This window comes from Tasmannia lanceolata, unplaced genomic scaffold, assembly GCF_043159265.1.
Source record: "Tasmannia lanceolata isolate RefF3 unplaced genomic scaffold, GAP_Taslan_0.1 ptg000007l, whole genome shotgun sequence".
In the NCBI taxonomy this organism is placed as follows: domain Eukaryota; kingdom Viridiplantae; phylum Streptophyta; class Magnoliopsida; order Canellales; family Winteraceae; genus Tasmannia; species Tasmannia lanceolata.
Genome location: NW_027518684.1, coordinates 29,394,014 through 29,466,102, shown reverse-complemented (window position 1 = coordinate 29,466,102; position 72,089 = coordinate 29,394,014). Strand labels below are relative to the sequence as shown.

At 37.9% G+C, this 72,089-nt stretch overlaps 1 protein-coding gene and 2 long non-coding RNA genes across 23 annotated transcripts in view; 1 reads left to right on the top strand and 2 right to left on the bottom strand.

Annotated features, from left to right (window-relative positions):
* Positions 1–12,380, bottom strand: part of LOC143882355 (uncharacterized) — a 25,705-nt gene extending 13,325 nt beyond the window's left edge. For 6 of the 17 annotated variants that reach the window (XR_013252186.1, XR_013252195.1, XR_013252189.1 and 3 more), the window contains exons 1-5: positions 11,742–12,380; positions 2,193–2,401; positions 1,944–2,074; positions 1,142–1,264; positions 1–1,023 (exon numbers count right to left, since the gene is read on the bottom strand). The exon at positions 1–1,023 is cut by the window's left edge. This is a non-coding gene — a long non-coding RNA (uncharacterized LOC143882355). The remainder of the gene's footprint in view (positions 1,024–1,141; positions 1,265–1,943; positions 2,075–2,192; positions 2,402–11,741) is intronic. The other 11 variants (XR_013252194.1, XR_013252187.1, XR_013252188.1 and 8 more) reach the window with 11 other exon arrangements.
* A 1,249-nt stretch (positions 12,381–13,629) lies between these two features.
* Positions 13,630–35,458, top strand: LOC143881209 (uncharacterized). 4 transcript variants are annotated; one of them, XM_077384203.1, is made up of 7 exons: positions 13,632–13,936; positions 28,260–28,403; positions 32,453–32,520; positions 32,618–32,668; positions 33,644–33,703; positions 33,843–34,265; positions 35,166–35,458. In XM_077384203.1, exons 1-7 carry the CDS (start codon positions 13,813–13,815, stop codon positions 35,187–35,189), a joined length of 894 nt encoding a protein of 297 aa, XP_077240318.1. In that variant the 5' UTR covers positions 13,632–13,812; the 3' UTR covers positions 35,190–35,458. The 4 variants fall into 4 exon arrangements, with proteins under 4 accessions (XP_077240320.1, XP_077240318.1, XP_077240319.1 ...); XM_077384204.1 differs by having other exon boundaries at positions 13,633–13,936; positions 35,063–35,458; XM_077384202.1 differs by having other exon boundaries at positions 13,636–13,936; positions 35,053–35,458.
* A 4,598-nt stretch (positions 35,459–40,056) lies between these two features.
* On the bottom strand, positions 40,057–44,131 carry LOC143882354 (uncharacterized). Of its 2 annotated transcripts, none has more exons than XR_013252184.1 (4): positions 43,409–44,128; positions 42,308–42,472; positions 41,839–41,912; positions 40,057–40,425 (listed from the first exon to the last, which is right to left on the bottom strand). It is a non-coding gene; the product is annotated as an uncharacterized LOC143882354 (long non-coding RNA). The 2 variants fall into 2 exon arrangements; XR_013252185.1 differs by lacking the exon at positions 40,057–40,425 and adding an exon at positions 41,415–41,754 and having other exon boundaries at positions 43,409–44,131.
* Positions 44,132–72,089: the final 27,958 nt, after the last annotated feature.

Genomic DNA, 72,089 nt, shown 5'->3' with positions numbered 1-72,089 from the left:
AGGATTGTTAAACCAATGGGCAAATAGTCAAAATACTTCCCTACGTGATATGGCATTGAAGATGAAGGAAAAATACGACAAATATTTTCTTTACGGGTCGAAGAGGAGACCCTCACATGAAGAACAAATAAAATGTAAAACTCTCAATGCCTCTTAATAGGCGGATTACAACTTTGAAAGCTCACATTCACTCCAAGAAATAAACAAATAAAAGCTCTATGGAGTGCCTTTTGATAACATGTAGAAATGGAAGATCAAAGAGGTTTTTTAGCTTTTGAAATAAAATGTTAAAGCTCAAAGAGAAATGGGATTTGATCTTTCTCAAATGTGCAAAAGCTTGTAGAGATAGGTTTTAATCATGTATATATAGAGTATTTGAAAATATGACCGTTTGGGGTAAAACTGTAAATATTTGGCTTGAAAAAGTCAAGCAGAAAATGCCCCAACTGCTAGTTTGCTCGACTGCGGCGGTCGACCAGGCTACAGCGATCGTCCACCCCTATCGGGCGACCTATTCTATTTTCAAATTTCTTACCGTCGCATATGATGTGTGGCCGTATAAACCTGTATTTTTCGGACCCAAACCGTCAATTCGTTGGTCCACAATGTACATAGGTTATGCCCCAAAATTCATATCCATAGGATGATCCCAACACTCCGTTCAATGAAACTTTCCATAATGTGCTGTCCCTCTATAGATCGGAGGGTTAGGATCATAATATGGAAATGACACAACCTATTTACACTTTGCTCCAACAAATGGACGGATTGGATCATCTTACTGAGCGGGTCTTATTGTACTTGTTGATTCCTCGACACTTATTATCTCTATGAAGCACCCTTGAATTGTCAAATTTCTTGTAAAAGGTTTCACCTTGTATGAAGTCTTTAACTATTCTGATGACTATTTTTTGGACAATAACAACAAACCATCCTTCCAAGTTGAGTTTGACTTTGATACCCTTCTTTGTTGGTAACCATGATACCCATGTTTGATGGTTGCTTAACAATGGACAACTATAGCTGCAAGAGAAAAAAATAAACTAAATCAATGTCGAAATATAATAGCTCACACTAATGTGGTGTTCTTCTTTTTTTCCTTGGAACTACAAATTTATTAGTGAAAGCCAAGAAAACATACTGACTCGTTGCCGATATTCTACTGGAGCATAAATCCTCAACAACCGATCACGAACCTGCTCCTATCGGCGGAATGGAGGATCAAGATGAATGCCAAGTAATCACTTTTCTTCTAGATTTGATACTAGATTGATGTAGGATGGAAATCAACACAATAAACCATATTTGTGATAAAGATCAGTCGGTACTAAATAAACAGTTGCACAGAAAAAGTAATGGAATCAGGACAAACAAAGGATTGTAATGCCTTATAAAGTTAAGTTTCAGAAGGACATTTCCAAAGTGTAAGGGTAACAGGAGTATTATCATGTAAAGGATATAGGTTTCATGAAATTTTCTGGGTTGATGAAGTGGACTAATTGTTATATGCTTTAAATATGCATTTAGAAAATTATGTGAGAAACTTTCTTCGACAGAAAAAGCAGGCTGACAGGGTTTTGGACATATCAATAATAATAGTGAATTTGGGTTTATTTACACAGGGAAAAATCGGGTGTGGTATTTCATTAGTCATTACTATTACAATATCTCTTCAATAATCCTACTACCACTCATGTAATAACTTGTCCTACAATTGAAACACTTATGGAAGCATGGATATTTCTTGTGGGCCGTCCCTCACTTAAGTGACGTCGCCTTATGTCATAAATACTTGATGAGACATGGCTACTATTGATAATGACCCCTAAAAAATAAGTTTCAATGGAGATATTGGCACCTAGGTTTAACAATGACACTCTTATGAAAATATGAACCAAAATTGATATCGACATCCGAAAAATTGAAGTGGTTAGGGATATTACCTCATTATACTCTCCCTCTTGAAAAGGCTCGATTAACCAAAATTGATATTGATCCTCTTTAGGATTTCTATCGGGTCACCTTAAAGGTTTCACCCATCAATGCATCGCCAACCTACTATTGATAATGACCCCTAAAAAATGAGTTTCAATGGAGATATTGGCACTTAGGTTTAACAATGACACTCTTATGAAAATATGAACCAAAATTGATATTGACATTCGAAAAATTGAAGTGGTTAGGGATATTACCTCATTATACTCTCCCTCTTGAAAAGGGCTCGATTAACCAAAATTGATATTGATCCTCTTTAGGATTTCTGTCGGGTCACCTTAAAGGTTTCACCCATCAATGCATCGCCAACCAGATGTTCTATGCCCTCAGTTTGGTTAGCTTTTGGCGTTTCGCCCAAGGTTGGATCCAAGGGTGCTCCTTAATCCTCCCTCCATCTTTTCTAATCCTAAGGTATGGCACACAATCATACAATAACATAAATTTTCCCTTTTCTTACAGATCCTAATAAATACAGAATTACAATTATCTATGTTTGATTCCTTCCTCATTAAATTGAAATTTATATAAAGACAGATAACCAAAAACAATTCTCTAATTAACAATGCAACAATTCATAAGTAAAAGCATCACTGTAGTAAATGGAGTAATAAAATCAAGTGATCTAAGTCAATCTTACTAAACAAGTCTAACCAGTACTTGCTTTGACGTTCCGAGTTCGAGGAGAGCTGAAATCTCTAGTGAAGAAGCAAAAGAGTTCAACCTGACAATAACATACACATAGAGTCGTATAGGTTTCCAAAATTTCAGTGCTCACCCTGATGTAGGATTGGGAAGGGAAATATAAGAGAGAGGAGAAAGAAAAAGAAGAAGGGAGGATTAGAAGAGAAGAATTCAGGGAGAAGTAGAAGAAGAATAGGAGACAAGGAGAAGACAGGGAAGAATAGAAGAAGAGCAGTAGAAGAAGAGAGGGAAGAATAGAAGAAGAAAAGTAGAAGAATAGAGGAAGAAAGAAATTTGGGGGAGAAGCTCTCAATTAATCATTATTCATCAAAAGTTAAAATTCCTAATATAATGAGGCCTATATATAGGCAATGGGATGGAAATAAAATTCCATGGAAAATAAAAGTCCTAACAACTAAAAACATGGAAATAAATATCCTAGAATCTAAATAACATGAAAATAAATTCCTAAACTACATAACATGGAAATATAAATCCTAATGGGCAAAGATGCCACTTATTAGCCTATTATCTGCATCACAGCCTTACTTGGTACTTCTGTTCTTTTTGGGTCCTACTATTTATTGTTTTAGAAGTTTCTCTTGAAGAGTCCTTTGACTTCCTATCTATAAAAACATATTCGCTCTTTAGGATTAAAGGACAGTTTTGCAATGAAACTAATCACACAAGGACATATATAAGCATATAGACATATAGTTATATGCGAAAGGTGTATCTATGAAAATTGCAGGTTAGTACATATAAGTATCTGTGCATAGGCACGTAGATAAAATCCCAAATTTGGACCCATATAAATATACGAAAATCATTGGTTTACCTAGGTGTATCTAACAGATAAAATAATGAAATATATAAAAATGTATACATATATATATATATATATATATATATATAGATATATATAAGTGAAAATCATTTAATTTATATAAGCCCTTGCAACTGACGAAATCATATGATTTTATTTCCGTAAGTATCTGAGACTGATGGAATAAGACGTATACATGCGAAAAATTATCTAATTCCTTTGATAATATAGAACTGACATCATTTGTGGAAAGATATAAGCAAATCACTTTATTCTTCTATTAGTAAAGAACGGTGCATTAATTGAACTCATACAAACCATATAATATATACAATTATGTAGGGTATTAACGAAGCGGAAGCATACAAAATCATTTGATACTTGTATATATGATACTGACGAGGCAGATGAAATAATACAATATCATAAAATATACGGGTATATATATATATATATATATATATATATATATATATATATTGCTGACGAGTTGAATAAATACCAAAAATCATTTATTAGATAGGGTTCTGACGAAATAAATGAATACAATTTATTTGATATATATAGTGTATCAAATAATTACCAAAAAATCATTTGATATATGCATAAATAAAGTATTGACGACTTAATATATGTAAAGTATGGTTCAGATGAAGAATAATAAAAAAATCATTTGGATACAATTTCATTTGACATATATAAAGAAGGTACTGACTTAATAAATAATTACGAAATCATTTACTATTGGTAGAGCACCGACTTGATAAATAAGTTCAAAAATCATTTGAATATATATATGAGGATAGAGTTGCTTAGCTGCGCTCGAGCACAGAAACAGGGTGGGGCCACATTTTGGGTGGGATCCAAAGCATTCATTTGATGGGCCTTTTCATGGGTAGGGTGTCCACAAAAAATCAGCTCCATTGGATCACCTTAGGGTGTCCATTTGTGGGGCCAAAAATGGACAGATTTGTGGACAAACAGTATCTGTCCATTTTTGGCCCTACAAATGGACACCCATTGGTGATCCAATGGAGCTGATTTTTGGTAGGCCACCCATCCATGATGGGGCCTTCCAAATGAATGGTTAGGATCACCCCTCCAATGGCCCCACCCCACTGTTTTTGTGCTCGAGCGCAGCAACCACCCTTCTCTCTCTCTCTCTCTCTCTCTCTCTCTCTCTCTCTCTCTCTCTATATATATATATATATATATATATATATATATATATATATATGAGGAAACTGTTGGTGAGCTTAAGCTCACCAAACTTATGATGAGCTAGCTTGCCCAATCACATGTGTCCCACATTTTGGGGAGTGATCCAAACCATTCATTTGCAAGGCCTTATCATAGATAGGGTGTCTGTCCATTTTTGTCCTCCACAAATGGAGGGGTTAGGATGATCCTATGGAGCTGATTTTTGGTACACCCCCCATCTATGTAAGGGACTTTCAAATGAATGCTTTGGATCATCCTAACAAAGTGGGCCCCCATGTGATTGGGCAAGCTAGCTCACCATAAGTTTGGTGAGCTTAAGCTCACCAACAGTTTCCTCTATATATATATATATATATATATATATATAGTGTACTGATTTGATGAATAATTATAAATCCATGTGAATACCATTTTTTTTTTTTTTTGTATATATAGTATTGACTTAATGAATAACTATAATTTTCATTTGAATGCCAATGTACTTATTATACATAGGATATTGACTTGATGAGTAAATTATAGAAATTCATTCCTTTTGCTTATATATGCAATACATTGATGAGATAGGCAAACAAATTCATTCGTTTAAGCTATCCCATAAAATTTTGTAAACAAAAAGAAACAAACAAAAATATAGAAAGTGATCTAGGGTACTTATGTGTTTGAGTTGGGAAGTAGAAGGAGATAAAGAAATTCAACCGCTTTCTCCCTCCTTGGATCCCCCTCTCACACTCGATCTCCCTCTCTTTCTCTCTCTGTCTCTCTTATATCTCTCTGTCTCTCTTATCTCCCCCCCCCCCCCCCCCCACTCTCTTATCTCTCCCTCTTCTCTCTCTGTCTCTCGCTCTCTCCTTCTTATCCCACTTTTCTCCCTCGGTTTACCTCTCTCTCAATCGCATAGGGAGTTGCGAGTGAGAGAGGTACGCCTCTCCCCAATAATAATTATATATATATATATATATATATATATATATATATATATATATATAGAGAGAGAGAGAGAGAGAGAGAACATTTCCTACACACTTGTGTAGGTAAGTTACCTACACACTAGCTTAAAATACATAGGGGGCCCACATTGTTTGGGTGGTCCAAACCATTCATTTGAATGGTCCTCACATAGATAGGGTGTCCACAAAAAATCAGATCCATAGGATCATCCCAACCATTCAAACTATGGAGGCAAAAAATGGACTAATTTGTGAAGGTTTATACACGTCCATTTTACCTCCACAAATCGTAGGGTTGGGATGATCCTATGGATCTGATTTTTTGTGGACACCCTATCTTTGTGAGGACTATTCAAATGAATTGTTTGGATCACCCAAACAATGTGGGCCCCCTATGTATTTTAAGCTAGTGTGTAGGTAACTTACCTACACAAGTGTGTAGGAAATGTTTCCTCATATATATATATATATATATATATATATATATATATATATATATATATATATATAGAGAGAGAGAGAGAGAGAGAGAGAGAGAGAGGAAACTGTTGGTGAGCTTAAGCTCACCAAACTTATGGTGAGCTAGCTTGCCCAATCACATGGGGGCCCACTTTGTTAGGATGATCCAAACCATTCATTTGAAAGTCCCTTACATAGATGGGGGGTGTACCAAAAATCAGCTCCATAGGATCATCCTAACCCCTCCATTTGTGGAGGACAAAAATGGACAGACACAAATCTGCCCCATTTTTGTCCTCCACAAATGGAGGGGTTAGGATGATCCTATGGAGCTGATTTTTGGTACACCCCCTATCTATGATAAGGCCTTGCAAATGAATGGTTTGGATCACTCCCCAAAATGTGGGACCCATGTGATTGGGCAAGCTAGCTCACCATAAGTTTGGTGAGCTTAAGCTCACCAACAGTTTCCTCATATATATATATATATATATATATATATATTACATATACTAAAAATAAAAATTTAGTATGGAGGAAAGAATCCTCCAAGATGGGGATTCTTTCCCAAAAATCTAGTGTATAATATCTAGGTTACTTATAATATTAGTTAATTTCTTTATTTCCTTGGGATCTTGAGTTTTAAAACTGGTTATAAAGATTTAGGGAAATAATATATTCCCATATTTATAATTGCCCTAAAGTTTAAGAAAGAAAAGATACTATACAAATCCTTTGAAATTTGCTAACAATATACAATTATCTAATTATTTAGGAAAGAATATTGATTGACATCACAAATGGGTCCCACCAAATGCCATGAGCACACTCCCAATTTGGGAGTGTGCGTGCGGCAAAACAATAGTGGGGGTGGGTGGGTAGGTATGAGTATCGAAAATCCCAAATGTTATCCCTTCAACCTGAAATGTTGAAGTACCAAAAATACCCTTATGTTCCCCCTCCAAAATATCAAATTAATTAGGGTTAATATACTCTTACCACTTCTCTTTAAATTACGGGTGTCATTAACAATTACCAAAAGAATAAGAAAAAAAGAACCCAAAAATTTTATGGTCGTTACATAAAAGGAAACCCATCCCAAAAGTGATAAACTACATGCTACACAGCCACGGTTTCTTTCACGATAGAAACAAAATCAGCATCTTCGTCATGGGTTTAAATTTTTGCCAAAATTGACATGACTGAATTTTTTCCCATTCGATCATCACTGAAACACTTACCCTAATTGACACACTTACAGAAACAAAAGCTGTTAGTGTCTATAATATGATGTTAAATGATATAGTTAATGGCCAAAGAGGCCTTAATGTCCCATTGGCAACTCAACTCAACCCAACTCGACAAAGCCTTTGTCCCAAACTAGTTGGGGTCGGCAAATAAAATTAAATAAGATAGGTCCTCTTAGTCTCCTAATGTAAATGTGATTGTAATCCTGGAATATAAGTTGTGTTATCCCTTTATTAGTGCTAATCGCTCATTTTTATTGTACGGTTAACAATTACAATTACATTATGAGACTAAGAGCCTTTTTTGGATATCATCAATACTAAATTTATTTGAAAGTGAGATTATTTTTCAATTGCATATTAAGGCCTATTTGGAAGTGATTAAACATAATTTAGGGACATAGCGACAACTATTATATCTCTTATTTGAATAATATGATTATATGCAAATAATTTTTAGGGACTTTTCATTGAAGCTTTAAATCTCCATTATGTATTTACATTTGTTTTTTTATATGCTCAACTTGTTTATCATTATGTTGTTTCTCTTTTCTCAGCTTCCGATGCAATCAAAACCAAGAAGATATATATTAACAGTGACTTGGGTGAGCAATCCGAACTTCCCCACTGGTCGGTCTCTCAACGTAGACTTCCATTGTTGATGCTCCCTAATAAAGAGCGTAGTGAATCTCGTAAGTTCTTTAGTTTTTCTGAAAACAAGCTTTATGATATTCAAATGCCAGAATTTCATGAGAAATGGTTTTGTGGATCTTCCAAGGGATGGGTGGTCACAGTGGATGACAATTCCAATGTTCATCTTTTAAATCCCTTATCAAAAACCCAAATCCAGCTTCCCTCACTTGATAAAAGTACCCCCAAAAATTTGATGAGCCTGAAAAACCAAGGGACTACAGGTATATGCACAACACTGTTTTATCGGCAGATCCTATTTCAACAGCATACTTCATTGTTGCCTCCATCGTCACTAATTCTCGGTGATTTTCCTTCTATAAACCGGGGGATGAGAGATGGACTACATTATTGAGTCGATTGGCTCCATATCAAGATGTCATATATCATAAGGGTCAATTTTGTTGCATCACTAATTTGGGTTATTTTGTAGCTTATGACTTTTCTTCCAATGGTTTACCCAAGTCTACAGAAATTACAGACATAGATCACACATTTTGTAGGCGGCATCTAGTGGAATCATCTGGGGAGTTGTTGAAGGTTTGCAGACACTATGAGCAGCATCCCAGGTATTGTAGATACCTTCGTATGGGGCCTTCTAAATGGTCGGATGATGATTGCGATCCAAAAAATTGAAATGGACTATGAGGACATGTTTTTTCGGAGTTTTTAAATTGGACCAGAACACAAGAAAGTGTATCGAGCTTGAAAGCTTAGGTGACAAGGTGTTGTTCTTGGGCTTGAATTCATCCTTCTCTCTGTCAGCTCTTGATTTTCCCCAGTTGAAGAGAAACTGCATCTACTTTACCGACGACAATGATGAGGGCAAGCATGGCATTGATAATGGTATATACAACTTGGAGGATGGGAGTATAAAACCATGTTATCCCAACTCTCCATCTTGGATTACGAAGCCCATCTGGCTCCATCCAAATTTGTGGTAGGTAGTTATCATTTTTATTTTCACTGGTTTCCTTTTTATTGTTCCTAATGATTCTTTCCCAAGTCTTAATGTGTTGAGAAATGCTGCCACGTTGCTTGTTTGAGATTGTAGACAAGTTTTGGTTACTTTTACCAGATGTAGCCATAATTACAAATTTGAATTTTGTGCTAATCTGGTTATGCAAATTTAAGTTTACTTGCCTACCAAAAATTTTAGGGTATTCATTTTGTTTTTTCTAAATATGATAGAAGCAAACCCACAATGGATTTGGTCATACAATTTTTACTACTATTGAAATACTTCTTACATTTCTTATCGGCTTTATGAATATACATCGGAATTTGATGAATTATATGCAAATATATAAGAAATGTACATTTATTTTTAAAAATTGAGTTTTTAATTTATTCCAGACTATAGAGTTTAAAATGGGTCATAAATTTCACCGTTCTTTGGATAAATTTGCAATTATTCGATGAATTTAGTAAATATAAATGCAATAAGAGGTTCCAAGGGTTCTAATTTGAGTTAACCTTGGCATGTATTATTTGTAGGGATGTACCACATTGCTAAGGACCAATTGAATTGTTGACGTTGAATTAGTTATTATTTTGCACCGCCCACACATTTTTGAAGTTGAAGACAAGGTTCTTGGAAACTACCCTAGATGGTAGGATTCACGCTTCAGAAGCAGGAAATGCGACTCCCAAAAACTGGGGAAGTGTGTTTTTGATTCGTGGGCAGCATGTTTCCCAATTTTTCTTATTTTCTATTTTTTTTAGAAATTTTTCTTTCATATTTCATTTCGTTTTATTCATCTTGACCTACCATTTTTGTAATTTTGATTTTTTATTAAATTATAGATATTTATTTGTTGCGGTTGTTAATTTCTTAATGGAAATGTGAAATACAGTTGTGACAACCCAAGAAGGGGGGGGGGGTGAATTGGCTAATTAAAAATTCTTGGCTTAATTAGGTGGATTAATAAAATTAATTTACTAATTAAGCAAATATGGTGTAACCCTTGTTCAAATAATCAGGATGATGAAAGCTAGGGTTTAGATCTTACTTTAGCATACATTTACTAATCCTTGTTAAGTTAAAACATAAACACAAATAGGGTTAGAGATTACCAATCACCAAGCGCAAAGAGAAGAAGAAAGCAATCACAAGGAATAAACGATTTTTATAGTGGTTCGGTCTATCACAAGATCTACTCCACTCTTCTGAGTATTCCTCCTTGGATGCTCCACTAAGATTGGGATTCTTCAATGGCGAATCACCAAGCCGTACATACAACTTCTACTTCAAACTCCAAAGAGCACCAACCCTTTCTGCACGAAGCCTTGCGAGGAACACTTCCTCTTACAAATGATTTACCTTTGTTATTGAATCAGATTTGAGCATGAGCAGCTAGCCAAGCCAAGAAATTATGCCAAGTGGATGCCATCACAATATGTAGCAATATGAACACCATTTCACAAAGGAAAAGAGGGCGAATAGAACGACACAGGACAGAGAACAAAGAAGAACATTGACAACCCCCCCCCCCTTTTTTTTTTTTACATAACCCTTTTGTTAAATAGCATGTGATTCCAAAAAAAATAAAATGAATGCATTTGATAAGTAAGAACGCTCCCTATCTATAAGAATTTTGACTATATGCCTGAAATAAACGTGTATGGATAATAGAGATTATTTCAGCACATGCAATTAATAAAGCATAATAATGTCAGGCACTGATAAATTAGAAAACTAGTGTGGTCATTACCCTGTTTTAACACTTCTTCTACCCAACCCTGCTCAAGTTTCACTACCAAATGACTACCAAATCATTTGAAACCTCTAAACTTGATTGAAACATAAAAGAGTTGATTTCACATCACTTTCTAAACTAGATGATGTAAATGACAGAAGTCTAAAGAAATTGGAGTAGACACTATCTTTTTCTTATAGTGACTCAATGATGGTAGATCAATTTGTACGCTTGCAAAATGGCAGACGCCACTCTAACACCATTAAGCCATTCTTCTCTTTTTTATGAAACAAGCTTCAATCAGTAGGATAATAATAGAAGAGGACAAATGGTAATAGGAAAATCAGTAACCTGTAATCGTTATTAGGCTAGATTGGAATGTTCAATTCATGGCCCTAAATATGACCTGATTCCTACATCCAAATTCTTAGAGACTAAAAACCAAACCAAGATAAAAAATGAAGGACAGGCAAATAAACCACATTCATATGCTTTCTATCAAGAATTGACTAAAGGAGATGATTCAAATATTTGTTAGAAAGTTCAGAATTCATACAGAGCCGTTAGTAAAATAAAAAATAAAAATGATTTAAGTCTCAAAATTGTAACACTTGTGTAGATTTCACAAAAATTAGAGTCCAATAACAGGGCCTTTAGACACACACTTTTTTTTAAATGAAAATAAAAAACATTGATAGCATGATTGAAAGGAAAAGAACAATTTCCTTTCCTTAAACAAAGTAACAAATCAGGCAACTAAAAAAACTGAGCCTTTCTACAACAGGCATTACTATACACTCATTTTCTCAATTAACAGACATTAAATGAAAACGAAATTAATTTCTATCATAGATCAGTAACAAATCCTCTGAAATTAAATGGAATACTCTAATCACATCATCCAATGCATCATAAATTATCATTACTTATAAAAAATTATAAGCAACTAAAGTTTAAAGAGTAAACGAATTACCTGAATTCCTGCTAAAACTGCTTAAGATTGGCCAAAACTCACAAGAATCTGTTGATCTCTTGATTTCACCAGCAAACAAAAGAAATAAGATTTCACTTTTGATGATGAAATCCAGCGAGCTTGCTAAAGGTCAAGCTCAAAAACCGAAATCTGAATTGAGTGCTGATCCAAACTCCTCTCCCTTTTCTTTTTCTTAAAATGATGACAAACCTCGGCAAGATTACTGAATCTGATCTAAGCGGATTTGAATCAAAGTCCAAAGATCTTGGATCTAGGGTTTAAGAGGCTAGGTTAAGATTTCTATGGCCTGATGTAGGGTTTCATGTTCAGACATTTAAGCTAGGGTTTGTAAACTCGAGTTAGGGTTTGAGAAAAGGATTTAGGGTTTTAGTACTAAGAAAAAACGGAGATGAGGTCTGTTGAAGCTAAATTCATGAACGAAGGTGAGACAAGAATAATTTGTAGCCGGAAAATGACCGGAATCCGATTGGATTTGCCGGAGAAGATGAAGAAGAAAAGGGGTTTTTCTCACTCTCTCTCTTGATTAAGCTAAAGAAAACCTGATTAATAAAAAAAAGGGATAATTACATTTACACCCCCTTTAGTTTCTGACACATCCACTTCATCCCCTCTAGTTTCGTTTTGTTTAAGGTTTGCCCCCTTAGCTGAAGGTTCGTCCATCGATTGAAGGGTTAGGATGATCCGATGGAGCTGATTTTTTGGGCACACCTTATCTATAACGCTTTGGATTCGGGTATGGGGCCCACATTATTTGGATGATCCAAAGCATTCATTTGATGGGTCCTGACATAGATAGGGTGCGCCCAAAAAATCAGCTCCATCGGATCATCCTAACCCTTCAATCTATGGACAAACCTTCAGCTGAGGGGGCAAACCTTAAACAAAACGAAATTAGAGGGGATGTCTTTGTCACTTTTTAAGCTATAACGGTTGAAGTGGATGTGTCATAAACCAGAGGGGGTGTAAATTTAATTATCCCTAAAAAAAATGACTTAAACTACTATTTATAGGGGAAACAAGAGAGGCTGATATTGGCACTACCATAAGTGATGGGCGTGCGGATGCGCAAACGTTTGATAAGGCACGCGACAAATCGTGTCCTATTCTGCCTATGTTCGACCCTTTCCAGGATAATTCACCCCCATTATATATTTACACTGGGATGCTTTCCAAGGTTTGTTCGCTGGGCATCGGCTCAGATTTTGACGAAATTTCATGGAGGCCTAGCTGAGACCCTGACCTACCCTGGGGTGAAATTTGAGGCTCTAAACTATTGATTTGATTGGATTTTGCTCAAACAAGATATAAACAAGGTTCAGTCAAAATAAGGTGTCTACACCATCAAATTGATGGTTTGGATACTTTTTAAAAAATACGGGACTATAAGGGCTTACACCATATAAAATCTCTGCAAATCTATACCCTTTTACTGAGATTTTATATGGTGTAAGCCCTTATTGTCTAGTATTTTTTTAAAAATTAAAAAATACTGGACGGAGAACACCATAGGATGATCCAAACCGTCCATGTGATGGGCCACAACATAAATAGGTCGTGCCCAAAAAATCATTTCTATAGGATGATTGCAGCCCTCCGATCGATAGGGGAACTATATTATGGAAAACTCAACAGATCATAGGGCTAGGATCATCCTATGGAAATGATTTTGGGGAACAACCTACTTACATTTATGTGTGATGAATGATTTTGGGGAACAACCTACTTACATTTATGTGTGATGGACGGTTTGGATCATCCTATGATGTGGTCCGTACAGGAATGCCTTACAATACGTGACTATAAGGGCTTACACTGTATAAAAACTCCCTTTTACTGACGTTCTAAGTTCTAATAAAGCAAAATACCCCTCTATTTAGTATTTACTTATATTGATCATCAGCTGAGAGCAAAAAAATACAAAAGAAGGAACCTCTGCAAAATTTCCCAATTTCGTCTCTTCCTCAGCTGAGAGCCAAAAAAAGAGGAAACCTCCGCAAAATTTCCAAATTTTCTCTCTCTCTCTCTCTCTGTGTGTGTGTGTGTTCTAGATATGGGAGGTAGAATTCGTGAGAATTATAGAAACCCATGTCTGACGATGCACCAGCCGTGGGCTTCGTTGCTTGTGCACGGAATCAAACGCATCGAGGGAAGATCTTGGCCTGCTCCCATGAGAGGTATGTCCAAAAACCCTAAAAAAATAAGACCCTAGAATTCCTTTTATGAGCTTCCTTTTTTTTTTTCTTCCTTCTTTTGTAGCTTCTATAAATTTCAAATTTCTATCTTCTCATTGTTAAATTAACACGTCTTGTCTTAGAAATAGTTCTGGTTCTCCCATCAGAGGTATGTTCAAAAAGTCATAAAAAATAAAACCCTAGAATTCCTTTTTACCCGAAAGTCCTAAAAAATAAAACCCTAGAATTCCTTTTTTTTTTTGAATGGCAATTGAAGATCCATCTTTGAATTTCAAATTCATGGGATTTTTTATATAGCGATTATGAGGATGTTTCATTGGATACATGATGAAAAACCCTATCATCCAACCATTACCTAATGTGTCAAGTGGCTTTCCTATTTATCTTCCAATCTTCATTACTCATGTCTTTCATTTTTTTCAATAAGTGCATATAAGACTTTCCAATATGAAATATCTTCCTTTTTAACTTTCTTAATCACCCAATCTCTCCAATAAAACTCACCATTCTATTATCAGTGCTCGATTCCATTTTAATTCAGACACGACAAGTAAAATGTTGCCTCAAATAACCTTTGCTTTGTTACCACTTGCTGGACAGTAAGGCCTTCCAATTGCGTGCAAATCAAAAATAAAAACAACTCACAAATGTGTCCGCAAAATTGTCGGGAAAAATAAGCTGCACTATATGCAAAACCGAATTTTCTATAGGATTCATTTCATAGAAGAGTGGCAAAGTTTATGGATGGCTGCCAACCTAATGCCAACCCTCCTCTATCCTGGCTTGGGACAGGCTGTGAAAAACACAGGCGGAGTTTGGGCATATCCAACGTAGGCTTAAGATGGTTTGGGCATATCCAACGTAGGCCTTTGGATGCTCCAGTGAGAAGAAGTGACTCGTACCAAGTTGATGGAGTAAAAGAGGTAGGGGCAGACCGAAAACAACTTGGGTAGAAACAGTGAGGAAAGACTTGATGGCTAGGAACATAAAAGAGAATATGACCTTGGATAGGAGAGAATGGAAGAAAATGATCCATGTAGACGAACCCAACTAGTGTCAGGACTAGACTTAGTCAATTTGAGTCGGGTAGATTCTTTCACCTTCTTCATGAAAATTTTCTAAAGGATTCATTAGCCGACGCCAACTAGTTTGGGACAAAGGCTTAGTTGAGTTGAGTTGATTATATGCATAACCGAAAAGCAAGAACAATAATAAGAGCACCCACAAACAAACCATAGCACCAAATTTACGTGAAAAACCCTCCAGTGTGAAGGGAAAAACCATAGTTGCAGGAAACGCTGGGGCAGAGTGGGAAACGCGTTTCCGTTTCCGAAACGGAAACAATACGTGAAAAAAAATAGTGAAACGGATGGGAAACGTTGCGGAAACGCCTGTGAAACGGAGGTGAAACGAATGCCAGAGAGAGAGAGAGAGAGGTATCTGGAGACTCATCTTTCCCTTCTTCAGTTCTCCGGCCGGCCATAGAGAGAGAGAGAGAGAGAGAGAGAGAGAGAGAGAGAGAGAGAGGGAGAGAGAGAGAGAGAGAGATGGCACGATTAGGGTTCTGCAGAAAAAGACATTATCTACATAAGCTATATATTGGCCCCATTCTTTTATTTGGAACAACCTTCTTTAGTGTATTTATGACTCCTTTTTTACACTTGATGGGGCTGTCCCCAATAAACAAAAGGGCGAATACTTTATGTAGAGAAGTGATATGTTCGCCCCTTTTTTTACTTGGAACAGCACCCTTTAGTGTATTTATCGCTCCTCTTTTACACTGGATGGGTCTGTCCCCAGTAAACAAAGGGGGCTATACATCACAACCATATTTTAATATTTGCACAGCTGTCTTTTCTTCTTTAATCGATTTGTGAGAACTTTTTTGGGAAATGTAATAACCTTTTGACAGCTCTTTAAATACTAAAAAAGACAAGATGGTTTGTGCAGAAATCAAAATACTGGGGACAGCCCCATCGAGTGTAAAAGATGAGTCATAAATACACTAAAGGGGGCTGTTCCAAGTAAGAAAATGGGTGAATATATTCCTTACGTGCATAAAGTATTCACCCCTTTTGTTTACTGGGGACAACCCCATCCAGTGTAAATGAGGAGCCATAAATACTCTAAAGGGGCTGTTCCAAGTAAAAAAATGGGTCAATATGTTACTTACCTACACTAGATGGGGCTGTCCCCGGTAAACAAAAGGGGCGAATCATTTCCCTTTATATATCACATGAGTTTGATAAAAAGAGGGAAAAAGTTTTCAAGAAAACCCATTTCACGTTTCTCCTTTAATTTTTTTCAAGCGTTAAGCGTTTCCGTTTCACGTTCCGTTTCACGCTTCTGTTTCCCTACCTGGCAACTATGGGAAAAACCATGGGACGAATTTGAGAGAGATCCACTAAGATATCAAAATATTAACTTTCACGAAAGATAACTAAATATTACTTTGTTTTCATCTCACCATTCCAAAATAAAATAAAATTACATTTAATTTCTTCTCAAGTTCTTTGCCCAAAAACTTGAGATTCACCACACATATGGAAACAACACCAAAGAATAGGGAGATACAAAGTTACCTTACAAATCACTTTTCTCATCTCAACAAACAACAAAAATAAGCTTTCCAACGAGTTGAAGACGATCTGATGTGCAACTGTAATAATACCCACTATCCAGGTAGAAAACCTTGATGTTGGAGACGGGTAAACTTGTGAAAGCACTGATGTTACCCTGTCCCTGTGAGAATAATCCTGATATAATTTGTTCTTCTTCATCTTCCGTAAGATGCTTCAAACCGTTCTCTCTCCTCTCTCTTTTTCTCGGTTTTTTATTCTTCCATCGTACGTCACACAATCGCGTCCCTCTCCCTCTCTCCCTCCCTCCCTCTCCCTCTCTCTCCTATTCTAACTAGGAAACACAACTCTCTTGTTCCATGTTAATGGTGAGGTGATGAGTGACTCAAATCAACTACTCATGAAGGAAGCTTATGAAGGATTGGTACTCAACATATCTCCCAATTGGTGAGCAACGACTGTACGAGAGTACTGCTGGAAATCATTGTTGAACTGATGATAACATTCAAGTGCAATGTGGTTTCAGCGACCACTATCTGGCAACTAGTTGGAGGTCATGTACGATAGGATGAGGTAGACACTAGTGCCCTTGGGAAGTATGGATACTGTGTAGAATGTATTGGGGGCGTGTCGGACCACCGTAAGGGGGCAAGGTGCATTTTGTCGATTCGGTTTGATGTGCAGGATACCTTTGATGCTGGCAGTGACCTCTACCTTGTCCACGACCACGCCTTTGTCTGTGTCCATCCCCTTGTCTGCATCTACCCCCACGCCCCCCGCCCCCTTTCCCCACAAAAAAAACCTGTTGGTGGATGAACCAACAATATAGTATGTCTTGAATGTGGCCGGAGCTGCAGTTTGAGTGGTCTGCCTTCATTAACTAAAGAAGAAGGTCATACTGGAGAAGTACTTCTACGTCAAAAAAACTATAGAGGATCAGATCTAGTCAGCAAAAACGTACTAAAGACGACAATTCCAAAAAAAAAAAAAAAATGTACTAAAGATATCATACTCATTGCTAAGCCCGTTCAAGGTGTAACGAACTTAATCTTTCTCATCAGTGTTTGTTAGCAACAAATTGATCAAACATGTTTTTCATCTTCAGAAGATACTCACACATTGATAGACAGCCTTTTGACATTTATATACTTCTTTCTGAAGTTGCATGATATGTCTCCATACTGTTGCACAAACAAATCTTCAAGATACTCCCCTAGATCTCGTGCCAATGTAATATTCAGGACCAGGTTAGCACTTCTAAAGAGATAGATAGGAGTTAATCCAGACAATAATGTATTAATCCTTCATATTCCATACTTCATAATTATGTTTTTCTCCCAACGATAGGTCTTCTTTTATTTAGAAGTATCTCTCCACCCCACTGATCTAGGATGGATGCCATTGAACCCCTATTCAAGCAACCCTGATACCAATTTGATGCTGAATGAATGCCAATGACTAATGTTGCAGCTCTGATACCAATTTGATGTAGGATAGCCAACTCAAAGCACTATGGTAAATTTCTAGAATCAAATCTGTAGTAATTATGTTATTGTTGAAGCTCTAGATATGTGAATTTCAAAAGGGGGGAGTGTTATGGATTTTTACAGGAGTAAGTGGACTCTTCTGGAAATAGCTAGTAGAACTTTCTAACAGAAGATGAGAATGGCTTCTAGAAGATTTTGCTTACCATTTTAAGGTCCACGATAATGATTGTTGGGCTTTAGTGGACTGATAGTAAGAGTTAACTATGGAACAATCCAAAAATTTAATTGTTATGATGCAATCAGCTTAGTAGTTTCCTGCAGAGGAAGGCTTTAAGGGCCTGTTTGGTTTGGAGGAATGCGGTGGAAAATGATGGAAAGGAAAGCCTTTTCCATGTTTTAACCGCTTTCCAGTGTTTGGTTGTAGAAGGAAAGTTTTTTGGGGGTGGAAAGCGTTGTCCGCCTAGGAAAGCACGCCTAAATCATCTAAAATCTTTCCACCTTAAAAGCTAGGATGCGGGTTTCCTTTAAATTTGGAAAGAAATATCTTGTCACAGCTTTAGACATGCTCGGATTTCCTCCTCTATCAAGATGATGAGGTTCAGATGAGGACGACAAAAGTTTAATTTTTGAGGGTAAAGGGAGCCCAAAACACGTAGATATCTCTGCAGGAAGAAGGGGAAAAAGATGTCGTGCTTGGATTTCCCTCTTTTCTTTGATCGATTTTGTTCTTTCCCAGGCCATACCTTTTGAAATTTTTATGATTTCCTGTTTGGAGTTTTTTGGATTTATCTTCTGGATTACATGTTTGGGATGGTTTTTGGTAACGAGAGAGCTAGGGTTTTCTTCTTCGGGAAGCTGTCTTTTGCCTTTTCCATGGAGGTTTGATTTCTTTAGAAATTTCTGCTGGAATTCTTGGTGTTTTCTGCCTTATATCAGCTGGCCTATTTAAACCCTAAGTTCTGCTGTAAGGCAGTGGGCATGGTTAAGTTTTCACAAATTGGTTGAAATTTGAATGAATGGCAGACCGTGGTTGTGAATTTGAGTCACTGGGTTTGTAGCAAGACCTAGGCATCCAACTTAATACCCGACATTCTTAGCTGAAATCCATCTCTCTTGCCTCAGGTTTACAGAGTTCTGCTCCAAGTGAGAGAACTAGTACCTGGTTCACTTCGCTTCAAGCTCAATCATGGAATTCACAAATTCGAATCCAGAATTTTTTTGAATTAATTCTCAGAGAGGAACCACAATCGAAAAAGATGAAGACCATGTGTTTGTTAGTAGTTCTAAGTGGGTAGAGTAGTAGAATGGGCACCCCTCTTGAGTCTTGACCTGCCCTTTCTTATTATGGAATGGAGTTGTGTTGTGTTGGTCAGCATTTTTGAAGTTTCTATGTTAGATATGACTAACCAACCTTGTAGGATTGGAAAAGGGCACTTACGACTAAGACTTTTTGTGCCTTTGCATTTTTTGAATCACTAATGTCCCATATGGGTGACCAACCAAATTGTTTTTTTGGGTGTGTAATTGGGTTGCACACCCAAATGTAACCTCCAAGATTTTGTTCCATGTGCTATCTAGTAGCTATTCTCTATTCGCATTCAATATTGCCATTGCCATCCCTTTAATTGGGCAGATGAATCTTCACTTTAGGCCACTGCAAAGTGCTAACCTTCATGTTAGTTAATTTCTTAGATTCGAGCCTGTGCTGAACTGCGCTGTAGACATCCAATATGATTGCAATCTCCAAAGGGATGCGACCTTACAATGGAGCTTTTCATCGCACTTTGAAAACCTTGTATCCACCTTGATTTGCCCTTATTCTACATAAATAATGGCCATGATCTGAATTAATTTCAGAACTTAAGATATGAATCCAATGGACAAGTTCATATCTAGCTTCTGTGCCCAAATCATGTCCATTAACGTTCAGAACCTTTGGATCATTTAGACTATCTTTGTCTAGTGACACCCCTATTCATGAAGATTATTTTTTTTCATCCATGTATAAAACTTTGAAAATTTTCTGTTTCCATCGATTCCTAACAATGGACCAACAGTTTTTTACCAAGCTCATTTCTCACATACCATTTATCCTTATTCCTGGGACATCAATACAATATAATATATGATCATCCCTAAATGTTAGTCGATCTTCATATTTTTTCAAATAACATGCATCCAAAAGAGAGAAATGCCTCTCTAGGAAAAAGCTTTCAATTTTTGCTTTGTTGTACCAAACGACGAAAAAAGATTTTCATTGAGAGGAAAGGTAAAGAAAAAGCTTTCCCTGGAAAGCCTTTCCAGGGTGGAAAGACCTTTCCTACAAACCAAAGGTTTTAAGGTAAAGAATTAGGTCTGATACTGACCTGGAAGAATAAGAGAGGGGATCTGATATGAGGTACAAGGCTGAAAGTGATGTCCTGATATGCGTCAATCCTCCATAGTGGTTACATGTGGTCTGATCTTGGATTTGGACTAATCACAGGCCAAATCTAGGATTGGGAGGTGTTGAAGAGGTACAAGGTGGAGTTTGGTGTGGTCGCAAGGTTTTGGGGTGAAGAACTGGTTCAAGAATGATAGGGTAATGTGAGGGACTGGTCTAAAGAGGGAATCTAATCAAAGGAATAGAAGGGAAAGGGAATCTGGGCTGTGGGGTTTGTTACAGATTTTTGGGCTGTGGGGTTTGTGAAGGTATGGAAGGGAGAGGTTGATCGATGGTGGCAAGGTTGCAGGTTTTATGTAAATAAAAGAAAAGAAACAAAGAAAGATGATTGGTGGAGAAAGGGAGAAGATGAAGAAAGAAAGAAAGATAAGTGATGGACCTGATGGTTCTCCATCCCATACTTTAAAATATTTATGAGGTTTGAGTGAAAGGCCTTCAAGATAATGCATGATGCCATGTGCACGAGCAATCATAAGTATGTGTCCTTGCCGAAGGAGGTAGTCATTGGTGAGTTTTACTGTCACCTTGTGAGGCAGGATTGTAAAGGGAGTAATCATAGGATTGAAGGAAGAAGAGGAGAGGGACTGAAATGAAATAATTGGAAAAAACAGAGGAAATGGAAAATGGCATAGAGAGAAATCAACTCAACTAAGCCTTTGTCCCAAACAAGTTGGGGTCGGCCATAGAGAGAAATCAAATAATGGAAAAATTAATATGGAAAACAGAGGGAAAGAAGAGTTAGTGAGCGATTTCAAGGAGGGAAGAGGAGTTAGCTTTTGTACCATAGTCGCCTAAGTGGCAAGAGAGTTCGAGAAGCGATGCGGGAAGCGAAGGGTTTGGAAAATAGAAAATGCGGGAAGTGAAAAGTCTAAAGAAAGTGAAGGAGAAATGTGTGATAAGCTTCGTTGAAAGTCAACATGAAGCATGTAATAACTAATAAGCCTGATTGGAAGCAAACAAGAAGTATATAGAAAGGACACATTCCAAAAAAAAAAAGAAGTAAATAGAAAGGAGAGCATTAGAATAGGCTAGGAGGAAGAATTAATGTGGGTGGGGATTACAATTAGTAAAGACGACTTTGCAACTGATTATAATTAGATGTTTTAGGGATTTATAGTTATGCTTGTTTTATTCATGTAGATTTGATATTAAATTTTGGAAAAAGATCCACATTTCATTTGAAACTTAAGTATACTCATTATTTAAATTCGCTCTTTCGGCATTAGAAAAATGAGAAAACACTGTTTTAGAAAAAGAACTTAGCTTCCGAAGTACATTAAGGAAAATGTGTATGGGATGCGCTTCCCCTAAGTTTGAGAAGTGAGAAGAACTTAGCCTCCGAAGCGAGTTTTCAGAGAAGCGAGCTTCCCCATCGAACTGGGAAGTTTCCGGAACCTATGGTTTGGATGAGGGAAGGAAGATGTGATTTTCTTATTCGAATGGAGGAAGGATAAACAGGAAAATGATTTTCGTGTTTTCTTTCTGAAATTTTTATGTGGATGGTGCTAACTTGCACCTTCTTTTAGGTTGGGTGCTAATATGCACCGGTCTTAGGTGAAACAGAGGGGCCTGTCTTTGGTTTTTAGAAATGAGAAATGCTAACTTGCACCTGAGTATGGGAAAAGAGAGGAGTGAGAAAGAGAGGATTGAGAAAGAGAAAACGATGAAACCATAGAAAAGAATTCAGAAATATCAAGATAGAGCCTAGAACACCAAAAAAATAAAATATTAAAGCATTAAAGAGGAGAAAATGGGATTTTTAGAGATGAAAACAATGGATATGATTTTGTAAGGTAAGAAAGAAGGGTTAAATGGAGATTTTCGAAGGATGAAAATAAGTGTGAGTAGAATGGAAAGAAGACTAGTAATGGAGAAAGTGCAATCAAATGCTTCATTTTGATTCTAAATATTGATCCTTAGTTTTGTTCTCAACTCATTACCTGCTTTTGTTAACATGTCTTTAGGTCTTTATTGTAATGCCGAAGGGCATACTTGTCTTTGTTCTTCACTCTTTATTATTTATATTACATGAGTGAGGGGGAGAACCCTAACTCAATCTTTTCTCTCACCCTTTACTCTCTCTCTTTTCTCTACCTCTCTCAACATGGCATCAAAGCTCTAGGGCATGGATGCCTAGGGCCATTTTTTTTCTTTTGTTTTTCTTTTCTTTTCTTTTCTTCTTTCTTCCCTAACCCTAACCCTAACCTTAACCTCCACCTCCATCTTCTCCATCCCTAACCCTAACCATAACCCCTCCATTATTTGCTACAGTACTGCTACAGTAAATCGCTACAGTACCCACTACAGTACATTGCTACAGTACTGCTACAATAAATTACTACAGTACATCGCTGCCGTTCCTGCTACAATACCCTCTTTTCCCACTCTTCCTTGCCCTAATCTGACCTATCATAATCTCTTCTTCCTTTTTTGGGTCATAGCTATGCCCTAGATTTTCTTGTTCGGCTTGATCACTATCTTCATGGTGTTGTTCTGGATTTGTACTTACATCATTGCGATGTTTGTGGCTCGGAGTTGTCTCGACTTTGTCTTTATGTCATGAGGCTGTCTCATGTCTCCCTTATGCATATGTTGTCCTCACGAAGCCGTGGTCTATTAGCTTGCTTATAGTCTTCATCCTTGTCTCTACTTGCTCGTTGTTGGTCCTCTTCAGTCTTCTTCCCGGTCTCTTATGGAAGATACCCCTAGTATTGAGGACCCTACTATTCGTACTCCGGCTATGGCTACTAGTTCCCAGCCGCGTCAGGCTGCGTTGTTGTCTTTGTCTTCGGTGGATGCGTCATTCCTACCGATTACCACTTCCCGTCTTGATGGATCCAACTATTTGACTTGGAAGATTGCTGTGGAGACATATCTGAATGCCCGACGAAAGATTTCTATTATTCGTCGTGATCCCCCTCCTGAGACTGACCTGACCTTTGATGATTGGGATGTAGATGATGCCCTTGTTTGTACACTTCTATGGTAGAGTACGACCCTGCCATTGCTAGCACCATGATGAATCTCCCTACTGCCAAAAAGGTATGGGAGCACACTGCGGCATTGTATTCTGGTGAGGGGAATGTCGCCCGTCTCTGCGATACTCACGCTGGATGGGTCACAAGCGCAGTGATTCTACAGTCCATGATTACTACAGACAGTTTGTCTCCTATTGCCAGAAGCTGGATGCTCTTATGCCTCTCACCACTGATCTTACCACGGCAGCCAGACAGCGGGATCAGCTCCGTGTTGTTCATTTCCTTGAGGGTCTTGGACCAAAGTTCACTCATCTTCGACAGCACATCCTTGGGTCTGGTACTGTACCCACTCTTCAGGAGGTATTTTTACGAGCTCAGCAGTGTGCACTTGGCATTACTGTTCCTACTCCTGTGGATGTCTCGACTATTATTGCTTATGGAGCCGCTGACTCCCCTTCCCGAGGAGGAGGCACTTTTGGTCGCGGCCGTGGTCGTGATACTAGCTGAGGCGGACGTGGCGGCGGCTGAGAGGGTGGCCGTGGAAATCGAGCTCAGCCCTATTGTACTCATTGTAGGCATGAGGGTCACTATAATGAGACATGCTTTGATCTCCATCCTGAGCTGCATCACACTCCAGATCCTCGTCAGAGCCGTACTGCACATCTTGCCCTTCCAGATTCGCCTGCTCCTATTGACAGCCCCTCACAGACACCACTGGCTACTCCAACCGATCAGATGGTCGTCTCTCGTGCCGACTATGATGAGCTACAGCGTTTCAGATCTACCAGCCGCCCTCCTACTGCTGGTCTTGTTCAGCCAGGTAGTTCTCCTGCTTCGTTCCTCTCTAGTTCTAGCTCCTGGATTATTGATTCGGGAGCATCTCATCACATGACAGGTACCCAGTCATCCTTACATGATTTTCATCATGTTGTTTCACGTTCTATTACTCTTGCTGATGGGAGTACCTCTCCTATCACTGGTGTTGGCAGCTGTTCCCCTTCACCAGGCATTACATTATCATCTGTGCTCTGTTTCCTCAAGTCACCTTTCAGTTTACTTTCTGTTAGTCAATTAACAAAGCATCTTCATTGTTCTATCTCATTTTTTCCTTCATATTGTCTTTTTCAGGATCTCTCGACTGGGAGAACGATTGGCTCTTGGCTCTGGCCGTGAGGTGGATGGCCTTTATCGTCTTGACTGCACTCCGTCCCATCCGATTCTACATGGCTCGGTCGATGCATACCAGTAGCACTGCCGTCTAGGTCACCCGTCTATGGAGCGTTTCTGCAGGATTCCCTTCGTTTCTTCTTCATTTGTTAGGTCTTTTCAGTGTGAAGCCTGTGAACTTGGGAAGCATCATCGTGTGCCATTTCCCTCTAAGACTGTTAGTCGGGCTTCACACCCTTTTGCTCTTGTTCATTATGATGTATGGGGTCCTGCGAGGACTACCTCTTTATTTGGGTTTCGTTATTTTGTGGTCTTTTTTATGACTATTCACGTATGACATGGACTTATTTAATAAAAGATCGTTCTGAAGTTTTTTCTGTGTTTCGTGATTTCTATGCTGAAGTTAGTAATCAATTCTCATGTGTTATCCAATGTCTTCGCACTGACAATACAAAGGAATATTTCTCTTACTCAAATGGTTTTCAGGAATTTCTCTCTTCGCGAGGCATTCTTCATCAGTCCTCATGTGCTCATACCTCTCAGCAGAATGGAGTGGCTGAAAGGAAGCTTCGCTCCTTGTTAGATGGGGCCCGGGCACTACTCTTTCGGATACGGGTCCCTAAGACCTATTGGGCTGATGCTGTCCTCACAGTATGCTACCTGGCGAATAGGCTTCCCTCCTCGGTCCTTGGTGGCACCTCTCCATTCTCGATTCTCCGTCCTACCTCTGACCCTTTCCCTCTTACACCTCGAGTTTTTGGTTGTCTCTGTTTTGTCTACGTTCTTGGGTCAGGATTACATAAGTTGGATCCTCGGGCCGAACGGTGTATCTTTCTAGGTTACTCTCGGACCCAAAAGGGTTATGGTTGCTACAGCCCTCGCCTGCGACGATCCTTTGTCTCGGCGGATGTTACATTCTTTGAGACTCAGTCATTTTTTAGTCCGTCCATCGCATTGGATCCCTCCCCCTCTACACTTCAGGAGGATTCCTCGCAGACTCCTGCTCTTCCTCTTCCGGTTCTTCCTGATCCCATCCCTGTTTCTCCACCTCCGGTGTCCAGTTCCTCCCCTACAGTTGATTCTACTGTTATGCCGACGTCAGCGCCTTGTGCAGCCCCTCTACCTCTACCATTGAAGCAGTATCAGCGTCGGGCCAAATCTGTTGCTCATTCAGCCCCGCCCGAGCCATCATCATCTCAGCCGGAGATCCCTACTTTTGAGGTACATTCTGACTCTCCCATTGCCTCCGCACTCGGTCTCGCAGTACTGCTTATCCCATTTCCTCTTTTGTGTCTTATGACTTTCTCACCCCTGTATTTCGCAGTTTTGTTTCTTCTTTGTCCTCTATGCCTCTACCTAAGACTCTACAGGATGCACTTGATCATCAAGGCTGGCGGGCGGCTATGGATCTTGAGATGCAGGCCCTTCAGGCCAATCAGACATGGGATTTGGTCCCTCTACCATATGGTGCTCGCCCCGTTGGTTGTCGTTGGGTTTATGCAGTCAAGCACCTTCCTGATGACACAGTTGAGCGCCTTAAGGCTCGACTTGTTGCCAAAGAAGGGTACACGCAGACATATGGGATTGATTATGGCGAGACTTTTTCACCAGTTGCTAAAATTCCTTCTGTTTGTAACCTGTTATCCCTTGCTGTGAATCATGGCTGTCATCTTCATCAGTTGGATGTAAATAATGCCTTTCTTCATGTTGATTTGGAGGAAGAGGTCTATATGGAGCAACCTCCTGGATATGTTGCTCAGGGGGAGAGATCTCTTGTTTGTCGTTTGAGGAAATCCATTTATGGTCTCAAACAATCTCCGAGAGCCTGGTTTGGAAAGTTCAGTGCTACACTTATTTGCTTTGGCATGAAGCAGTGCGCAGTTGATCACTCCGTCTTCAGTTTTCAGTCTCAGGCTGATTGTGTTCTGTTGATAGTATATGTTGATGATATCATTATCACTGGTAGTGATATAGGTGGCATTCAGAGGCTCAAATCCTTCCTTCAGACAGAGTTCTCTACTAAGGATTTGGGTTGTCTTCAGTATTTCCTGGGCATTGAGGTTGCCTATTCGACTAGGGGTATCTACCTCTCACAGAGAAAGTATGTTCTGGATCTTCTTGATGAGACAAGTTGTTTGGGAGTCAAGCCTGCCTCAACTCCTATGGACCAGAATATGAAATTACTCCCTAAGGAGGGAGTCCTGTTAGAAGATCCAGGGCGATACAGGAGCTTAGTTGGTAAGCTCATTTATCTTACCGTTACACGTCCAGATATTACCTTTGCAGTTAGCGCTGTTAGCCAGCATATGAGCTCACCTCGTAGTTAGTTGGGAGTCAAGGCTGCTGTACTTCAGATATTGAGATATCTGAAGAGTTCGCCAGGTAAAGGGTTGTTATTTCAGAGGCATGGGCACCAGAGAATTGAAGGATACACTGATACAGACTGGGCAGGATCCTCGGCTGATAGGCACTACGGGATATTGCACATTTATTGGAGGTAGTCTTGTTTCATGGAGAAGTAAGAAACAAGATGTCATGTCTAAATCCAGTGTCGAGGCAGAATATAGAGCTATGTCTCATACGAGTGGCGAACTCATGTGGCTACGTTCCTTACTTTCAGAGATTGGATTTCCTCCTTCTCCAGCTCAGTGATACTGTGACAACAAATCCGCCATTTACATTACCACGAATCCAGTCTAAAATGAGAGGACCAAACATATTGAAGTGGATTGTCATTTCATTAAAGATTTGATTCAGCGAGGCTACATATCTCCTGTGTTTACCAGATCTACAGATCAATTAGCAGACATGTTCACGAAGCCTCTAAGTAGAGCTAAGTTAGTTGATAATTGTAACAAGCTAGGAACGTTAGATATCTACATTCCAGCTTGAGGGGGAGTGTTTTTTTTTTTTGAAATGGCAATATATTGAAAAAGGGGAACGGAGATGGTCCACCAGAGATACAGAGAAGAAGAACATAAAAGACAAAACAAAATACAATGGAAAATATTGTAATGCCCAAGGGCATACTTGTCGTTGTACTTCACTCTTTATTATTTATATTACATGAGTGAGGGGGAGTGTTAACAGGTCTTTAGGTCTTTAGGTCTTTATTGTAATGCCCAAGGGCATACTTGTCTTTGTACTTCACTCTTTATTATTTATATTACATGAGTGAGGGGGAGAACCCTAACTCAATCTTTTCTCTCACCCTTTATTTTCTCTTTTTTTCTCTACCTCTCTCAACAGATACCATGTAAAATCAGATCTAAAGATGATTTGGATAGAGGAAGAAAGAAGAGATGAAAGAAAATGCTCTTCGGGAATCTATAATTTCACTAACTTTGAAAATGGAATACAATGGTGTATAATACAATTACAGTTGAAATAACCTTAATGCCTTTATATGGTATTTCCGAACAATACCTATGATGCTTGATTCTGAACATATGACTAAATCTGTACTTGACAAGCATCATAAATAAACATTCCCATATTTATTTAAATTTTCTTCCTTGGGACATATAACCTTGTATTGTGTACTTCAAAACTGTAAAATCGTCTAACTCTGTAGGTTTCGGTGTTTGCAACTACGTTGAAATGCTTACCTATTTTTATTTTCATATAACTGTTCTCTTGTCTTTTGTGAAGGCCGTCTTTGGATTCATGCGGCTGGGAAAGTTCCAGATCCGGCTACAATTGAAGCAATGGAGGTCTTTTATAGGGAAATCTATGCAGCCAATGGCATAACAAACCTCAAGTTTCCAGAGCATTACCCGGTTTCACGACTTCTTGGTATTTAAAATGATTTTCATTTTGCAACTTCTAAACTCTGCACATATTTATATTATCTGTTTATACACGCAAACACAGATGTGTGTGTGTGTACCTATGTCACATATATCTTTCTTGGTAAGTACTTGGAAAGGGAAAATCTCGGGATATATTAATTTTTTATAATTTTTTTTCAGGTTTATATCGGGAAAAAATATAAAAATAAAATTATTTAAAAAATTATATAAATGTATAAAATTTAAGAAATATGAAATAAAAATATCGAGATAATATCATGATACTATCGCGATATTTTATGATAGGGAAAATGATAAAAAAAAATTGGACTTTTAATTGAAATTATGAAAAAAGAGTTGTGTTGGCTAAATTATGAGAAATGGGTGAAACGGATCCCAAGGCATGTTTTAAGACAAGAATGCCCTTTACTTGATTTTCCCTCCACCAAGGTAAGAAACGGATCCCAATGCATTTCACCAACCCTTTTCACCTTTTTTACCTTCTTCTTCCCCATGCCAAGTGCTGAAACTCCATTGCCTTTTGTAAAACTCCATTGAAGACGTGTGAAATTCCCCTTGAGAACATGTAGATTTTATTAGCTCTCTTTATTTTCTTTGGCTAGGAAACTTAAGGTTCTCTAATGGGTCCATTGTCATACATTTGCTTAGGTTTAACATGTTCTTTACAATGCTATGGTGTAGTCATCATCCTCTTTATTTCTTAGGGATTTGTTATGGTTTTGTTATTGTCATCATCCTCTTTACAATGCTATGGTGTATTGTCATCATCTCTCTTTCTCTCTATCTTTCTCTCGCCCTCTATGTTTCTGTTTAGAGTAAAACCCGGTCGAAACTCCTGTCTATATACAATCAGAACCACTATTTAAATGTGTAGAACAAATATTTAGTTCTCGGAATCACTGTTGATATGTGGGAACCAATATTTAGTCCTCGCAACCGCTGTTGATATGTGGGAACCAGTATTTAGTCCTCGCAACCACTAAGTAGTGGTTCCAATGGTATGAATAGTGTTTTTGGATGTGGAAATACATTGACGACCCTATGTAGAAGATCAGAACCACTATTTAAACACTTAAATAATCTATTTATACCGTTCTAACTACTATGCAGACCTCTGAACCGCTATATAGTGGTTCTGAGAGTATAAATAGTGAGAGTAAAAAGTTATGCACTCAAAACCAGTATAAAAACTGAGAATGAGTGTATAAATAGGGGTTTAAACACTCAGAACCACTAATTATACCTAAGAGCCACAATTTACCACTATGTAGTGGTTCCGAGGTATAAATAGTGGTTCACACATTATAATAGTATCTCATTGGGTGTCAAAGTTGTCATAAATTTATGAACAATGGTTTAAATAGTTGTCTAAACACTCAGATCTTATGGTGGTTCATAGTTTAGAAGGCCTAATACTTGTTCCGAGAGCATAAATTGTGAGAATAAAAAAGTTATACAGCCAAAACCAATATAAAAAGTGAGAATGATTGTAATTTATAAGGGTTTAAACACTCAGAACCACTAATTATACGTAGGAACTACTATTTACCACTATGTAGTGGTTCCGAGGTATAAATATTAGTTCATACATTTTAATAGTATTTCATTGGGTCTCAAAGTTGTCATGAATTTATAAACAGTGGTTTAAACACTCAGAACCACATTTACTGGGTTGAAGGGTCCATGGAACCACATTTAGATGAAATGAACAACCATTAAATCCTTCCAAACACTAATTGTGGTTTCAAGATTCCTAGGAACCACAATTAGTGGTTTCAATGGTTCTAAACTCTTAAACATCTCAAAATTATTAGTTTGAGAGCCTTGGAACCACAGTTAGAACCCTTGGAACCACTGTTACAACCCTTTGAACCACTGACTAGTGGTTCCAAGGGTCCTGAACTCTCCAAAATCTCACAAACAGTTGTTCGACTTTTACAAAAAAATACCTAAATTAATTTATTAGTTAAATAATAATTAATTAATTAGTTACCACCAAACATAAATAGACCTGGCAAAAAGTGACCTGGACCTGCGGGTCCACCCTACCCGCCCGTAATTTACGTGTCTGGGTCACTAAATTAGTGACCAGTTGAAATTTGATCCAGCCAGTACGGGTCCCAACAAAACTGAGCCGGGCTGAGTAAACCCGCGGGTGCCCGTATAGTCCTGTGTTTTTCAGAAAGTAATGTACGGACCACATCATAGGATGATCTAAACCGTCCATGTGATGGAACACAACATAAATAGGTTGTGCCCAAAAAATCACTTCCATAGGATGATCCTAGACCTCTGAGTCTTACGGGGCATAAATTGTGACTTCTTATACCCAACTATTCTGAGTGTTTAAACCACTATTTAGACACTCATTCTCACTTCTTATACCCAATGAAATACTATTACAGTCAAAACCACTATAAAAAGTGAGAATGAGTGTATACATAGTGGTTTAAACACTCAGAACCACTAATTATACAGTGAGAACCACTATTTATACCTCGGAACCATTACATACCACTATGTAGTGGTTCCGAGGTATAAATAGTGGTTCTCATTGTATAATTAGTGGTTCATACATTCTAATAGTATTTCATTAGATCCATTATCCTTTTTGAAGTGCTTTTTAGATCTTAGTTTTTTAGTCTGGGTCACAATCTATTTTGAGTCGAGTGGGACCATCCATCAAAGTGTCCTAAGTACGACTTATATTGTACATAGTTAGCGCTTAGAGTTAGGGATGAAGAGAAAGTGGAAAGAAACTCGAGAGGATGGACAATTTTTTTCCAAACAAAAATACAGAACATGAAATGTGGTTTGAAGTTTTGAGTATGTTTTCCATAGGCTGATCCTCGCCCTTCAATCTACAGAGGTTTTCATAATCTGATTTTTCTCTATGGATTGGAGGGCTAGGATCACCCTATGGAAATGATTTTTTGGGCACAACCTATTTGCATTGTGGCCCATCTAATGGATGGTTTGGATCATCCTATGGTGTGACCCGTACAGTACTTTTTGAAAAATGCTGGAGTATACGGGTTTACACAATATAAAAACTCTTTCTCATGAAGAAACAATAGGTCTTCCCTACCACCAAGTCAAAAGCCAAGCGTATGTATGTAATTGAACACAATTTCTAGAAGGGCAGTGATAAATTCACCCCGTATTTTTCAAAATGGACTGTACAGCCCACACCATAGGATGATCCAGACCGCACAATTGATGTGCCACAACATAAATAGGTTGTGCCCCAAAAATTATTTCCATAGATGATCCCAACCGTCCAAGCTATAGAAGTTTCCATAATCTGAGTCCTTTAGATCGGATGGTTAGAATCATCCTACGGAAATGATTTTTGGGGCACAGCCTATTTACGTTGTGGCCCATCAATTGGGCAGTTTGGATCATTCTATGGTATGGGCTGTATAGTCCATTTTGAAAAATATGGGCTGAATTCATCGTAGAAGGGGGTACAATGGAGTTTTACCAAAGGCAATGGACTTTCAACACTTGGTGTGGGGAAGAAGAAGGTAAAAAAGGTGAATAGGCCATAGGGTTTGTGAAATGCATTGGCATCCGTTTCTCAAAAAGGTGGAGGGAAAAGTAGGTAAAGGGCATTCTTGCCTTAAAACATGCCTTGGGATGCGTTTCACCCCTTTCTCATAATTTAGCCAACATACCCCTTTTTTCATAATTTCAGTTAAAAGTCCCATTTTTTTAATCATTTTCCCTTTATGATAAAAATGAAAATATCGCTATATTTTTAAAATCTTGAGATTAAAATGTCGCCATAAAAGTGCGATATTTTCAAAATATTGGAGATATTTGTGGCATAGGTTTGTACATGCATGGGTACGTGCACACTGCTTGAAAGTAGTCAGCTCTTCAAGTATTCATTGTTCGATGCTGTATAGAAAACTTTCTGCAATTGCTAAGTTTGCACAATAAACCTTTTCAAGGATTTATTGTGTAATAGGCATTTCTTTCGACATGTTGGTAAAATTTTTAAGCCATAAAAAATGTTCCTTGTTACAGGTTGTGTGGAAGTAGTTGGGTGCATTAAATGTGAAGAGTTGGTGGGCTGGGAGGAGGTACCTGAAGGGGTGGGCACGAATGCTTAACTTTCCTCCCTTGTTCCATATCTAGTTCATGTTGGCATATGGCTCAAATATGTTTACTCATTTAGATTCTTGTTTTCAGGTGAGACTGGAAGGGCAAACGGACTTTTGCTGGCTCTGTGAACAGCCACAGGTATATGCTCCTATCCCTTCAAGTTCAATGTTTTTATGAATTGCCAATTCAAAGTTCAGATATTGGCACTGCGATATTTTAACAATTGTACAAACCCATTTTGTCTTTTCATTTTTAATTGGCTTGGGAGAGCTTTTTGGGAACTGTGTAAGTCTGTAATAACCTTTGGAAGCATTGCAAATAATAAAAGACAAAATGAGTTAGTGCAATTATCAAAATATGGTTGTGCTGATATCATTTCCCTATATATATATATATATATATATATATATATATATATATATATAATTTTTTTTGATGCATGCGTGGACCTAGCTTGTATTTTAGTATTTAATTGCTGACATGTAACTATAATATATTTCTAGAGATCAAATTTATTGTATGAGATACTTTTTTTGTTTCTAACATGCACAATGAAGTCCTTTATTTGGTATTTCTTCATGCAAATTCTAATCACTTAATCAGGTTTGTTAGTGATTACTTGTCGTTTACAGAATTTACTATATTTAATTGGGTTCTTTGTGTATCTTTATTGCTATTTTGGTCTAACTAGTTATTTTAAGGTAGATGATATCTGCACTTCTAAATTTTTACCTCTTTTTGGCTGTTGATAGATTTTTTTTTTTTGGGTAATAGCCAGTGAGAAAAAATGTAAAATGAACAGAGTTCCAATATAAAAAAAAAAAAAATTTCCTGTGCTTTTCATAATTTAAAATTTTGAAAATATCTCCTGAAGTGGTAAGATGTGTCGATGTTATAAGAGACTCACAATCAGTATAAAAAAAAGTCATGTAAGTATGCTTTATCTCATGTGGGCAGTGTCTGGAATGTGATGTCTTTCATTCTTTTCTTTTTTTCCCAATAAATAATGGTCTAAATTTGAGACACCTTGGGAAGAGCTACTGCTTGTGGTAGATGCTTTGTATTCGCTGGACTATTTTGAGATTTTGATGGAGTCATTTTTCTATAATGCAGAAATTATTAATCCCATTTGAAATGCGAGGATATCAAGGTGTTTACAACTTGGAAAAAAGGGTAATTAGTTTCCTGTTGCTTTGCAATGCTAGCTGAGTCTATTTTCTTTTCACTCTCTCTTTCCTAGAAACCTTGGATCAAACCCATGTCCTCAATGTTGTGAACCTTATGTTACTTTTTTCTGTTGAAATTGTCACAGATCTTTGAGGCAGCAGTAAGAGGTCTATGTGCGGTTGAATGTCCACTCCCAGTAAAGTTTCCACTTCCCAATCCTTCAGATCCTTTTTCATTAAAACCAGGATCGCTTGGTTCATATTTAAAAACTAGCTCTAAAGCAACTGAAGTGGAGAAACCATCTAGTCTCAATGCGGCTATCGCTGGTGCACGAGCCGCAGCGACACAATTCTCAAAGAAGGAGCAATCTAAGAGCTATCAAACTAATTCAACTCGAAAAAGAGATGGCCACAACTTCACAGAAACAACCCAATCGAACAATAACAGAGTTGGGTCAGAGGATAAGCGGCAATCTTGTCTAATAGTAGTGGATCACGAGGGAAATAGTAGTGGGCCCAATCAAGGTCTGACTAGAAATTTGAACCAGCACCCTGGGGCTCCTCATAAGGTGTGTAGTGATCTCTCTTTAGCTGCTGTTGTTTGTTTGAATTTGATATCTCCTTTTAGTCTTTCATGAAAGAGAATTAGTTTGTTTGTTGTTTGTTTGAATTTGATATCTGCATGCATTCTTTTATGCAAGAAAGTTTCTTGCGTTGAAGATCTATACCTGTGTTGCATGGATTCTTTGCCCCCATGCTGAATCCGTGTCTACATGTTTCAAGTCGCGAACTGAACTTGGATTCGCGTGCGACTCATCTAGATTCTTGTCATATATTTTTCAGGCGAATTTGTCTCTTTTAAAGTGTGAATCCTATATTTTTTCCCCTTTAAATGTGTTTTCATCTTAACTTTTATTTTTATTTTTATTTTTATAAAGGCACATCCTGTCATCTCTTGATAAAATCCTAGTGCCTCAATCATCTACGCTCAAACATCGATCCCATTTCTCCTCCTTTGACTTTCTTAATAAAATCCTTAACATCTCAATCCTCCACCCTTAAGTTTTTCATAAATATATAAATACATATATTTAAATTTTAAATATCTTGTATTTTATTCAATAAAAATATCCAAATTCAAGAGTCTTACTTTTGGGGTTTGCTGAATCTGTGTCGGGATCTGACATGCGAATCCAAATCCATGCGACAGAGGTCTATACAATATCACCCGTATCATAACTTACAATCTGAAATGCACAAAATGACATGTCAAATGCTTGTTTCTGTCAGTAGGCTTTTTGTTCTGTTTTCCATCATTCTCCATGTTTAAAAGCTTACTTCATGATGGATTTGTAGATTTTTGCAGCGGCAATGAAGGGACTGAGGACGGATTAAATAACTACAATTTTCTCTTGTTTGCATCCTGCTGTTACTGTTGGGGAATGACTGAAAGCATCTGGTTTTTGTAGAAATTGAATTTGCTAAATTTCTGAAGCGGAGGATGTGATGATCGTCAACCTTATTTTGCGAGGAAATTAGAAATGGGTGGGTAACTTAACAGATCCAAATTTGTAAAATAGTATTTTTAGCTGTAACTTGTATTAACTAATTCCTTTTCAATGTTTTTGTTGCTGAGTTTTATTTTTCTATTATTATTTGTTAATTTTGTAAAATAATGCATGCAGTTACTTTGGCAGAAAGAAATGTAACATATTGACTCAGATGATCGTCAATGTTATAAGCTGAATGAGATTTGTCTAGACTGCAAGGTTTCATTTATGAACAAAGTTCATGTAGTAGGGATTTCAGCAACTATGGCATGCTTGACATGAAGGTGTCCCCCCCCCCCCCACACACACAATAGCTACTTCTTATCTTGGCTGGCTGGGGAGTTTTAATTTGATTGTAGCTGAAGCAGAGGTTTTGAGGCATGGATTGCAGCCCAAAATGCATCTCTCTCACTTGATTATCGGGTAAAGCCCCTTGATCGAAGCCCCCTCTGCAGCTTTTGATGCCCCGTGTAGCTTGGGAGTTTTTCTCAAGAGATTGTGATGTTATTATTGTGATTCATGTGGGTCATATTCTGCGAGTAGGATGACCTGATAGAAAGTGAATAATAGACCGACAGATTTAGGACACGTTTGGCTACCATGAAATTTTTTTCATGATAAATCGGTCTCGGAGTGGTGGGAGAGGAGAGATTTGAGAGGGCAGGAATGAGTTGAGGGGTTGAGTAAATAGCTAAAAAGTAAAGAAAAATTTTGTTTCCTGATTTTTCAGGCTTTTCTTGCCCCCTCCTTATAGAGTCCTCTCATATTCTGGAAAACAAATTCTCAAAACCTTCCTCACCACAGGAAGAAACCAAACGTCTCCTTCGGCTTTTCTGATGTGTCTTTGAAGGCGACCTTCTAATGAATCAGTTTCATGGATCAAATTCAAAACAAGAAAGTAGGGTTTTACCACTACCGGTAGAAGTCTAAAAAAATTCCTTTGTTTCAACTTATACTGGCGGTTTGCCTGCGGTCTCAATTCCGCTGCTAGAGGTATCGCTGGTAAAGCCCTGCGGTCTCAATTCCGCTGCTAGAGGTATCGCTGGTAAAGCCCTTACCGGTAGATAAATTTTTAGCCTGTAGGTGTGGGTCTTTGGCTTAGAGTCATGGGTGTGCTCTCCAGTGAAGAGAGTTCGAATCCCCCGGGGTTACCCGATGCGTGTGGTTTACGGGTGATTGCACGCATCCATAGGGAATAGTTCCGCCCTAAAATTTGGGGTGGGGATACCCTATGTCATCAAGAGAAGAAAAAAAACCTTATTATTCAGGCAGCCAAAACCGCTACAAAAACCTTATTATACAGGACGTGTATTTTTAGACAAAATATGTTCTACCACTGTAAATCGCCTTTTCAAATTGCACAGATGTCCGAGAGACGTAAGCCAAGGGATGGCGGGGTACGGGCGCTTGTACATTTTCTTAGCTCTAATTCTTTAAATTATCTTGATCTTGATTAGAGAGCTATGATCACCAAATTTTAGCAACTTTCTTGCATCGAACCATGTAACATGAGGCCTTTCAGACTAAGTTTAGATTAATATATGGTTGGCCCAATCAATACGAGAGAGAACCCCTCAATGCCGAACATTCTGCTAGAGAGAGAGAGAGAGCTATCATGAGTTCATGTCCAAGTGTCCAATGAGCTTGAGCAAGCCACTATTAGCCGAGCGAAGGATTTTCTACCTTCGTGGGGAAATATATATGTCATGAGTAAAGTTAATGAATACTGGTGAAAAAGGAGGAACACTGGTGATATTGTGTTTCACCATCCTATGATCACGCCATTTAAAACTCGCTATTAATAAAGCAAAAGCTTGGAGTGAGAGATGCTTTAAAACTTATAAGCTCCTCTTCTAATTCAACTTCCAATGTGGGATTATTCGTTAAACTTTTAGGGGCCGTTTGGATACGCAGATTTTAGAATCCGGGATTTCTTCAAAATTGTAGCTAAGAGACAAGAGAAGAAGCTGACCACCCGTCGGTTTTTACTCATTTTTGACTTCTCGCCCTTCTTTCTGTCAGCAAGAGAGTAGTAGATCCTCCCATATTTTGAGGTTTTAGAAATCTCACGATGCAGGAGAGATTTTTAAAAACTGAATTTCTCACTTAAAATCCAAGAAACGATGTCAGGACAACATACAACAGCTTGATCATGGACCCTCATTTACACTGTTTTCAAACTAAAAACTTAGATTCTAAAATCCGCGTATCCAAACGGCCCCTTAGTCTTTGCAACTCCTTTTAGAAAACCAATTTGAAAAATCCATTTTCAAAAAGCAAAACCCTTTTTATTTATTTTAAAATATTTTCCAACAAGTTACAAGATATAGTTAATTCCTAGATAGGAGGGGTTTACCAAAATTTATTTGTTGTCTGTGTAATTTTGATATTACTAAACTATGATGTCCAATTAGGGGATACGCAGATTTTAGAATCCGGGATTTCTTCAAAATTGTAGCTAAGAGACAAGAGAAGAAGCTGACCACCGTCGGTTTTTACTCATTTTTGACTTCTCGCCCTTCTTTCCGTCAGCAAGAGAGTAGTAGATCCTCCCATATTTTGAGGTTTTAGAAATCTCACGATGCAGGAGAGATTTTTAAAACCTGAATTTCTCACTTAAAATCCAAGAAACGATGTCAGGACAGCATACAACAGCTTGATCATGGACCCTCATTTACACTGTTTTCAAACTAAAAACTTAGATTCTAAAATCCGCGTATCCAAACGGCCCCTTAGTCTTTGCAACTCCTTTTAGAAAACCAATTTGAAAATTCCATTTTCAAAAAGCAAAACCCTTTTTATTTATTTTAAAATATTTTCCAACAAGTTACAAGATATAGTTAATTCCTAGATACGAGGGGTTTACCAAAATTTATTTGTTGTCTGTGTAATTTTGATATTACTAAACTGTGATGTACAATTAGGGGATACACGCTAGTATGTTGGGTTGCACACATAACACATAAAATATGTAGATTCCAACATGGAATCTACTACTTTAATTGGACTGAATATTTTAGAAGGTATCCCATGCGTATTGGACTCTAGAAATATGGTGATTGCGTTATTTCGTAGAATTATTTATTAAATTATATAATATATACTCAACTGAATTGAACTAAGCCTTTGTCCCAAATTAGTTGGGGTCGGCTAATGAATCCTTTAGAAGATTTTCACGAAGAAGGTGAAAGAATCTACTTGGTTCAAATTGACAAGTTCTAATCTTGACACTAGTTGGGTCCGTCTACATGGATTCTCTCCCATCCAAGGTCATGTTCTCTGTATGTTCCTAACCATCAAGTCTTTCCTCACTGTTTCTACCCACCTGTTTTCGGTCTGCCCCTATCTCTTTTTACTCCATCAACTTGGCATGAGTCACTTCTTCTCGCTGGAGCATCCAAAGGCCAAATTATATAATATATAAATATATTAATTGGGAAAATAGTTTATGAGCTCGAGCGTCAAAAACTCATGTGGGCTCCCATTTTTGAGGTGATTCCAAGCATTCATTTGAATGTCCCTTACATAGATAGGGTGTGTACCAAAAATCAGGTCCATAGAATCATCCTAATCCATCCAAATTGGAGAGAAAATGGACATATTGTTTCTCCACAAATTTGCCCATTTTCCGTCCACAAACGGAAGGTTTAGGTTGATCCTAACCAATTGATTTTTGGTGGAAACCTTATCTATGTAAGGGCTTTCAAATGAATGCTTTGGATCACCCCAAAAATGTGGGCCCACACTGTTTTTTGAGCTCGAGCTCAGATACGAGCTCATAAATATTTTTCCCATATTAATTTATCAACTTTATTTTTTCCATATTAATTATCAAATAAAGTTTACAAATCATATTTTAGGCTCCAATTAATGTGACAATGGATAGAATTCTTGGGCTAGGAGACAAGACAATGACAACTACACGGAAAAATATTTAACACAGAAGTAGAGAGAATGGTCTGGATAGAATCCTTGTGCTAATTATAAACGATAATAATTAGTTAATCCCACTGACCCACACACAAATATTGACAGGTACGTAGAGATTGATCTTGGGCGAGTACTAATACATCAAATTACCAAACTCTATAGCATCTATTGTTCAAATGGAACCAACCACGATGGCTCTAAGCTATTTATTCGTTACACCATACAACATTAGATGCTCATAAATTGGGTATGATCGGTGTATATTTTCCGTTGGATTGAAATCCATAAAGCAAATATTATGTACGTGGTATTTGCTAGGCAATTTCGTAAAAGCCATTTGGCGGCTCACTTTTTCATGATAGAAGGATTTCTGCCAAATTACCTAGCCAGTCCCTATGTATAAGTACTAGTAAGAAACCCCGTGCGATGCACCAGGCAATAGAGAAAACATAAACGATTAATAACTAACCCTGGCTAGCTTTAACGGGTAATGAAAAAAAAAAACATAAATGATTATTAAAATACTGTTGCTAGCTTTGATGGATAATGCGAACACTGTTTGAAACATGAATGCGAATGTGAGTATGATGAAACTTGATATATTTTACCTAACTGTTACTACTTTCCAAAGAATATAACATAGATAACAGAAATATATATCCATAAACAACTATAAGGGGCCCTTATATCAAATAAAAGTACGGTTGAAGTTAAGCCTATAAGACCTTAACTTTTCAATTAGCCAATGGCTACTAAAGCGATTGAGATCCAAGCACAAGAATCTGGCATATTATAGACCATTAGTCATCACCTCAATGAAAGGAAGCATAGGCAAGAAGCAGGTGCACTTTGATTTTACTGACCCAAACACCCTACCATAAATTCCAAAGGAAAGACATAATATTTAGAAATGTAAACCCATTACACGAAAGGAAAAGCACCATACTGATGATTTTCCACTACCAAAACCATTAGCGGGCAAGATGTCACCTTCTTGACCCCTTCCCATAAATTCCAAAGGAAAAACATATAATATTTAGAAATGTAAACCCATTAGGCCATTACATGAAAGGATAAGCACCCTACTGATCGATGGTTTTCCTCTACCAAAACAATAGCGGGTATGATGTCACCTCCTTGACATGAAATGTGGCATAGATCTCAGTAATGGAAACAATCAAAGAACCCAACTAGACATAATCACGGGGTTGAAGTGGGCATTCCACATGAAAGTATTGACTTCGAAAATCTGGAATAAACGGTCACTCGCATACCATTTAAAAGAAAACATTTAAGATTGAAATAAATGATCAACTAAAGATTGAAATCAACATTTAAGTAACAGAAAATATAAATAATCTAAAGTAAGGAAAACATCTATGAAAGAATGCAAGGCACTATCATGGCATACCACTAATTCAACCTTCTAATCCATGTATCTACTTGCTCAAAAATCCGGAAAACATAGAAAATAATTTCTACATTAGAAAAAATCTTCTAATTGATCTATATCTCCTTGCCTCAAGATCCTGAAAACATAGAAAATAATTTCCAAACACTAATAATGAAAGTTCTATATGAATGAAACACCTCACAGCCTGATTAAAGTTGGACAATATTGTAGTTGTGTCCCAATTAAATCAAAGAGCCCTCAAATTATATAAGAAACAATAAGAGAACCAAGTTTGCAAGGTCACAACGAGTGCATTAGCTTAAACACTAAAATGACCTTCCAATAGTTTAAGTTACTAAATTTTGGGATACACTTGATTTCGGTTCTTGGATTGGTTCACAATTTGTGTTGTGAACCTCAAACGAGTTCAGTGATAGTCGCAATATATCTGAACAATAATGATCCTAATCCTTCATCTGGTGGGTTCTACCACCTTGCACAGATCAATCCATTTTCCTAAATGGGCTGATTAATAGTATTTAGGATATTCATTGAAAGATCACAACTCCACCAGTTCTAATACTCTTTATTTTCATGCACGAAATTCAGAGTTCCAGTTTTCAATAATGTAGGGCTTTTGTTCCTCTTTTCTATAGTTTCTCTTAATACAGGCCTGAAGAAGTTGGTGATAGCATCCAGAGGTTTGTTTAGGGCAAGTGTGCAAGTGTAAGGAGGTCTACTAAAGCTAATATTGAATGATATTATTTGATAAGATTTTGTTCACCACAAAGAGAAATTGGGATTTATTCATGCACATTGAGTGATTATAGATGTAGGTCTATTGGTAAGAAAATATAACCTTAGAATTTTGTTTCATTTTTGGATGATAACGATATGATTTGACATGTAATCAGCAAGGACATAACTTTGGATCTCATGGAAGACATACATGCAATGTGATATGAAATTAGATTAGTCTAAATAATACAATATAAACTCAGTGGTCTCTAAACTTTTTGAGAAGCCTGAGCAGGCACCGACCACATCATCTAAGCATGGCCTGAACTTTTTTGAGAAATTGGACGCATAGATAATCTTCAAAGATATAAATTTAGAATTCGTTCATTGGGATGAAACCTCACCAATTTCTATTATCATAACCGTGAACCTGATACAATAAAAAACCTGATACAATAGATGAAAACTTAAGTTTCCATTAAAGTGGTCAAAATCCCACTTCAGAAAATCATTGAAAATGTAGATATTTACCTTCAAATTGCATCTTGAATCTCATCCCAACTGAAAATCCATGTTGCTAAGGTCCTTGAATATTTCCAATGGACCTTCAAAAGCAGCACAGTAAAAACGGCATAATTAAGGTATTTGGATGTTCAAATAAATACGTTGATGTAAAGCCCCAGAAAAAACATGATCACTTAAATGAAGTAAAACTGAAAATTTAAAATAACTACATGTCATAAAGAGTTGTTATCAATTCTATTAGCATTTGAGAAAACATCCAGAAATTGAGAATAGAGAAAAAAAATTAAGCATGTTGCTTCCCTAAACTCAAAGATCAAGAACTTCTCAACCCTAACCTTAAAGGCATAAAAATTTCACAATAAATTAGCAAAAATGCAAGAAATTTAAGATGAGAGTGAATGGAACATAGAGTTACCATGAATGTTATTAATAGCAATAAATTGATTGAATAAGCAATTAGAGTTATGGAACTTACCATGTTGCTATTTTCTCCGGGGCAGTGACAAGTCGACCCCCTTATCTCTCTCTCTCTCTCTCTAAGCACTGCTCTATATGGGGGGTTGATTTATCACTGTCCTTTTCTCCATAAATAACAAATATCTCTATATTTGAAGTCACCTCTGTGATAGGAACAAAAAGCCTGCAACATTAGATCCAAAGATTATGCGACACATAATGTCACAGGGAGGAAGATGATAAATTTGTGAAATGAAACAAGTTTTAATTAGACGAAAAGAGCATATTGGTGAATAAAAAGGAAACATTTATCTATAAATAAGATGGTAAAATCAGCAGCTAAAACCTGTTAAAAAAATTATAATTGAGAATTGTGAAATGAAAGAAGCTTTAATTAAACCCCAAAAGAGTATGGTGGTCGAGAAAAAGGAAACAATTGTGAAGAGGATGGTAAAATCAGCAGCTGAAACCATAGTTGCCAGGTCGGGAAACGGAAACGTGAAACGCGTGAAAAAAATTATAGGGGAAACGAGAAACGGGAAACGATAGATAAAGGGAAACACTTTTTTTTCCTTGGAAACACATTTCTTGAAAACTTTTTACCTCTTTTTATCAATTTCATGTGATATATAAAGGGAAATGATTCACTCCTTTTGTTTCCCGGAGACAGCCCCCTCTAGTGTAAAAGAGGAGTCATAAATGCACTAAAGGGGGCTATTCCAAGCAAAAAATTGGGGCGAATATATCACTTAGCTACATAATGTCTTTGCCCCTTTTGTTTACCGGGTACAACCCCATCTGGTTTTAAAAAAGGAGTCATAAAGACACTAAAGGGGGCTGTTCCAAGTAAAACAATGGGGCAAATATATAACTTAGACACATAAAATATTCGCCCGTTATGTTTACTGGGGACAACCTCATTTGGTGTAAAAGATGAGTCATAAAGACACTAAAGGGGGCAGTTCCAAGTAAACAAATGGGGTGTATATAAAACTTAGCTACGTAAAGTCTTCACCCCTTTTATTTAATAGGGACAGTCCCATCTAGTGTAAAAGAGGAGTCACAAATACACTAAAGGGGGCTGTTCGGAGTAAAAGAATGGGGTGAATATATGAATTACCTAAATGAACTTGTTTTTCAACCTAAACCTAATCGTGAGAGTGCGATTTCTCTCCCAGCCGCCTCTCACTCTCTTCTCTCTTCTCTCCCGAATCTCTCTCTCTCTCTCTCTCTCTCTCTCTCTCTCTCTCTCTCTATGGCCGGCCACCAGAGAGTTGAAGAAGAAGAAGGGGAAGACGGCGTCTCTGGTACCTACCCTCCCTCTCTCTCTCTCTCTTTCTCTCTCTCTCTCTCATAAGTTTCCCTGCCGTTTCCGTCACGTTTCACAATTTTTTTGGGCACGTATCGTTTCCGTTTCGGAAACACGTTCCCCACTTCCACCATGCGTTTCCTGCAACTATGGCTGAAACCTGTAAAAAAACTGAAATTACAGAGGTTTTAATTAAACCTAAAGGAAATCAACACCTGAAACTTGTAAAAGTATCTGTAAAAGAGGATGGCGGTGGGGATGTAGCAGAGAATGGGAGATGGAGAGAGAGGGAGAGGGGTTAGCACTTTAAGAGGATGGTGGTGCAGATCTAGTAGGGCATGTGTGATGGAGAGATAAGGAAAGATCAACAGCTCAAACCTAAAAAAGAAGAAAAAGAACTCCCCCACGGATGTAGGGACTCTGGTTCCATTCCAGGAGAGCAATCCCCCCGGGCTCTGCTTCTCGAAGCCTCTCAGCATATTGCAAGAGGTGGTAGCTGCGAAGAGAGAGAGAGAGAGAGAGAGAGAGAGAGAGAGAGAGATGTACATGAGGATAAAGACACGTTTTGAAGAGATACAGACAAATTATGGAGGAAAAGAGAGAGACGTGTACATGGGGATAAGGAAACATTTCGAAGAGATAGGGACAACTGATGGAGTAAAAAATCATGGCAAGTTAAAAATGGGAAGAGAGAGAGAGAGAGAGAGAGAGAGAGAGAGAGAGAGAGAGAGAGAGGATAATGACACGTTTTGAAGAGATAGGGACAACTTATAGAGGAAAAGAGAGAGACGTGTACATGGGGATAAGGAAACGTTTCGAAGAGAAAGGGGACAACTGATGGAGTAAAAAATCATGGCAAGTTAAAAATGGGAAGAGAGAGAGAGAGAGAGATGAGGATAAGGACACGTTTTGAAGAGATAGGGACAACTTATGGAGGAAAAGAGAGATGTGTACGCGGGGATAAGGAAACGTTTCGAAGAGAGAGGGACAATTGATGGAGTAATAAATCATGGCAAGTTAAAAATGGGAAGAGAGAGAGAGAGAGAGATATATATATATATAGATAGATAGATAGATAGATGGTACATGAGGATAAGGACACGTTTTGAAGATATAGGGACAACATATGGAGGAAAAGAGAGAGACGTGTACATGGGGATAAGGACACGTTTAGAAGAGATGGGGACAACTGATGAAGTAAAAAATCATGGCAAGTTAAAAATCAAAGCCTTTCACTTTTATCGTGCGGTATTGGGAGGAACGCGTTGGATAGTGGAAAGGGACGCGTGGGAAATCTGTGGCTAGGTTATACAAAACGAAAAGAACGTATGGAATGGATATGTAAGGTCATTAAAAAACTTATGAATATGAATTGTTAGGGCTTAACGGTCAAACCATACGAGAGAGAGAGCGCACGAGAAAAATGGAGAGACAAAAAAAGTATTCCCTTTTTCATCTAGTTATATTGTCGTAGATGAAATAGTCCAGATTCAATGTAAAAAGGCCATTGCAGCCATAGTTATAGTAGATTTGAGATAGAGGCAATCTAGGATTGAAAACTACCCCGTGCATATCTAACTTTGTCAGCCCAAGTCTCTTTGAATCTTTATAGCCTACCAACAAAGGAACCTCGTGTTAAAGCTGTCTCCTATCACAGTCAAATCTTACACAAATTTTCAAAATACACGGCCCACATGCATTTACGAGTTAGAAAAAGACAAGCCTCGCTACCGCATTCTTTTCCTGCATTGTACTGACAAGAAAATAATGGTTTAATATGCTACCACATTTTGAGCCTTCATAGGCCAAGTTGCTACTAAAAGGACGCTCTAATTCTCTGTTTTATTATCAAAACCTACGAAGTCAGATATATCAAATGTCTTTTATAATTGGTATTTAACTTAGGCTTGGACGGCACCAAGGATATTCTCTTGTGGCACCATGGACCTATGAAGACTAATCTTCACTCGGTCTTGTGGTTGGAGTTAAATGACAAGCAGGGCGCATCGAACACTCCTTGTATATCTAAGGGGATTTTATATAATTGAAGAGCCGCCTTCAAAAAACCATCTACAAGGGCGCACCTATAGCTCATTCTCTGTCACGCCCCCGACCTAAAGGCACAACAGGCGCCTCATGCTTGCGAAGTAACCTTATGAGTAGGGGTGCAACTTGGGTCAGGTTTTACCCGACCCGCATCGACCCGACCCGAAAATAACATGGGTCGGGTTTAGAACTCATTGGTCTTGGGTAGGGTCGGGTTTTAAATTGGAAAACCCGATTCAATCTTGGGTAGGGCCGGGTTTAAAGAAAAAAAAAACCTGAAACCCGAAACCCGTCCCGACTCATATGGGTGTAGTGTGACTTTCCTAAATATCTCTTGGATAACATAGAAAATTATTTTCCAATATATTGATACAAATGTTTTCATTGAGGTGATCATGTCTGTTATGTGAAATTATAGTGTCCATCTTATATTTATACACTTGATGACATAAATTTAGAGATTTTTGGTGTGAAGATTTGTTTTTTTCTACAATCTTTAAAATTAGTCACTATCCCTCACTAAAAAATGAAAACCCGACCCGACCCTACCCAACCTGAGAAACTATCTTGGGTAGGGTCGGGTTTACGAATCTCGGGTTTTCCGATAAAAAATTAGACCCGACCTGACCCGAGATAATTCTCGGGTAGCGTAGGGTTTTGGAAAACCCAATCCGCCCGACCCGAGCTGCAACCCTACTTACGAGCATGCAAGGCTCGATCGCTACAAATTACAATAATTTTACTGAAATAGCCCAACAGTAATTATACACTAAGAAGGAGGATATTATTGTCACTTCACCCAAAATTTGGATTAGGGATTCTTAGTTCAGTATAAATGCTAATGATAAGCATATTTCTCCATTAGAAATCATAAACAAAGGAGGAGAAAACGTCCCTAGAAAAAACCGATAGCCATCAGAGATTTTCCCACAATCTTAGGGAATCGAGTCTAGGTAAGAATAAGGTTTAGATTGTGATTGTGTATTACTATGATGGTATGTAGCTTTTGTATCAGTTAGGGTTGTGGGGAGGGACCCCTTTTTGTTTTTTGTGGTTCGGTGAAGTTCTAGCAAGCATCAGACGGGTTGATAGGGTTCTTTTGAAACCTTCTATCACAATCTTTCCAGTGAATCCAACCTCGCTTGATTTCGTCTATAAACGAAGAAGTTATGGCCCTCCAAAGTTTGGTGTAAATCGGGGGGAAATTGCCCAAAAGAAAGGAATCTCATTTCGTCGATTCGGATGCCCAAACAGCTTAATCGGGCCAACGAGCCATCTTTTGAAGTTTGAAGGAAAGCCTTCTGTGGACCTCGATCCGAGAATGGTGAGCGATGGGTCTCCCTACATCCTTTGGATCTCCACATGTGAAGGAGAGCTCTACCAAGGAACTCTCGAAATGGTGCCCTCACAGCATGAGTGACGATATAGATGAGATACCTCTTGATCTAGAGACAAAGGCCTTGAAACCAAGACATACCTAAAATAGCTCAGAGTCGCCATCCATGGAATACGACCATGGAACCAAAAATCTACTCTGTGCAATGGATAAACCCAAGATAATTGGGTCCGTTCCTGGTGACGAATGAGGAAGGTCCTAAGAGCATTCCCACCCGCCCGAATGCAAGCACTCGGTCTCTTATGCCATTTTCATTAACTTCGAAAAATTTTGAGCGAAAATCATGTGAAATAGGAACAAACATCACCGAGAAAAAACGTCTACCTAAGCATGCATGACCTGGGGATGGGCAAATAAAGCAAACAAAACATAACTCATCACATCTAGGAAAGCAGTAAACATAGACATGCACCTACCTATGCAGAAGATAATGATAAGTAGTGAATAACCAAAGCAGTAGAATAAACACACTAGCATGCGGGCCTATGCAAGAGATAATGCTAAGAAAATATTAATCAATTACATGCTAGAAAAATAAGCAAGCTAAAAGTAACACATAAGAAATCGAAGACAAGCACACAATGAGCTAAAAGATGTAAGGAAAGAAAAGAATCGGAAAATCAACGATATGTGAGGACAAAAATGCCAGGGAACAGAAAAGGGGACATACGGGGTAGGCTCAGGGAGCGATTCTAAAGGAATCAAGCCTAGCGATCTTGATCCGCTAAAGATCGGACAAGTCTCGCGGTCGTCATAACCTATCGTTGGGCTCAGCGAGGACAATTCCTGTGAAGGGGCCACGCTATGTCATCACCCATCCCAAAACTCGATAAAAAGTTGGAAAACCGATGAAAACCGCAAAATCACGATTAAAATCAGAAATGAAATGAAAAGAAGGCTCCGAGTGACCTGTCAATCACCATCTTTGCCCATTTTTTAGTTTTTGAATTTTTTAGTTTTTTTGCTTTAAAAGGTTTGAAGATATTTTATTTAAAAGGTTTGAAAGATTTATTTACAAAGGTTGACTGGACTTGGGACGAGAATCCCAAGCTGCCTACGTACCTCGTGAAAGAGGATCAAGCCAACATAGTTCGAAAACAGCATCTCAAAAAACATTTTTATTATTTTTGCTTAAAAAGGATTTTTGACTCAAGATGACAGACTCCTAGACTAATGGACAGAATCCTAAACTCGATGAAAGTAAGACAGAATCCTATGACTCTGTGAAGATAGGACATAATCCTGTGACTCTGTGAAGATAGGACAGATTCCTGTGACTCTATGATGATGGGATGGACTCTTAGAACTTGATGAGGGTAGGACAGATTCCTAAACTCTATGATGGGGTAGGACAGACTCCTATGGTTCTATGACGGTAGGACAGACTCCTATGACTCTATGATGGTAGGATAGACTCCTATGGTTCTATGACGGTAGGACAGACTCCTAACTCTCTATGACGGTAGGACATATTCCTAACTCTCTATGACGGTAGGACGGACTCCTAAATCTCTATGATGGTAGGACAGACTCCTAACTCTCTATGATGGTAGGACAGACTCCTAAACTCTATGAATAACCCTAAAAGGGAAGAAATCCCTGGACCTGTGAAAGCACTAATACAGGAAGGGAAAGGGTTGGCTCAAGAAACATTCCGTCATAGCCTGAACCCAAAGGGGTATTCCGAAAACTAATGATAATATCAAATGCTAACGGCCACCCTGAACTCTAATGAAGATCTCGACAACCAGCGGAATCTCTAAGACCTTGAAATAGAACCAGAATCCAAAGGAAAGGACTTTTGTTAACCAAGCTCATGCGATTCCTAAGAGCTAATCCAGTTATTATCATTATGAGACAAATGCGCTAAGAAGAAAATGAGCAAATTGGGTATAATCACCAAGTCATGGAGAGGCCACTGTTGGGAAAGCTAAAGTGAGCATTGCTCTCTTTTGATAACTACATCCACTCTCTAAGCCGAATGAATAAACATGCACTTTGATCCCCATCTCTAAAAGATTATCTGAAACTAGAATGTGTAGTATGCGCAAAACATGCCTTGGATTTCAAAAGGGGAGCCCATACTCTCATCCTAACACCTGCTTTCAATGGAATGAGCAAATGAATAAAGTGACGCACACATGTGTAAAATGGCAATCAAATAACTAAGATTTCTTGAGGCTCCTAGGATACAAATACTTATCCCAAACTCCAAACATGTTGACAAAATAAACCCAAAATGGGAGGTGATGGCAGATTAACTCAAGCTGCTACCAAAATTTAACCATGTTTCAACTGAGCGTAATGGGACTGACGTGATACCATTACCTTTGATAAAGATATAGACTTCCTCAACACATTTCCAAAGAGTGATCAAACGGCATAGTAACCCCACAAACAGATTAGGAAAAGGACATAGTCATAAGCAGCTTGAGTGAGAGTTAAAACATGGTAGCACTTGTATCAGTGGATCATAATATAAATGCAGTTACTACCGTACTTTAATAATTGCCTCAAACTTAGCTCAACCTATACCGCCAAATGATCACAGGAATATGAGCTAGGACTAGCTGAGCATTGGGATTTATTTAAACAGCTTTGCTCAAGGAACGAATACTTAGGAATTCAATGATTCTATACCCAAGTCTCGCATGAATATAAATGTTGTATTAAGGAACGTGTACACGGCATTAGCTTGGCAACGCAATAGAGGTCACTTAATGTGCAATCCCAAAATCTCTAATGGATATGATTTGAAAGACCCAAGGCTACTCACTAATCCAATGAAAATCATAGTAAGAGTCATCTAGTGGGTAAACGAACTAAAGTTGTCACGATTCATGGGATGTAAACACATCAATGACATATTCAGATCAAGATTCTGATACAGGCAATTTTTATCAGCAAATGAGGAAACCCCACTAGAATCAGGAGTAAAGTTGAAGCCAGGAAACCAAAACACTCCATCAAGAAAAGAACTAAAGAGAACAAGGGTAATAGGTTTCCCTTTTTTTTTCTTTTTTGATGAAGTTTAAGCCTCTTATAATCCTCTTCTCCAATGCTCTCTGCAAATTGGCTGGCCAGAATCAATGGATTTTGCCGTGGGTTGCCGGAATTGGCGGAGTTTAACGAAATTATAGAGAGTGATCGGAATAGGTAAAGAGAGTAGTGATGGTATGGTGATGGCTGTGATGTAGATGGGCATGGGTTTTGTATGGAAGAAGGTGAGTTGGGTTTAGTAGTGGTGGAGATCAAGGAGGTTGCGATGGGTTTGGGTCGGAGACAAGGTGGGGTCGAGCGGCAATGATTGGGGTAGATGTTTAGGTTGCTGAATGTTAGAAGGTATTAGAAGATGTGTTACATAGTGTTACATAGCCTAAGGGCATAGTGGTCATTTGTATGTTCTCTTTCTATATATATCAAAGTAAAGGGAAGTGGGCTTTACTTCTTCTTTTTCTCTTCTTCTCATTCTCTAACATGGTATCAGAGCCCTAGAGGTTTTTGTGCCCTAGGGACCATTGGAGAAGCCCCCTTTCTCCTTCTTCTCCTTCTTTTCTCCATTCTCTTCCCACCCCCTTTCTCGCCCATCTTTCTCCCTCGCCCCACCGCCCAGCCCTCTCCCTCTCCCTCGGGATCTTGTTTCTGCCTTTCCTCCTTCTAAAATATGACATCCCATGATGAGCTTATGTCGGATTCTCCAGATCCGAAAATGCCTTTTCGATTCAGTGATGCTTTTTTCAAGAGATGGAGGAAGAAAATATTTTTCTATTTATCCACCAAGAAAGTAGCCCATGTTTTAGATGACCCAAGGCTTTGGAGATCATAACTTGAACCCGTTAGGTCTGTCATGAGAAAGAATTGGAAAGATTCTGATTTCTTTGCCTCTCCGATGAACTATATGATTTTTATAGTGACTATGAGGATTCCATTACACTTTGTGAAGCCTTACAGAAGAAGTATGATACGGAAGAGGCCGGGTCTAAAAAATATGCGATTAGCAAGTATTTTATATATTACATGATGGATGAGAAGACGGTGATTTTTCAAACCCACGAGTTGCAAAAATTTGTTCACGACATCCTTGTAGAAGGAATGACTATGAGTGAACAATTTCAAGTTCCAGCCGTGATTGACAAATTACCCCCTTCTTAGAAAGAATTTAGAAATTCCCTTCTTCATAAAACTAAAGAATTATCGATGGAGGGTCTTCTTGTTCGTCTTCGGATTGAAGAAGAAAATCGTAACCAAAATAAGAAAGAAGGGAATGTGAAAAATGTAACTAATGTGAATGTCATTTTTGTTGTCAAGAATCAAAACCAGAAACTCGTGAATCTGAAGCCCCAAAAGAAGTTGAAGAAAAAGCAATAGAACCAAAACCGAGATACCTTTAAACGTCAGGACCAAATACCAGTTCTGGAAAGAATGAGTGTTCCAAAGTAATGTGTTATATATGTGGTCTCAAAGGTCATATGGCACGGATGTGTCGACAAAAGAAAAATGCACCTATCCCTCAAGCCAATGTAATAGAAGAGCCACTTTTGGCTATGACTACTAAAGTTAATGTCGTTGGAGGATCTGAAGGGAGGTGGGTCGATACTGGTGCGTCCTGTCCTGTGTGTTTTGACAGGACGTGGTTCAAGACATATGCTCCGGCAGACAATGAGAAGAAGGTGCTTCAAGGGGACTCGCACATTACAAAGGTACTTGGTGTTGGGGACGTTGAGCTTTGCTTCACTTCAGGGCGGAGAGTGATGCTGAAGGATGTTCTTCATACTCCAGACATGAGGAAGAACTTAGTTTCTGGTTTTCTTCTTTATAAGGCTGGCTTGAAACAAACTATAGAGTTAGATCAGTATGTTGTAACTACGTTTGGATCCTTTGTTGGAAAATGATATGCATGTGATGGAATGTTCAAGTGGATTGTTGAAATAATGAATGAAAGTACTTCTTCTGGTTATATGCTTTCTTCTTTCAATTCATGGCATGCTAGACTTTGTCATATAAATAGAAAGTATATACATAACATGAGTGTGTTAGGTATGATTCCTAAGATAACTTTAGAAGACTTTAAAAAATGTGAAAGATGTAGTAGGGCTAAAATTTCTAGAAAATCTTTTAAAAAGTATTGAAAGGAATTCAGAACTATTAGAGTTAGTTCATAGTGACGTTTGTGAGTTAGATGGTATTTTAACCCGTAACGGTAAAATATACTATATAACCTTTATAGATGATTTTTCTAAGTATACAATCATCTACTTAATAAGACATAAGTGTGAAGCCTTAAAGATGTTTAAGGAATACTTACTAGAAGTTGAAAACCAATTCAATTGGAAGATTAAGAGACTTAGAAGTGATAGAGGAGGTGAATATGAATCATTAGAATTCACTGACTTTATTAAGTCCTTAGAAATTATACATGAAACAACCGCTCCTTACTCCCCCACCTCAAATGGGGTTGCAGAAAGAAAAAAATAGAGCATTAGTGGAACTCACGAATGCTTTACTCCTAAGTTCAGGAGCCCCCTCTAACTTATGGGGAAAAGCAATTCTAACTTCCTGCTATGTTCTTAATAGAATTCTAAATTAAAAAACTAAAGTCTCACCTTTTAAATTATGAAAAAATAGGAAACCCAATGTGAGTTATTTTAGAGTTTCGGTCTATTTAGCCAATGTAAGGCTTCTTGATATTAAGAGACCCAAACTAGGAAGTAGAGCCATAGAGTGTGCTTTTATGGGGTACTCACTTACAAGTAAGACATATAAGTTTTTAGACCTTAATAACAATGTAATAGTAGAGTCGGTGGATGCTGAATTCTTTAAAGATAAATTTCCTTTTAAGTTTAGACATAGTGGGGGTACAGTGTCTATTGGAGATAGTGAGGGTACCAAGCCTAGGTTAGAGGCAAACCCTGAAGTTGAGATTGAACATAGGCGAAGTAAAATAGCAAAAATAGACAAACATTTTGGCTTTGATTTCTATGTCTTTAGTTTGGAGGGAGATCCTTCTTCTTTAGAGGAAGCTTTATCCTCTTCAGATGCTGATTTTTTATGTCATCTTCAGATGGAGTCTTTGATGTCAAACCATACATGAAAACTAGTAGATTTACCACCAAGATTTAAGAATATAGGATGTAAATGGGTTCTTAGAAGAAAATTGAAACCAGATGGACCATAGACAAATATAAATCTAGGCTTGTTGCTAAAGGCTTTAAGCAAAAATAAAATATAGATTTCTTTGATACATACTCTCCAGTCACTACGATTACATCCATTAAAGTTTTGATTGCAGTGGCTGCAATCCATAATCTGGTAATTCATTAAATGGATGTAAAGACTACCTTTTTAAATGGTAGTCTAGAAAATGAGATTTATATGGACCAGCCTACTGGTTTCATAACTCCAAGACAAGAGAATAAAGTATGTAAGTTAATGAAGTCACTGTATAGACTTAAACAAGCTCAAAAATAGTGGCATGAGAAATTTGATAATGTAATCATATCAAATGGTTTTAAAATCAATGAAAGTTATAAGTGTATATATTATAAGTATATTAATACTTATTGTATTATTATTTGCTTGTATGTTGACGATCTTTTAATTTTTGGTTTTAACTTAAAAGTAGTTAAAGAAACTAAAAATCTGTTAATGCAAAACTTTGATATGAAAGATCTAGTAGAAGCAAATATAATTTTAGGGATTAAAATTACAAGAACTGAAAGTGGTATATGTTGATGATTTAGGGTATAATATGGCTTACCAGACTTCTGTTGAGGAACAGAAAAAACAAACAAACAGTGTTAGTAAAACTTTTTCCGATGTGGCGAGATGAGGCATGGACTATGTCGGTCTCTTTAAGGTGAATTTGCGCGTCTGTGGAAACTAATTCCGATGCAGCAGATTACTGGCCGCAATCACCCCCAGAATACAATAGCCCAGCGCACCGTCGATCTCCAAGAACCACACGATCAAAGAGATTCGAACCACACGAACACTCCAATTGCCAAACAAAATACATAAAATAAAAGATGAATAAAATCTATGTTTACAGTAAAATAGAGAAAGCAAGAAGAAAACAATAGTTTTTTGTTCTGTTGTTATTATCAAAAAACGCAGAGAACCTCCTCTTTTATAAGCCAAAACATGTCCATTCAATACACCCTTTAATGGAATAAAGACGCCTTTTAAGAAAAGAGCCGTTCAAAAGACGTTACAGATGCCAAAGGTCGCATCCCAACATTCAGGAACGGCGCAGTTATCCGTAAAATAACGGCGACGTTATTTACCCAGTTAATTGACGTTCAAGTAAGCCGGCTTACCCAGGTACGCCTTCTTACCTAATCAATAACGACGAAGGTAAAGAAAAGTTAAACGGACAGAAACAAAAATTAAAATACAGGGGAAGAAAAAACCTTGACTTACACACGCGGCCGGCCGAGCCGCGCCGTCCGGGCGGCGCACGTGTGGTATAGCCAAAAGCCCACCGGGACCACTTGATGGCTCATGCTAAAGAAGTGAAAAGCTATATAAACAAATGAAGATTTTTTTTACTTTCGAATACGGGACTATTCGCTTTTGTGAAGGAAGTAAGGAAACTCATTTTCCAAAACCAAAGTGGCTTCTCTTTGTAAATAAAACAAGTTTGTAAAATACAAACAGGGGCCACTTTTGTATTAAAATACCAATAATCCCCCACTTATTTTAATAGAAAACGTTTAAAATAAAATATAACTTGTGTTGGGCAACCGGCGAAGCAACACTCATAATAGAGGTGACTATGTCTTGAACCTTTACTTAACGTAAGTGTCTTCTAACTGCCAGGGGTCGAAGTGACTATGTCTTGAACTAGAATCCTTGGGGGCTAGAAAGAAATACACCACATGCATGAAGCTAAAGTGTTCTATTGGTTCTTCCAATATTGCACATTACGGCCCTGTGCACATCCCAATGTCCATGTAAGCAAAAGAGAATTAAGCCCACATTCTCTTTGAAAGCGGCCTACTTCCTAGCAAACACGTAGGTGAGTCTATCAAGGATGCTCTTGTAGCCTAGACATCCCACTCATATGAGTTATAGATCTCATTAAGAATAAAATACTCAACCTCACAAAGCTTTAGGATATCATGCTGGGTTACACCATAGGGATGGACTTCGAGATAAACTCATATTTAGCATGATCGTAGCACCGTCCACCAATTACACTATGACTCATTTTTTCCATTGAAAATCTAGTTCTTGGGATCTCCAGTCCCTAGATTGGGTATCCATCATAGGTAATTACTCATTAATGGATTTAAGTCTCATCCCCCTCGATGTATTACAGATTTTCTCTCTTGATAAGGCCTTAGTTAAGGGATCTACTAAGTTGTCACCTGATCTCACAAAATCAATAGTGACTGCGCCATTGGATGTCAACTCTCTCACAATATTGTGCTTTCTTCGTATTTGTCGCAACTTTTCATTATAGTACTTGTTTTGTACTCTTCCAATGGTTACCATGCTTAATCAAAACTGCAGACACAGGTCTATCCCAAGCAGGTATGTCAGATAGAAAATTCTTTAACCAAGTAGCTTCTTCACAAGCAGAGGTTAGAGCAATTAGTTCTGATTCCATAGTAGATTGAGCGATTATAGTTTGTTTCTTGGACCTCCAAGTGACCGCACCACCACTAATAGTAAACACATAACCTGTGGTAGCTTTAGAATCTTTTGACGAAGTATTCTAATCTGCATCGTTGAATCCTTCCAAGACAGCAGAAAATCTCTCAAAATGAATCCCATTAGTAATAGTACGTTTAAGATATCTCATTACACGTGATATAACATTCCAATGTTCTATACTAGGACAACTAGTATATCTACATAGCAAACCAACAACATATGCAATATCAGGTCTAGTGCAATCTGTAGCATATCTTAACCTTCCAATGATACTAGCATACTCTTTTTTATTTACACAATCACCATCATTAGAATACAATCTATTACTTGGATCAAAATGAGTACAAACAGTTTCCAGTCAAAATACTTATACTTTTTAAGTATTTTCTCAATATAATGAGATTGATCAAGTGAAATATCATTTTCAGATCTAGTTATTTTGATTCCCAAAATTACATTTGCTTTACCAAGATCTTTCATATCAAAGTTTTGCATAAGCAAGCTTTTAATTTTATTAACTACTTCTAAGTTATAAAAAAATTAAAAGATCATCAACATACAAGCAAATGATAATACAACATGAATCAAAATACTTATAGTAAATGCATTTATCACTTTCATTTATCTTAAACCCATTTGATATAATAACATTATCAAACTTTTCATGCCATTGTTTGGGTGCTTGTTTAAGACCATAAAGTGATTTCAACAATTTACATACTTTGTTTCTTGACCAAAGTAAACAAAACCATCAGGTTGATTCATATAGATCTTCACTTCTAAACTACCATTTGGAAATGCAGTCTTTACATCCATTTGATGGATAACAAGATCATGGACGGCTGCCACTGCAATTAAGACTCTGATAGATGTGATTCTAGTAACTGGAGAGTAAGTGTCAAAGAAATCTATGTTTTCTTTCTATTTAAAGCCTTTGGCTATAAGCCTTGCTTTAAACTTATCAATGGTTCCATCTGGTTTTAGTTTTCTTCTAAGAACTCACTTACAACCAACAATTTTACATCCTGGAGGCAGGTCTACGAATTTCTAAGTTTGGTTAGACATCAAAGATTCCATCTCATCATTGACGGCTTCTCTCTAAAAATCAGCATCCGAAGAGGATAAAGCTTCCTCTAAGGAAGATGGATCTCTCTCTAAGGTAAAGGCATAGAAGTGAGGGCCAAAATCTTTGGCTATTCTAGCCCTCTTACTTCGCCTTGGTTCAATTTCAGTTTCAGCGTGTTCATCTAAACAGTGTTTAGAACCCCCACTATTTACAATAGTTTTGGTACCCCCACTAAATATAGATTTAAAAGAAAATCTGTCCTAAAAAAATTCAGCATCTACTGATTCAACAATCACATTATTTTTTTAGGTCAAGAAACCTATATGTTTTACTTGTTAATGAATAACCCATAAAAATACATTCTATGGCTCTACTTCTTAATTTTGGTCTTTTAATATCAGGAAGTCTCACATAGGCTAAACAGCCCCATACTTTTAAGTAACTTATAGTAGGTTTCCTATTTTTCCACAACTCAAGTGGTGACACTTTAGTCTTATAGTTTGAGATCTTATTCAGAATATAGTTTAAAGTTAGAATTGATTCACCCCATAGGTTAGAAGGGGCTCCTGAACTTAGGAGTAAAGCATTTATAAGTTCAAGTAATGTTCTATTATTCCTTTCTGCAACCTCATTTGAGGCGAGAGAGTAAAGAGCAGTGGTTTCATGTATTCCTAGAGATTTAACAAAATCAGTAAACTCTAGTGATTCATACTCACCACCTCTATCACTTCTAAGTCTCTTGATTTTCATGTGAAACTGGTTCTCAACTTCTAACAGATATTCCTTAAATATTTTCAAAGCTTTACTCTTTTGTCTTATCAAATAAATGATTGTAAACTTAGAAAAATCATCTATGAAAGTTATGAAGTATCTTTTACCACTACGGGTTAAGCTACTATCTAACTCACAGATGTCAGTATGGACTAACTCTAATAACTCTGAATTTCTTTCAACACTTTTGAAAGGTTTTCTAGTTATTTTTGCCATACTACATGTTTCACACTTTTGAAAATCTTCTAACTTTATTTTTAGGATTAAATCAAGTGTACTCATACCATGCACATATTCCTTATTTATGTGACATAAGCTAGCATACCATGAATTCACACAATCAAGCATATAAGTAGAAGAAGAAATATCATTCATTTCAACATTAAGTTTAAACATCCCATCACAAGCATATCCTTTCCCAACAAGGGATCCATGCTTGGTTACAATGTACTGATCAGATTCACTTGCGGTTTCTGGCTTGGGCTTCTTACATCAGAAATAACATTAACATTACTAACATTTTCTTCTTTCTTATCCTGGTTACGATTCTCTTCTTCAATCCTTAGACGGACAAGAAGACTTTCCATTGAAAGTTCTTTAGATTTATGTAAAAGAGAGTTTCTGAAATCTTTCCACGAAGGAGGCAGCTTGTCAATCACAACAGCCACTAGAAATTGTTCACTAATGATCATTCCTTTTGTAAGAATGTCATGGACCAAATTTTGCAATTTATGAGTCTGTGATATGACAGTTCTCTCATCAACCATGTAAAATCTAAAGTATTTGCTTACAGCATACTTCTTTGAATCAGCCTCTTTCATATCATATTTTTTCTGTATTGTTTCCCAAAGTGACTTAGAATCTTGAGGTCACTGTAGAAATCATACAGTTCATCATAAAGGCTTTTCAAAATAAAATTTTGACACACGAAATCAGATTCTTTCCATTGTTTTTTCAATACGGAATGAGTCGGTTCAAGTTCTAATCTCCATGTCTTAGGATCAGTTAGAACATGGGCTACCTTTTTTGTTGACAGATGAAAGAACACCTTCTTCTTCCATCTCTTAAAGTTTACACTGTTAAAACGAAAATGTTTATTCGGATTGGAGGAATCCGATAGAACTTCATCGTGTGATGCCATATTATAAAAAGACAACCAAATTCAACTTAAAATTGTTGAGGATTTAGGGTATAATATGGCTTACCAGACTTCTGTTGAGGAACAAAAAAAACCAAACAAACAGTGTAAGTAAAATTTTTTCTGATGAGGTGAGATGAGGCACGGACTATATCGCTCTCTTTAAGGTGAATTTGCTCCTCTGCGGAAACTAATTTCGATGCAGCAGATTACTGGCCGAGCCGAGCAGGGTCGGTGGCGCGCGTGTGGCATAGCCGAAAGCCCACCGGGTCCACTTGGTGGCTCATGTGCGTAGGCCCCCTTTCTCTTCTTCTCATTCACAAAGCTAAAGAAGTGAAAAGCTATATAAACACATGAAGTTTTTCTCCACTTTCCAATACGGGACTATTCGCTTTTGTGAAAGAAGTGAGCAAACTCATTTTCCAAAACCAAAGTGGCTTCTTTTTGTAAACAAAACAACTTCGTAAAATACCAACAGGGGCCACTTTTGTATTAAAATACCAACACTATATCTTTAGACCAGTCCCATTATATAGTAAGATACGTAAAAAGTATAACTACTATGATTGTAATCCAGTATGTACTCCTTTTGATCATAGTATTAGATTGTATTCTAATGACGGTGATAGTGTTAATAAAAAAGAGTATGCTAATATTATTAGTAGTTTAAGGTATGCTATAAACTGTACCAGACATGATATAGCATATGCGAGAGGTATATTATGTAGATATACAAGTAATCCAAATATAGAACAATAGAATGCTATAACACGAGTCATGAGATACCTTAAGCTAACTATTAATAATGGGATTCACTACCATAGGTTTCCTGCCGTCTTAGAGGATTTCAGTGATGTCTATTGGAATACTTTATAAAACGTTCCCAAGGTCACCACTGGTTATGTTTTTACTGTTGGTAGCGGTGCAGCTTCTTGGAGATCCAAGAAACAGACTATTATTGCTCAGTCCACCATGGAATCTGAGCTGATAGCACTAACCTCTGCGTGTGAAGAGGCTAGTTGGTTAAGAGACTTTTTATCTGATATCCCATTTGGGAAAGACCTGTTCCCAATGTTTTGATTCACTGTGTCAGCACAGCTGCTATTGGAAGAGTACATAATAAGTACTATAATGGAAAGTCACGACAGATCTGCACGGAGCACAATACTGAGAGAGAGTTGATCTCTAATGGATCAGTCACCATTGACTTTGTGAGATCTGGTGATAATTTGGCAGATCCCTTAACTAAAGCCTTGTCAAGATAGAAAATTTATAATACATCGAGGGGGGTGGGACTAAAGCCCATTTATAAATAGTTACCTATGATGGATACACAACCTAGGGACTGGAGATCCCAAGAACTAGGTTTTCAATGGAAAAAATGAGTCATAGTGTAATTAGTGGACAATCATGTTGATTTCGAGTATATTTGTGGACCCCGATCCCGAGGACGAGTGCCGAGGACACGAGATCCCTTGTAATCCTCAAAGATCTCCACACGTGAAGGAGAGCTCTACCAAGGAACTCTCGAAATAAGTACCACTCTCATAGCATAGCACTAGTGGCGATACAAAAGGAATGAGATACCTCTTGATCCGGAACCAGGGTTCGAAACCAAGATGTACCTAAAATAAACTCGGAGTCGCCATCCATGGATACGCCATGGAATCAAAATAAATGCTCTCTCTGCAATGGATAACCAGAGATATAAAGGGTTCGTGCCTGATTACGAATGGAGAAGGTCCGAAGAGCACCCCCAATTCGTCTGAGTGCAAGCACTTGGTCTCTTATGCTATTTATTATTAACCTCCGAAAGTTTTGGATGAAAATCATGCGAAATGGGAACAAATATCCCCGAGTGGGCGTCTAACTAATCATGCATGACTCGGGGATGAAATAATAAGCAAACACAACATAAATGAAAGAAGTGTCACCTAAGCCTTGCTAGGTTATAAGTGACATGCCTAATTGGTGTTTAAGTTCTATTGGACAAACACATGCATGCTACAGTTAAAGGTATAAGGCCTATACAAGAAATAACAGATACGATAATCAGTAAAGCAGTAAAGCATTACAGCTAACTGACAATCAAAGCAGGTAATTACTACGGTTAGGCATGTAAGTAAAACAAGTAAGCAGGATAATGCTACAGCTAAGCATGCGAGTAAGCAAAGAAATGAACACACACTATCATGATCCAATGCAAAAATCACCATCAATATACAAACACAAAGCCCTAAAGTGCTAACAACAGATCCTAAGACTCTAATGCTTAAGCCCGAGTCCTTAGATGATCTGATGTTCATCCAAAGAAGCCTACGTATCCCCGCCTCCACGAGAATCAAAGCAACTTAGTTCTTCGCGCCTATTTTAAGCTATGATGCCTAAGACATCTAGACTTCTATCCTAGACTCGATCTAAAAGACCGGGCTAGTTATTAAAGCTTCTTGTACGATTATTTAAACTCCAGTGGATTATGATTTTTAGGACATCCTATATGCCCTAACTAAATGCAGGTTAGCCCTAAGCTAATGCAGGTGATTCCTACAACCTATGTGTAACTAGGCCGTGTGTCCTAAGAAAAACAATGGGATCACTAACGCATCTTAAACCTAGTCATCAGTCGGAGATGTGAATCGCCAACTGACCGGACGGAGGCGTAACAAACTCCTAACTCTAACACAAACACAAACACAAACAAAACACAAAACACATCAAAGACAGACTCCTAACTCTAAAGCTCTCTATCTAGGACAAACTCCTAACTCTAGAGAAAGAGTTTTTGAAAAAATAAGATTTCAAAGTTATTTGAATGATTTTTGAAAGATTTACAGAATCTATTTACATGGTTTGGCTGGACTTGGGAAAAAGATCCGAAGCTGCACTACGTACCTCGTGGAAGAGGATCAAGCCAATGTAGTTAGAAAGAAACTTCCTAACTACGCTCATAAAAACTTTAACTCTTTCTGATTTTTCAATGCTTTTAACGAATTTACAAATGTTTTTGTTGTTTTAAATTTCTGATTTTTTAGGTTCTACAATGTTTTAATGTTTTTTTTAAAGGGTTTCAATGCTCTTGCGATTTTAAGATTTCAAATGTTTATGGATTTCTAAAATTTCAAATGTTTTCACCCTTTTGGTCAAAGGCCAAAGGGAACACACAATGCAACACCCTAAGGTAAAACCCTTAGGCTAAAGGAAAAACCCCAAACCAACAAACTTGTATCCCAAAACAAGATGTAACAATCCCCGAACAAGAAAACAAGCTTCCCAAGAACAATGAAAATGATCTAAGATCCTGTGGACCCCGATCCGAGGACGGCGAGGAAACGAGTCCCTAACACCCTCTACTGGATCATCCATGTGTGAAGGAGAGCTCTACCAAGGAACTCTCGAAACGGTTGCCACCCTCATAGCATAGCACGAGTGGTGATACAAAACGAATGAGATACATCCTGATCAGGAGCCAAGGCTCGAAACCGAGATGTACCTAAAAATAAACTCAGAGTCGCCATCCATGGATATGCCATGGAACCCTAAAATCAAATCCTCTGTGCAATGGATAACCAGAGATAGATGGGTTCGTGCCTGGTTACGAATGGAGAAGGTCTGAAGAGCACTCCCAATTCATCCGAGTGCAAGCACTTGGTCTCTTATGCCATTTTCATTAACTCCAAAGAAGTTTGGGTAAAAATCATGTGAAATGGGAACAATCCTCGGGAGTCGTCTACCTAAGCATGCATTTCCTGAGGATAAAGATAATAAGCACACATAAAATAAAATGAAGGATGTGTCACCTAAGCATAGCTAGGTTATGGGTGACATGCCTAATGGGTGTTTAAATTCTGATGTGCAAACACATGCAAGCTATAACTAAAGGTATAGGATGAGTACAAGAAAGTAAGAAAACACATCAAAACATATAATAACAACACAATAAATCTTAAGACTCTAAAACATTAGCCCTAGTCCTTGGATGGTCTGATATTCATCCAAAGAAGCCTACGTATCCCCGCCTCCACGAGAATCAAGGCAACGTAGTTCTTCGCACATATTCTAAACTATGATGCCTAAGACACCTAGACCTCTATCCTAGACTCGATCTAAAAGACCGGACCAGTTATTAAAAGTTTCTTGTACGATTATTTAAATTCCAGTGAATTGTGAATTTTAGGACACCCTATATGCCCTAACTAAATGCAGATTAGCCGTAAGCTAATGCAGGTAGTTCCTACAACCTATGTGTAACTAGGCTGTGTTTCCTAAGAAAAACAAAGGGTGGACTAGCGTATCCTACTTTAGTCATCACTCGGCGATGTGGATCGCCGACTGACCGGACGGAGACGCTCCTATAACTCTAAAACAGACCCCTAACTCTAAAACAAGCACACAACAAACAAACAAACAAACAACCTATCAAAAAGAAACTCCTAACTCTAAAAACTCTCTAACTAGGAGAAACTTCTAACTCTAGAGGAAGATCTTTTGAAAACAAGATTTTAAGGATTTTTTGAAGAAGGTTTAAAACATTATTTACAAAAAGTTTGGCTGGACTTGGGATATGGATCCCAAGCTGCACTACGTACCTCGTGGAAGAGGATCAAGCCAACGTAGTTCGAAACGAACTCTTCCAACTACCACTAAAAGAAAATACTCCAAATGATTTAAGACATTAAAAATTTTCAAATATTTTTGATGTTTTAAATTTCTAATATTTTTTTAGTTTTAAAATATTCAATGTTTTTGGGTTTTAAAGCTTTCCAAATGTTTTTTTTGAAATTTAAAGAGTTTTCACCCTTTTGGTCAAAGACCTAAGGGAAAATACAAAGCAAAAACCCTAGGGCCAAACCCTAGCGCTAACAGGGGAAACCCCTAAAATAAGTTAGCTAACTATCAAGGATGATGAAATGGTCTAAAACCCCCAAAAGGCAAAGCTCTAATGAGACTGGGCAAGTCTCTAGCAAATAAGAGTGACGACAACACTAAGGAGAAGCTCCTAAAAACAACTAAAGAAAAGGGAAAAATGAGTCAAAGATTCTCTAATAAGGACAAATGAGTCAAAGACTCCCTAATAAGAACAAATGAATCAAAGACTCTATAATAATACAACTAAAGAAATCAATGGAGTTAAAGACTCCCTCCTAATGACAAATGAATCAAAGACTCTCTAATAATACCAACTAAAAGACGAGTGAGTCAAAAACTCTCTAAGAATACAAACTAAGAAACGAGTGAGTCAAAGACTTTCTAATAACAACACCTAAAAGACCGATGAGTCAAAAACTCTCTAATAACACTACCTAAAGGGCGAGTGAGTCAAAGACTCTCTGACAATAACAATGAAGTAAGCAACAGAGTCAAAGACTCTCTAATAAGGACAAATGAGAAAGACAAATGAGTCAAAGACTCTACAACAAGGATAAATGAGGCAAAGACTCACTCTAAAAGAGGGGGGACTCTAACTTGAGGCTGAGTAAGCCTCTTAAAAGGAGAAACTCCCTAATGAGACAAAGCCTGTCTCCTATACAAGAATGATAGACTACTACCATACAAAGATGGTCTCCTACTAACAGGGGAAACAAGTTAAGATACAACTTGGAAAATGTTCTACAAATGAGGCAAGGTACGCCTCCTATGAACTAGTTCTCTATACAAAACCAAGGTATACCTCCTAAGGGATAAGCTCTAAGCTACAAGGCTTGTCTCCAAATGAGAATTACCTTAATGAGACAGAGTATGTCTCCTAGATAGGGCTCTAGATGACTCTATGAAGAACCCTAAAATGGAAGAAATCCCTTAACCTGCGAAAGCTCTAGGCAGGAAGGGAAGGGGTTGGCTCAAGAAACATTCTGTCATAGCCTGAAACCCAAATATTCCATGAAAGAAATGATCTTTGGACCATTACCATAACACATCGAAAATAAAGTCTCAGTTAGTTTTGTAATTACCCCAATGACTTGATTTCACACAGGAAAGATCTCCATAATTTTGACAAAATGCAGAAATGACCTATACTCACATACATCATGAAGAAATGATTCCCAAATCATATGTCCTATGTGCATAATGGAGGGAATCTCTGTTACCTTGCAAGTATCTAAGACAACTTGAGCTTACAGATGTTACAATGAGATGCTCACCACAACATATGCCCAGGCATATATATAAAAAGAACAGGAAATTGATGTTGCTTTGCAAACATCCCAAATTTCACAAAAAGATATTCACCCAAGCATCAAATTGTAATCACACCTTATTCACCTCGTCCTTTACTACTCAATGAAGCATATGCCTATCAAAACATGATTGAGCTATAACCTGATATCATTCGAAGAATTGCCAAGATATCATCATAATTCTCAACAGGATCTTGCAAGCTCGCCAAAAGAGAAAAACACATTAGGTCACATACATGCCAAACATGGTGGTGTCAATATCAATAACTGCCAATTAACACCCATGTTACTATGATTTAACAATGGCCATGTTCTTTGACAATAGCATTACCCGAGACATTATACCCTCTAACTATATCCTCCTAAACCATGCTCATCTTTGGCTGTTTCAACAAAAGTAAAGGAGCATCATGGCTACCCTATACTTTTAAGCAAGTTATGGATCTAATCACACCAAGGTTAAGGCACCAAGACCCTGGAATACCAACATGGATCCTGCAAATGGACAACAGCTTAAATGGGAACACATATCAACTGTAATCACTAGATTAAACCTAAGACGAAGATCGTCACAAGAGACAGTGCTTCACATCTAACACATAGAGAAGGTCAGAATGGTTTGATTGCTGAAGTTCTCATGATTTCACAAAGTCTGCTCTCGAATTGTCATTTCACAACAAGACTAGCAAAGCTCACTTCCAACGATCATAGTTCATGCTTAAGTGGGGATTACTAGCAGGCATTCATGGGCAACAAAAGAGCAAAGCTGAACATACACCATATAAAGAACATGGATAAGGTAAAATTATTTCTAACGAATAAATGAAGAGTAGGAATTCTCTCCTAATTATAGGTAATACAGAGCCTAGAAGTTTGAGTTAAAATTATGATTTATGCATTTGAATTCAAGGCTATGGAATTGAATGAACCTAGATCTGCAGGGCCAACCCACCTATGAAAATCAAGTATCATTCAGGTTTCTCCCGGACAGAACATTAAAACAAAAATCAGATCCAAAACTGAAATTCGAGGAAATTGGCCATCACAATGAGATTGAGGGATCAAAGCTATGGTAAAAATCAAATTAAATTCACATTCATGGACCGAACACCACTCAATCAGAGGAGAAACTAGTACAAACTAATCATTCATGGCATGAAATAATGCAGGAGATAGAAAATTTCAGCTTGACCAAGTGATACCTGCTATAGAGGAATTCTTCACATCTCCTTCTTCCTTCGAATTGTGCACGAGCAAGGTGAAATTTACAGAGATTGGCAGTCAGAATCAACGGCATTCCGGCAAAGCTTGCCGGAGATCGAAAAGAGTGATGGCTGAAATGGCCTCAGATCTAGATTTTTTCAAATTGATTAGGGTTTGAAGGTGAAGATAATGGTAGATCTCAGAGATGACAGATCTAGAGAGAGTTGAGATGAATCTTGGGGTTTAAAAAATTGGGGATGATGGAGATAGAGAATAATAGGATGGCCGGCCGGAGTTACTGAGGAGGTGGAAGAAGGTTGAAAAGGGGTTTTCTCACCGGAGAAGACGGTGGTGGACGAGGTGGTTGGAGGAGAGGTTATGGTAGTGGTGGTGTTAATGGAGGGTATGGCGATGGCGAGGGTGGATCGGAGGCTAGCAAAGTCTTGCCGGAATCCATGGAGGCTTACCGGAGAAAATGGGTTTTGGCCGCGGATTTGATTGAGATGGTGGCTGTTAAGGGTGGAGATCTCGATGGTGGTGATGATCGGCGGCAAGGGAGAGATCGAGGAAGATGATCGGTTGAAGGAGACGATTACCGCGGCTCCCTCTTCTCCCTCTTCTCTGTAATCCCTCTCTCGCTCTCCGCATATGGGTTTCTCCCTCTCTCCCCGTTTGTTTTTCTTCTCACGAAAAAAATGAAGAAAAACCCTTTTTAATATCGGAAAATCTCAGATCCAGATCTGAGATTTTCTCCACACCCAATGTATACACTACGACACTCACTTGTTAGGCAAACGACCACGGATTTAGACGCAATTTTGCAGGGACCCTGGTGATTGGATGGGGTTTCGCACAAACACAACGAACTTGGGTCCGGTCAAAATGGGGTGTCTACAGATGCGCCTCTTTGGCAGAGCGTGCTTGTCACGCGAATGGCAAAGCTGAACAAACAACACATTTTGACCGACCCGATAGCAAAGCAAATTTTTGGATGTTTGGTTCTAAGAACGGTATTCACTAGGGTAAGACTCTACCAATAATAGGGAGATAGTCTCTCACTGACTCTTAACTTTGCAACTAAGACATCTCAAAGAGATAGTCTCTCCCTAATACTCATGACTCAACTATCTAAACTAGTTAACAAAGGTGAACGAACGATTATAAAACACAAACACATTATTTTTTTTATCAGGCTAAGCCAAAGTAAACATAACAACTGCTCAAAGAGCACCAACCAAAATCACTTCAATCATTCAAAGAGTTTCTATTTTTTTTATATTATGCCAATCAGTCTAAAACTTGACCAATTATTAGGGTACTCGAATACTTGAGCCAAACTCAAACTCCTAATACCAAGGCGAAACTAAGTCTCAAGCCTGGCGATAGATACACAGATCATTGCTGAAAATAAATCTGTTTAACTATCCGAGTAACTCTGACTCCTCTCTTTCAAGGTAGCGAATCACTCCGGATCACGCGGTTCTGTTAAACAGTTCCACATAAACCCAAATTCGTATGTCCTGCTAAACAGTCCCATACAAACCTCTTCGCATATACACATGACTCCTAACTCGTTAGGAAGCTGCACATTGCGGAACGATGATTAGGCAAGTCACTACGTGACATTGCACTACTAATCATCAGGGTACTAAATACCCAGAAGAAAAAAACAATCCGCGTAACACAGGATCATAAATATTTTCCCTATTAAAACCTTTCAAAAAGACCAAACCGTGTAACACAGGTTCGTTAATGTCCATCTCTGTTAAAATCTTTCAAAAAGACCAAACCGTGTAACACAAGTTCGGTAATGTCCATCTCTGTTAAAATCTTTCAAAAAGACCAAACCGTGTAACACAGGTTCAGTAATTTCTATCTCTGTTAAAATCTTTCAAAAAGACCAAACCGTGTAACACAGGTTCAGTAATTTTCATCTCTGTTAAAATCTTTCAAAAAGACCAAACCGTGTAACACAGGTTCGGTAATTCCCATTTCTATTAAAATCTTTCAAAAAGACCAAACCGTGTAACACAGGTTCGGTAATTCCCATTTCTGTTAAAATCTTTCAAAAGGACCAAACCGTGTTACACAAGTTCGGTAATTTCCATTTCTGTTAAAATCTTTCAAAAAGACCAAACCGTGTAACACAGGTTCGGTAATTCCCATTTCTGTTAAAGTATTTCAAAAGGACCAAATCGTGTTACACAAGTTCGGTAATTCCCATTTCTGTTAAAATCTTTCAAAAAGACCAAACCGTGTAACACAGGTTCGGTAATTTCCATTTCTGTTAAAATCTTTCAAAAGGACCAAACCGTGTTACACAAGTTCGGTAATTTACATTTCTGTTAAAATCTTTCAAAAGGACCAAACCGTGTAACACAGGTTCGGTAATTTCCATTTCTGTTAAAATCTTTCAAAAGGACCAAACCGTGTTACACAAGTTCGGTAATTTATCTCGTCGATCAGTCTAAAACTTACTCGACCATTTATTAGGGTACTCGAATATTCGAGCTAAACTCAAACTTCTAATACCCGAGGCGAAACTAAGTCTCAAGCCAAGCGATAGATATACAAATCATTGCTGAAAATAAATCTGTTTAACTATCCGAGTAACTCTGACTCTTCTCTTTCAAGGTAGCGAATCACTCCGGATCACGCGGTTCTGTTAAACAGTTCCACATAAACACAAATTCTTATGTCCTGCTAAACAGTCACATACAAATCTCTTCGCAGATACGCATGACTCCTAACACGTTAGGAAGCTGCACATTGCGGAACGATGATTAAGTAAGTCACTACTTGACATTACATTACTAATCATCTGGGTACTAAATACCCGGGAGAAGGAAGAAAATACCAATCCGTGTAACACAGAATCAGAAATATTTTCCCTATTAAAACTTTTCAAAAAAGACCAAACCGTGTAACACAGGTTCTGTAATGTTCATCTCTCTTAAAAACACTCAAAGAGTTTTTGTCATTGAATTAAAACTTTGTCAAAGCAAACAAAAACCAAACACTCAAAGAGTACAAATCAGATAAGTACACACTAATCACTCAAAGAGCCTTTTTTTTATAGCTGTATTAAAATTTTTTTGTCAAAACAAGTATAAACCAAAGGTTTTTTTTTTTTTTTTTTAATGATGGAAGAAAAGATCAAACCGTGTAACACAGAATATAGTAATTTCTTCCTTTATTGAAAACTTTCTAAAACCATGAAAGAAAAACCAAACCGTAGAACACGGAACCATCAATTTCTATCTTTATTAAAAACCATCAAAAGAATGAAGAATTTACCATCTTTGATCGATTTCACTAATGGGCCAGTCATCTCTTACCGAGAACAACTAGGAGCGCATGATCTTTGCTGAAAACAAAACTCAAGTAGATTGATGAGATTTTCAGGTGCTGACTCTCTTCAACAGGTGAAAAGCATTCTGATGAGGTTTGAAGGATGCAGGAAAAAATTCTATACTCCACTGGGAATTGAAGTTTCTGAGTGACTCCAAAAGAAACAATTTGATCAAGGAATTCAACTCAAAGACTATGTTCAAGCTTCTCTGGTTTCTATTTGCTAAGAATAGATATCCCAATTATCATTGTGTAATATCTTTTATGATGTAAGTCATAAAAGATGCCCCTAGTATGATGTGCTTCCATGACAAGGTCTTAAGAAAGCAGAACCAAGGTAAGTAGGAAAAATTTGAGTTTGCATGGGTTCTTTCTTTGGTATAGTGGTAAAACCAACTCCACAAAGGCTAGATCTAAGATTCTTCCTTTCATTGCTGAACATTACTTGAGGCTTGATGTCTCTGGTAAGTTTAAACCAAATGTTTCTTGCCCCTTCCTTGATTTCCAGACCAGGATCCACTTTGAATTTTCTTCGCATTTCAGAAGGTATACACCCGCTCTTCCAGTGCCAGACACTATCGATTTTAGAATTGAATATCAATGAAAAACAGACTCCTAAGGACTCGACAAAGAAGATGCAAATTATTCAAGGGACCCGACTCACTTTCGATTCACCCTTAGATAAAATGTGTTATTTTATTATGGTAAGGTTAGCCACTTTTAGAGTAGTCTAAAAAACCATGTCAAAAGGCTCTAATTTCCTCCATTGGGATTTCCGTTATGGTTATTACCCCCTTCAGATTGCTCAGTCTTAATGCCCCTAGTTTAAAACGATATCAAAGTAAGTCTTGTCGACACTACTCGGATTCCAGGATCCTGCCCTGTGTAGATGTTGCTTCTCCTCTCCTTGATTTCTCTCTTCAAAAGAAGTCACAACCTTTAATTTCCAAGCTTTCAGTCTAAAAGACTACTTATCCAATTTTTACTTTCCAAGTTTTCAGTCTAAAAGACTACTTGTCTCAACTTTTGCTTTCCGAGTTTTCAGTCTAAAAGACTATTTGTCTCAACTTTTGCTTGCACTCAAACTTGGGAATTCTACGTAACTGAGGAACTCCTTCTGCTTCTATTCAACTCAACTTTTCATGGGAAGTATTTGCCTCTGACTAGATTGTTTCTTCAAGTTTTCAATCCAGCAGACCACCACCCTTACTTTGTGATAAGTCAATCCCTTTGCTTGTTGACTTAGCAAGAAAAACGACTTTCACTTTTCTCTAGGCCGCCCTTTCGGGTTTTCAACCTAGCGGGTCTTTAGACTCTCATTCTTTTCTTTCTGTTTTTCTTTTCATTTGCCTCGAACCTTTGCTTGTTTCATCAGAAGGACTTTCTAAGTGGGCTTGGATTCAAAAAGGGTTGAATACTTAAAGTTCTAAGGATTTGGACCGAATCTGGTCTAGCCAGACTACCTACGTACCCCAAAAATGGAGGATCAGATCCGCGTAGTTCGCTTTGGGAGTTTTCAAAGAATGGTTTAACATTTAGCTTCAGAATTTGGAAAGGGGTTTTATCCCAAAGTTTGACCGAACATGAATTAATCAGGTTGCCTACGTACCCCTGAAGAAATGGGGATTAGGTCCGACGTAGTTCGGGTGCATAATGCCCCGGGTTTATAATGTGTTTGAAAAGAAACATTGGCTTTAAATTGTTGGCCCAAAGGGTTCTCAAAAGGATTTTAAAACGTTAGGATTTTGGCTATTAAGGCTCAAACGTCCAATGATGACTTCCTGATGTATTTGATGTACAAGCTCTTTTGCTTAAGGTTCAAAGACTTAAAAAAATTTCTAGGAGTTTGACGGCATGCCAGGCAAAACTTCAACCACTGTGCTCCACTCCCATCTTGCCTCAGAATCATAATGAAAATACACAGCCCAATTTTTTTCTTCTTAGGGCTCAAATTTACAATACAACTTTCTTGGATGAAAGCCTTCCCTCATTATCTCATCAGCTCCACAGGATGTCTGATGCTCAACTCTTTAAAATTTTACTCTTCAACTGGATGTCTAAAGCCGATTAAGTCTTGCTTTGCTCAACACAGGGCATTCCCCTGGTTTATCCTTATAGGATAAAGCAAGACTACCTCAAACCCCTATAAACAGGTTTATCAATTCTTTGCGCACCTCGGGAGATAAAGTTTTGCCAATCCATCTTTCCCGAGTTTCGGATTTCGATACCACTATCGATAGCTTCGATTTCTTCTTCAAGTGGCTATGCTAGACGCTCTTCTTCTCGTTTGACCTTTTCAGATCTCGAGGGGAATTTCGTCTGCAATCTCATCCAAGACGGGGTCTTTAGTTATTTAAACATTAGATCTAAGAGTGAATCATAGAGTATCAAAGATACGAAATCAATAATTTTATTGAATTGAAGACTGTAAGTACATTGATGATTTTTGACACACCTCAATGGGCTCTTCATCAGTTCTGATAGAAAATAAAACACTAACTCTATATAAGAAAGACTGACAGACATGACACTTCTTTTTTTTTTTTTTTTACATTGACACTACAAGACTCACCAACTTTCAACCTAGAAGTTGGCATAGATTCAACAAAAAGACACTCTAAAAACTGGACGCGTCTTCATGAACAAGAAACTGGCACTGAAAGTTTATGGGTAACCCGCCTTCCTTC

Excerpts from the sequence above, each read along its gene's own strand:
- LOC143881209 (XM_077384202.1), top strand. The coding sequence starts at position 13,813 with ATGGGAGGTAGAATTCGTGAGAATTATAGAAACCCATGTCTGACGATG. Across the intron at positions 32,521-32,617 it reads GGGAGGAGGTACCTGAAGGG|GTGAGACTGGAAGGGCAAAC; the intron begins GTGGGCACGAAT and ends TCTTGTTTTCAG. Across the intron at positions 33,704-33,842 it reads TTTACAACTTGGAAAAAAGG|ATCTTTGAGGCAGCAGTAAG; the intron begins GTAATTAGTTTC and ends AAATTGTCACAG.